At 40.5% G+C, this 72,089-nt stretch overlaps 1 protein-coding gene across 1 annotated transcript; it reads left to right on the forward strand.

The window, feature by feature from the left end:
* The first annotated feature begins 4,968 nt into the window (after nucleotides 1-4,968).
* On the forward strand, nucleotides 4,969-42,226 carry LOC137163418 (E3 ubiquitin-protein ligase SH3RF3-like). Its single transcript, XM_067563627.1, has 3 exons — nucleotides 4,969-5,254; nucleotides 11,829-13,173; nucleotides 42,157-42,226. The coding sequence occupies exons 2-3, from the start codon at nucleotides 12,655-12,657 to the stop codon at nucleotides 42,211-42,213; spliced, it is 576 nt and encodes a 191-aa protein (XP_067419728.1). The 5' UTR covers nucleotides 4,969-5,254; nucleotides 11,829-12,654; the 3' UTR covers nucleotides 42,214-42,226.
* Nucleotides 42,227-72,089: the final 29,863 nt, after the last annotated feature.

A 72,089-nucleotide genomic window follows, 5' to 3' on the forward strand; every position in this document is an offset into this window, starting at 1 on the left:
CTAAAATCCCCTAAAATGATCTTCAAACAATTTTTTAAAATTAGGGTTCTGTTTTACTCTCATTTTTCCTATGTATACTTTTCCTAAGAATTTTTTTTTTTAAAGTTGATGTAGATCAAATGTAGCCTCTTGAAATTAACTTTCCAGAAGTGCTTGTGTTCCTATTTTCATTATCACATAAAAAAGTTCTCCTAATTCATTCTTTAGCTACAGATGGCTTGTTAATGTGGTTTTGTGGTGAGTGATATAAGACAGTAATATTTTCCAACAGCAGACTTCAACAAGAAAGTGTGAAGAAAGCATTTGAATAGTTGGATCATATAGCGCTCCATGCTGCAAGGCACTGAGCACTCTCACTGAAATAATAAAAATGCAAGGCTGGAAGGGCCCTTGGTAGGTCATGTAATCCAGTCTTCTGCGCTGAGGCAGGACCAAATAAACCTAGATCATCCCTGACAGGTGTTTGTCCAACCTGTTCCTAAAAACCTCCAAAGATGGGAATTCCACAATCTCCCTTGAAAGCCTATTCCAGTGCTTAATTACCCTTATAATCAGAAAAATTTTCCTAATACTTAATCTAAATCTTCCTTGCTGCAGATTAAGCCTATTACTACTTGCCCTACCTTCAGTAGATATGGAGAACAATTGATCACCATCCTCTGTATAACAGCCCTTAATATATTTGAAGATTATTATCAGGTTACCCCCCCAGTCTTCCTTTTTCAAGACTAAACATGCCCAGTTTTTTCCTCAGAGGTCAGGATTTCTAAACCTTTTATCATTTTCATAGCTCTCCTCTCTCCAATTTGTCCATATCTTTTTTTTTTTTAACATGTGCTCCCCAGAACTGGATACAATACTAGCTGAAGCCTCACCAGCACCAATTATCTTTCATATCTTATATATGAAACTCTTGTTAATATTAGACTTTTTTGCAGTTGCATCACATCAATAACCCATATACTATTTGTGATCGACTACAACCCCCAGATAGTGGTGTACCAGTGGGGAGGAGGGGCAGGCCCCCGGGCACTGGGCTGGCCTTTCACGACGCGCAGGAGGCAAGGGATGCAGGGAGGCTCTGAGGGGTGCAGAGCCTCCTGCGCCCCTTGCGTGAAGGGCCAGGCCAGCAACCCCCAAGCTGGGATGGATGGGGGTGAGGCCGCCCAGTCCGAGCTGGCACTGGGTTGTGGGGCTGGAGCAGTGGGTAAGTGCGGAGGTGCACCGGCCCAGCCCTTCAGGACGGGTGTGGAGCACGGGAGGTTCTGAGGGGTGTCCCTCAGTGCCTCCCCCTGTGAATTGTGAAGAGCCAGGCCAGCCCCCCTCCCTAGGTCGAGGGAGTGAGGCCACCCAGTCCGAGCCGACGCCGGGCTGCGGTGATGGAGTTGGAGAGTTGGGTGCCGCATGCAGCGAATAAGCATGGGGGGATGGTGGAGCGGAGCCAAGCCTACATTTGCACCCTCCTAGGCCTCTCAACCCTCCCCCCAGGTACAGACACCCCCCCTCCCTGGGGAAGCTGGGGGGCAACACCGGGATCCCTACTGCCCTGTGGCGGGGGAGGGGGAAGCCTAGGGGTGCCGCACATGTAAGCTTGGCCCCTGGGTGCCAGAGACCTTCGGTATGCCACTGTCCCCAGAGCTTTTTCAGCAGTACTACTGCCTAGCCAGTTATCCCCCTTTTTGTAGTTTTGCATTTGATTTTTCCTTCCTAAGTGTACTACTTTGTACTTGTCTTTATTGAATTTCATCTTGTCGATTTCAGACCAACTCTCCAGTTTTTCAAGGTAATTTTGATCCTGTCTTTTTTTCATCTACCTCTTGCTCCTAATGTATTTATAGCATCCCTACTGATTTCGTCCCTACATTCTTGTGTTATTCTTTTGTACTAATCCTTAGCAATCTCTCCATGTTTCCACTTTCTGTAGGATTCCCTTTTGATTTACAGGTCATAAAAGATCTCCTGATGAAGCCATATTGGCCTCTTATTAGTCTTCCTATCTTTCCTTCATATCAACAAAGTTTGCTGTTGTACCTTTAATATCATCTCTTTGAAAAACTGCCAGCTCTCCTGAATTTTTTTCCCTTAGATTTTCTTCCCATGGGACCTTACCTACCTGTTCAGAGTTTGTTAAAATCTGCTTTTTTGAAATCAGTTGTCCTTGTTCTGCTGCGTTTGTGCTTTTCTTTCCTTAATCTATCATTTCATAATCACTTTTACCCAAATTGCCTTCAGATATGCAGCTAGTTCCTCCCTGTTATTCAGGTGATGGGGCCAGCTTCTCTGTGTCTGTTACTACAGCCTATGGATACTACTGCCCTTGCATCCTCTTGCAACCAGAGGGCCCCAAATGCTTCCCTCCATACCATCTTATTCAAAGCCCGCAGAGAGCCTATTTTCCCCACTGTCTGAATGGCTTTTCTGCCCTCGCCCCTCTCTTCCCCACCAATGCAGCGCTATTGCTGGGCTTCCATAATGTGGAAGGTCTTCTATGGCCCTCCAATAAAGTGGTGACTCTTACCCCTTGTGTCTAAATAATGTCAAGGTCTGAAATCAGTTTGGGATGAACCTTACTATATATACTGCAATATCTAGATACAATGAGAAGAGAAAAGGGAGGTAGAGGGGTGAAAGGTATAGCTTAGAGTTTTCCTAAAGATTAATGTAATTCAGATGCAAAATTGCTCTTTTTAACAGATTTATATCTAAATGTAAATCAAACAGATAATGTAAGTGTAGACCAGTGATTATTTAAAATTAGACACTGGAAGTGCAAGAATAAGAATAGGTTTTCAATGAGATGTTTACTATACTGCAAGTTTAATTACATTGGTTCTTTGAAAAATAGTAATAATGCTTAGCACTCTTATAGCACTTTACAGTTTTTGACGCGCTGCACAAACATTTGTCACTCATTAATCATTGCTGGGCAGCAAAACTGTTTTCTAGCTGTGTAAAATGAATAGTTATTGCATCACTGGCCCTTACAAATAGAGCAAGAACAAGGGCAAGATGTGAGAGCAATTTATGTTTAATCATACACAATCTATGTGGCATTTGGCAGAAGACTGGAAACAAGTTGGCCGAATCTAATAGCACCGTGTAAATGGATTAGGGTAAAGCTAAAAGCTCATTTCCCCTCCCCCACTATATAATCTATATAAAACCAAAAGTTTAATGTATAAAAAAGCAAAAGCCAGCAGTCTTTCCTGCTCTGAATTGAGTATCAAAAAAAGATCATAAAAGAACAAGATCCATGAAAACAGAACCAGCATTTTTTAAAATAGAGGCACTAAATACATGTACTGTACTATTGTTCTGATTGTTATAATTTGTGTACAGCTGCAAACGAAATCATTCTATACTAAAACTTCTGTTTATTTTCCCTATAATAGTATTTTGCCTTAATAAAGCATCTTTAATCGCAAAGTACTTTTCAAATTTAACATTCCAGGAGATGTCATGATATCCTCTCAAACTCAAAATATCCCTTTTGGGCAAAGGAGCCCTGTTATTAGGAAGAGACAAATAACAGTAATGGGGGATTTGATTATTAGAAATATAGATAGTTGGGTTTGTAATGATTGGAAGAACCACATGGTGTATTGCCTGTTGAAAGCAATGGTTGCAGACCTCTGGAGACATCTATACAGACTTTTTTATGCAATGCGTGGCAGAGCTGGTGGTTGTGGTACTTATAGGTACCAATGACATAGCGAAAGTTAGGAGGAAGGTCCTGGCTGGAGACCAAATTTAGGTAAGAGATTGAAGTCCAAGACCTCCATGGTAGCATTCTCTAAAATGCTTCCAGTTCCACATGCAAGGTCAGTTAGACAGGCAGAATTGCAGGGTCTCAGTGTGTGGATGAAATGACAGTGTTTAGAGGAAGGATTTAGGTTTATTAGGACCTGGGGAACCTTTTGGAAAAGGAGGAACCTGGAAAGATGGGATTCATCTAAACCAAAACGGAACCAGATTGCTAGCATGAAAAATTGAAAAGGTCATAAAGGAGGGAAACAGCAGCAAGGGGTAGGACTGTTCAGACCTTGGCTGCTTGTTACAGGGTCCTTGGGCTGGAACCCAAGGGTGGGCCTGGGTTCTCCTACCAGCCACTGGGAAGTGGCACAGGCATGGACAGTGGATGAAATTTACCCTCGGGGAGGCTAGCTCCCTGTCCCACCTCTTCTGCCCACGGCCCCACCCACACTCCATCCCAGCTCTGCCCTACGCCCCACCCTCTCTCCTCCCCAGACCCTGCCTCCTCCCCTCTCAGCTTGCTGGCTGTCACATCCGTCATCCCCACCCTCCCTGCCGCTCACTGCTCACCATGTCCCTTCTTCCCCCTGCATAGCCCCCCTACTCTCTTCCACAGCCTCCCGCCCTGCTTGGCCTCATCACTCACTGCTCACCACATCCCTCTTCCCCTCCCCCCAGTCTGGCCCCCACTCCTCTCTTCCACATGCTTGACCCCTCTTCTTCCCCCCCCCTCATTCCACTGAGGCAGTGAGCAACAGCGGGGGTGCTGAGCAGGGAGGGGGAGGAGGGACACAGCGAGCAGCGGTGGAGGAGGGGAAGGGGTGAAGAGAAAAGGGAAGCATGCAGCGAGCAACAGTGGGAAGGCTGAGAGGAGGAACTGGCAAGCAGCGGTGGGGACCTCCAGAGAGGGGAGTGGAGACTTCTGGGGAGAGAAGCAGCCAGGCAGCAGTGGGTGGCTGAGGAGGCGGTATCTGCTCCTCAGCTTCCCGGGTTCATAAGTATTTTCCCTGAAAGTCCAGTGTTACCAAATGAAAGGGGAATTAAGGAATGATAAAGGTCCCACACTCCCTCCCAGAGCCAATGGGCCTTAACTCCCATCCAACTCAAATTGATAACAAGTCCAATATTTATTTAAAAGGACCACTCCAGGTTCACCCCCTCTGGTTTCTCTGTCATTCAGGGACCCACCAAGGAAACCAGTGAAACAGATTTAAATAAATGAATAAACAGTTTATTAGCAAACAGCACAAGACCAGAGATGAGGGGCCTAAAACCCAGGAACGTAAGGTAAAAATGCAGTAACGGATAAATGGACAAATTAACAATAAAAGGTTTCCCTCTCTTACGCCCTTTAGGCATACACAAGTGAGGATGGACACACAAGGATGGAATAGGTAAACACAGGAACAGAACTCTGGACTGGAACAAATGAATGGGAACAGGTGAGCGGGAATACACAATCAGAAACCAAATCACGAACAGGAACAGACACAGTGGACAGGTAAGCTCTCCAAATGTCTTCTCTCTTGATCTGAGGCAACAGGAAAATACAGGCTGTCACCTGGATGGACAGCAACTCTCATCTGTTGCTGTGAATCTTAAATACTAATTGTCCCATCCAATCTGATAGTCCCATTTTCCTGCCTTTGCACTCCCTACACTGGTTATGCGCACAGTACCATAAGATTCTGCACAAGACACTACAATGTATGCACGACACTGCGGTTCTGCGTGCGTCCCTTAAGGATTGTGCACACAGCCCTTAAAGTTCACATGTCCCATGTCCAGGCCTATCTGAGAGGGTACCGATTTGAAATTTGAAGTCAACCAGGGTTCATGCATGAGGAAGAGGGTGTTCCCAGAATGCTAAAATTGAGTAATACTAAGGGACCCGGGAAGCTGAGTAGCAGATACTGTCTCCTCAGCCACCTGGGAACCTGCATGGTGCATAAATAAGCAAAAACGTCCACCGTCCCAGGAGGGCGAAGAAGAGGCGGGGCCACCATGGCCCAGGTGTCTAGTGGCTGGTTGGCAGTGGTTGCACCAGGGGAGGCTTAACCTCCCCTGGCCTATTATACCTGCCACCCATGGGTGCAGGGCATTGGAGATGCCAGCTGGACAGCTGGTTCAGAACGACTTTGATTTTCCTGGAGGGGAAAACCTTAGTGACCTGGCCGGAGGGCCAAGCCACAAACAGGAAGCTGCAGCTCTGAGGGTGAGAAGGGCCACAGGATGAAAGAGATGACACCACCAGAGGAAAGCAGCACCTGGCAAGAGCTAATTCCCCGAGCCACCAGGAGGAGGTGCCGTGTGCGGTGAGTGGACCCCATGACAACCCCAAATTAAAAAAAAAAAAAAAAAAAAAGCTGTAAGAAGACCAAACAAATGCCACCATGGATCAGCAGAGTAAAAGAGGCAGTTAGAGACAAAAAGACATCCTTTAAAAATTGGAAGTCAGATCCTACTGAGGAAAATAGAAAGGCACATAAACTCTGGCAAGTCAAATGTAAAAGTATAATTCGGCAGGCCAAAAAAGAATTTTGAAGAGCAACTACCAAAAGGCACAAAAACTAACAGCAAAAACATTAAGCACATCAGAAGCAGGAAGCCTGCCAAACAGTCAGTGGGGCCATTGGATGATCAAGGAGCTAAAGGAGCATTCAAGGATAACAAGGCCGTTGCAGGGAAGCTAAATGAATTCTTGGCATAAATCTTCACTTCAGAGGATGTGAGGGAGATTCTCACACCTGAGCCATTTGTTTTAGGTTACAAATCTGAGGAACTGTTCCAGATTGTGGTATCAATAAAGGAGGTTTTGGAAAAAATTGATAAACTAAACAGCAATATGATACCAGGATTGATGGTATTCTGAAGGAACTCTAATATTAAATTGCGGAACTACTAACTATGATATATAACCTGCTAGTTAAATCAGCCCTCTGTATCAGATGAGTGGGAGATAGCGAATGTAATGCTGATATTTTAAAAAAAGGCTTCAGAGGGAATCCTCGCAACTACAGACCTTTAAGCCTAATTTCAGTATCAGGGAAATTGGTGGAAACTATGGTAAAGAACAGAATTATTGAATACATAGATGAACTCAATATGTTGGGGAAGAGTCAATATGGCTTCTGTAAAAGGAAATCATGCCTCACCAGTCTATTAAAATTCTTTGAGGATGTCAACAAACATGCAGACAAGGGTGATCCAGTGAATATATTGTACTTGAACTTTCAGAAAGCCTTTGACAATGTCCCTTACCAAAGGCACTTAAACAAAGTAAGCAGTCATGGGATAAGAGCGAAGGTCCTCTCATGGATCAGTAACTGGCTAAAGTCAGGAAAGAGAGGGTAGGACAAAATTATCACTTTTCAAAATGGAGAGAGATAAACACAGGTGTCCCCCAAGGATCTGTACTGGAACTGGTGCATTACAACATATTCATAAATGATCTGGATAAAGAGGTAAACAGTGAGATGTCAAAGTTTGCAGACAATACAAAATTACTCAAGATAGTTAAGTCCAAAGCAGAGAGCGAAGAGTTACAAAGGGATCTCACAAAACTGGATGACTGGGCAACAAAATGGCAAATAAAATTCAGTGTTGATAAATGCAAAGCAATGCACACTGGAAAACATAATCCCCACTATACATACGAAATGATGGGTTCTAAATTAGCTGTTACCACTCAAGAAAGATCTTGGAGTCATTGTGGACAGTTCTCTGAAAACATCTGCTCAGTGTGCAGCAGCAGTCAAAAAAGCTAACAGAATATTAAGAACCTTAGGAAAGGGATAAATAACAAGACATAAAATGTCATCATGCCACTATATAAGTCTGTTATGCCCACACCTGGAATTCTGTGTGCAGTTCTGGTCACCCCATCTGGCAAAAGATATATTAGAATTGGAAAAAAGTACAGAGCAGAGCAACAAATTATTAGGGGTATGGAATTGCATCCATATGAGGAGAGATTAAAAAAACTGGAATTGTTCAGTTCTGAACAGAGATGACTAAGGGTGGGGAGGGGATATGATACAGGCCTATCAAATCATGAATGATGTGGTGAAAGTGAGTAAGGAAGTGTTATTTACCCCTTCACATAACACAAGAACCAGGGGCCAGTCAATGAAATTAATAGGCAGCAGGTTTAAAACAAACATAAGGAAGTACTTCTTCACACAGCATATAGTCAACCTGTGGAAGTAGTTGACAGGGATGTTGTGAAAACCAAAAGTATAATTGTGTTTAAAAAAAGAATTGGGTAATTCAAGGAGGATAGGTTCATCAGTGACTATTAGCTAAGATGGTCAAGGACGAAAACCTATTCTCTGAGTGTTCCTAAATCTCTGACTGCCAGAAGCTGGGATTGGAGGACGGGACCACTTGATGATTGTCCTGTTCTATTAATTTCCTCTGAAGCATTTAGCACTGGCCACTTTTAGAAGATAGGATACTGGGCTAGATGAACCATTGGTCTGACCCAGTATGGCCGTTCTTATGTTCTTCACCTATAAAAAGAAATCTCTTCATCCATCAAGCTACATCTAGGGTGCAACACAGCAACTATTTAACAGCTCACTCCTAAAATATCCTAACTAACTAGGGAATGTGTGGAAAATGTTCAAAATGTGTGACTCTATTTTTTCAACTTGTTTAAAATGCACCTCTTTTTAGGAACTATGTTAATCACATTACTTAATTAGTTTACAATTAATTACTTAACACTTGGAGTATGGAGGCAGAGGTTGTAGCAGCTGAAACATGGGAATTAATCATAAGCAAACCCACAAATTTTTAATAAAGTAAAACAAAAAATACTGTATTTCCTGTGTTGCTTTCTCTTTTCCCTGCTATTTCTTTCTTTCATAATATTTTTCATCAGGCTTTTGTGTTCAATTTTCTTCTGTTTTTAAAACTATTTTTAAAAGATCTGTACTTTTATTTTTCTCTAACTTCATTCTACTCATGTAGTCTCTCAGTTATTCATACACCTCACCTCATCCCCAAATTTTTCTTACCCTTCTCTCCTGTACATTCCACTGTGATCTTTCAGGCCTGATCCATGAAAGCACATAAACAAGGGCTTAATTTTCAGCATGTCAGTATTTCCTAAATCAGACTACTGACATACTTACATGTTGTTCTGGATTAGGGCCTTATCTTCCAAATTCTATCTCCTCTCCACTTTTCTCTATTCCTAGACCTCCACCTTCTCTAATTTCTCAATAAATCAGTGTTTTCCCTTTAATTCTCTCCTTCCTTCTTGTGTTTTCCCTGTCTTGGTTCCAGTTCCACTGTATCTGGCTCTCAGGTCACCCCAGTTCAGTTCTCTCCAATATTCTTCCTCTTCTGTGCCCCTTCAGTTCTGCCTCAGCAACTTCCTTTGCTCACTAATAGTTGTCTCTCCACTGTGGTTTAAACAATCTGTCCGCCTGCAAGACCGGTTGGAGCCTTACTACAGCTCTAATTCTTGTTTTCTATTATTGTAACAATCAGCAGATGTTAGAGAGGGAGACTAGCACAGGGGTGGTAAAGGCAGCAAAGCTGCAAACAGCTTTTCCAGAGACCAGAGCACTTAAGAGCACTGCAAGGCTGATGATTAGGTGTGTGGAAATTCAATCAGAGCTTCATTCTTTTGTTCCTGCTGGGGACTCCATATGTGACTAAGCACTCTGCATGAGGAGAAGCAGGACTGTTTCCATGCATGGCTTTATTTGTTCAGTGCTGTTTGGCACTCCAGGTAGAGGAGGGAGTAGAGAAGGGATATCTGATGCTCTTCCCAATGGCCTGGGAGGCTGGAACATAGAGCCTCAGAATTCATGAATGCCAGCTCAGATGTGGGAGACTGAAAGGAGAACAGATGTTCCTCACTATAGTTAGATTTTTCTGACTTTATTTCACCAGGTTGCTAGCAATAAAGTGCAGCATAAAAAACACATTCCTTTTTATTTGGAGTGTAAGAGAAAAAGCCATGACCAGTAGCAGTATCTGATTTATTGGGTTAGGAAAGAGCAGAGGTCCTTGACAGCCTGGTCCTTTTATCCTTTGAGAACAATGGATTCCTCCCAGAGAAGGGGTTTGTTTTGACAGCTGAGCAGGAAGTTGTAGCCCCAGAATTATTAGTAGATACTAATGCCAAAATCCTCAAAGATATATAGTCATTGGTATTTAGTCCTGGGTTTAGGCATGTAAGTCCCAGTTTTGGCTCCACTGTGATCTACAAAACTCCTGCCAAACTCTATAGGTGCCTGAACTCATTTGGTACCTATGTTTTTCAGGGTAAAATTTCCCTAGGGGCCTACGTTTCTGCCTCCTGGTATGTGCATTGCTGCCTCACTCCGTCATCAGGACATTTATCTCCTGCCTAAGCCCCTAAGCAATTCACAAACTAGATGAAGATAGGAGTTTGGCCACTATGTCACCTGCAGGGTGTGATCTGGTAGGTGAACTCAGAGGCTGCCTACTGGATTGGGTCCCATTCAAAATCCAGCCAGAGAAGGAGCCCACCTTATAACTTTTAGCCCAATTATGAGAGGACTCACCTGGGATGTGGGAGCCCCAGCTTCAATTCCGCTATCTGCCTTAAGGGAAAAAAAGGATTTCAACAGGGATCTCCCACCTTTTGACAGAGCTCTAACCACTGGGCTATGGGATATTCTGGTGTGAGGATCCCTCAGTCTCTCATGTTGAAGTTGTTGCACTCTGGCTAAATAATGAAAGAGAGATTGGAGTAGAGGGATTGAACCGGGGTCTCCCACCTCCCAGGTGGCTGTCCTAACCACTGAACTACAGAGTCATTCCTGTTCTCTCATTGGCCACTGTGGATAAACACTTCAACAGTCATTGCTGTTCAACTAAGTGGAAGTGCTCCCTATTTTTCAAATATTTTAGTACAGGGAAGGATAAGCATTGGGCTGCATCAAATTTTTCTTTCACTTGGTGTTTAATATATGAAATAGAACTGTCAACCAAGGAGAGATCAAACATTTCAGGACATGGCTCCTTTCAGGACTGGTTAAATAGAGTTCACAAAGGCCCAGGTGTATTTCACAGTTTGATTTGTCATGTGTGTAGGGATCAACTGGATTAAATGGGTTAAAAATACATGCTTTAGCCTAAAAAATATCTTGGACTGTGAAAAGAGACTATCCATTTTCACTTATATTTGTTTTATTTTAAAAATAAATGTGAGAATCATTTCTATTGGGCATAGGTTGTTAAATATGTGGGAACCAAATTTAACTTTGCAGTGTCCCTTAAGATGCATATTTGATACTACGTGCAAAGATCAGCAATTTATCTAGCTAAGGCAGATTTAATGAGCAGTAAATTTTAGTAAATATTAAACTTCAATCTCAAGCAATTTGTCCAAGAACATCCCCAACTATCTTTCGCACGCCGCCAGTAGCTGCTGTGGTCGAGACTGTCCACTAAGGGGCAACCCAAGGCAAGAAATATATTTTTCATTCACAGTTTGAACAAACTTCTGCAAACTTCGCCAGCATCTCGGGTTGCTCCGGGGTGCTTATTTCCGTTGCTCTGACGCCGTCCTGAGCCTAGGGTCGGACAGGAGAAAGCAATTTTTTCCCACTGAAATGGGAGGAGAAGAAAGAAGGGAGGTTTTGCAGCAAGCGCGTAGTTGAGAAGAAGCTCGAATTTAACTGGTCACTTTCACAGCACAAACACATTAGCTGCCTTTGGATGTGGGCTGAACTAAAAAGTTTCCTGAATGACTGGCCCGTGCTCAAGGAAAGGCAGGGAGACGGAAACCTCTCCAGCGTGTATGAAATGCTGGATGGTATGCTGTGGTGTTTGGATCGCATTCCGTGCAGATGAAGTTATAGGGCAAAGGCATTGCTAGCTGCGCGGACAGTCTGATTTCATCCTCCAGCCTGTTTCCTTCCTTGGCAGCAGCATCGCTGGGCTGTTGGCCAACTTTCCTAAGAGGCAGGAAGTCCGAGCCACTGGGCCTACCCTGAGGGTGACCGCAACTCGGCAACGGGAGCAGTGCTAACGGTGATGGGCAGAAAATTAAAGCCAGCAAGAGCGACAAAACTTTATGTATTTTTCAGGCCGACTGTCTGAGCCCATTTCTGGCGCACACGTCTGTGCTTGCGTAAAAGAGGGGAGAGGGCCCGGGTGTCACCCGTTTTCTGGCGAAGGGATTGTGCAAAATACTACACGGACTGTTCCCGTTGCCTCTCTCCTTCCCCGGACTGATCTCCACTGTGCAGCGTCTCTCTGCCTTGTTAGTTCTGCTCTCTCGAAGAGGAGGAGGGAGACACTGCTGAGTAAGGCAGGGGGGCGGTAGAGCAAGAGCGACCAGCGCTGCGATCGGGTTACACAGTGAGCCATGGGGGAGCAGAGGAGGAGCCGCTTGGCGAGGAGCAGCAGCAGCGGCGGGCCAGATGAAGTGCTGAAGCCATCCCGCGGGAGATCTGCTGTGCCTTTTTTCCCCGCGCTCCCGGCCAGCCCCAGGGCTTCCAGCAAGGCGTGGGTGCGCTAAGCCGGCTCCCTGGATGCGCCCTGGCCCAAGCCCAGCTGCTGATCGCACGCAGAGGGTGAGGGGGGGGGGAGACCCCCGGGAGACAGGTGCCCTCCTCCAGCTCCAGGCTGCCGGGATTGCTCGCTCGCCAGGATTCCCCCGCGGGACTACTGCGCTGCAGGGACCCGGGGAGAGCAGGGGCGGGCAGAGGGAGCCTGGCGGCCTGAACTCCGGCCGTGCCCGGCTCTCTGACGGCCCGGTGCCCGGCAGGCGCTGCACCCCCTGCCGCTAGGCGCTGATTCACTTGCTGCCTCCCGCGCGCGGCCGCCGCCCTGATGGCTCCCGCTGACAGGCCGCCGCTCGCCTCTCGCCCGGGCCGCCCGGTGCTGCGCTGGCCGCTGCTGCTGCTCTAGATGCTGCTACGGGCGGCCCGGCGGTGCGCGCCCGAGGCAGCCGCGGCGAAGCGGGGAGCGGAGGCGCGGCGGGGAGGCGGCGGCGAAGCGGCGGCGATGGACGAGTCGTCGCTGCTGGACTTGCTGGAGTGCTCCGTGTGCCTGGAGCGGCTGGACACCACGGCCAAGGCGCTGCCCTGCCAGCACACCTTCTGCCGCCGCTGCCTGGAGAGCATCGTCAGCTCCCGCCACGAGCTGCGCTGCCCCGAGTGCCGCATCCTGGTGGGCTGCGGGGTGGACGAGCTGCCCGCCAACATCCTGCTGGTCCGGCTGCTGGACGGCATCCGCCAGCGGCCCCGGGGCGGCGGCGGCGGCAGCCCCACGGCGCAGGGCAGCGCAGCGGCGGCGGCCGCCGCCCCCGGCAGCGGAGGAAGCGGCTCCGCGGCGTCGCCCGCCTATCACCCTGCGGCTGCAGCGGCGGTCGGCGGCTCCCCCAGCTCGGCCGCCGCCGCTGCCACCCGGAGCGCTCTGCTGGGGAAGGTGGGTACAAGCCGCGGCTTCCGCTCCGCAGCGCCTGGCGCACGGCCCCTGCCCCCTGCTTGGCCCCCCACCTCCGGCCACCCTCAGCCCCCTGCCCTGCCTCCTTCTCAGGGCACCCGGCACCCCCAGCCCTCCGCCCTGCCTCCAACTCAGGGCACCCCGCTCCTCATGGACTCACTCATCTCCCCTGAGCCCCTGCACCATTATCCCCTTCCACACACTTCTGCCCTTGCTCACGCAAGACTGCACCTGTTTCCCTTCACACTCACCCTCTCGTGGACACCCCTTCTTTTATCTCCCCTACACAGAGGAGTGATCGTGCGGATACAAACTTCATACCCGCCATACAGTCCCCCTGTTGCTCTCACACAGGTTTTCAATCCTCATATTTCCCTGTCCCCTGTATTTTCACACGTCCCTTTCCCTCAATCCCCATGCATGCAGCTTCTTGCCGTTCCTTTTTTTCTCCGTTTAGAGAAGGAAAGAGTCGGGTTAATTATTCCTCATTTCAAGACATTTAGGAGATCGTTGCTGTTTCATTTATGTTGTTTGTTGTTGCGTTTTTTAAACTACGAGAGGCTTTGAAGTTAGTATAGGAGTAGATTTGAGAATCTCAATCTAAAGTTTTCAGTGGGGGAAGGACAAACTGTCAGCTGAGAGATTGGAAAATATAACTTTAGCTGTGCTGTTGCCAAGGTCTTGGCAGTGTGTGTGTTAGGGAATGGTTGTTGCTTGCATAGACGTTTACATTCCAACATGGGAATGTTGTGTTTCCCTCTCTATTGATATTAGCTTGTATAGATTGCAGAGTTTGTTTTCTGTGGCTATTGGTCTTGTTCCACTGGCATAAGACTTCATTTTAAAACCTAGCCTTTTCTCTGTCACTTTGCCTCATCATCTTAATGACCGGTCTCTGAGGATAGTTTTTGAGGCAAGAAAACATAATGGTTACTAAATGTGAAAGAGGTAATCAAAGAGTAAAAGGGCCAAACACCTTCTTAAATGTTTAAAATACATACCGCTTTATGATTTCATTTTTTAAAATGTAATGTGTTTCAACAGGATATCCATGTTAAACTTGTCATTTTGGTTTGTCTATATAATTAGATTTCCAGGTACATGTGGCTTTCTAAATTTAGTCACACTCCACTCCAGCTATATACATTTTAAAATAATGACATGACTTGTAATCATTGCCGTAGCAACTTGCTGTTTAAATAAGCTGAAAATAGGTGTCTTTTTTAGAGAGAGTGTTACACAGCACACTATCACACCATTACACAAAGGCATATTTTGCCACGATATGTAGTAATTTTGGGGATGGATTGTAATTTCCTTTGTTTTGAGCAAAGTTTTTTGAAAGATGTTCTAAAACATTATTTCCTCACTCCCAAACTGCTAATAATATTTAGAGCAAATGTATGTGCCCAGTCTTGCTCTCACTGAAATGAAAACAGGATTTTTTCCATATACTATAATGTAATAGGAGTAAGATCAGGTTCCTTTGGGGGTTGATTCCAATCTGGTGTGAATGAAGAATTCTGATTTGGTAGTGTGTCACACCTACTTTGGATTGGTGTAGATCAGTGTTTCTCAACCTTTTAAGTAGCAAGTACCCCCTAACTTCTGAAAATTTTAATAAGTACCCCAACACTCAATTTTCCACTCTGAGAAATACAATCTTTTCTCCCCTTACCTCTGGACAACTGTATTTCTCGTAAAGCTGGAGAGTTCTGAGTTCTGCAATGCTGTGTGGCTCTGACAGATCACAAAACCCCCTGCTGTTTCTCCCCTCCTTCCTCCTCCCCTTTCTCCACATAGGAGCAAAGGTCAACTCCAGCCAATCACTATGGCCTGATGGCATGTGGTGTTCTCCTCACACAGGCAGGAACTTGTGAGGTATGAGCAGGCTTTAGCGGCCCAGAGTACATAGCAACGTTCCCCATGGTTGTCCCTATGGGGGTGCGGGCCTGGGGCAAATCACAGTGTGTGGACCCCTCTTAAGATTTTTATACTGGTAAAATCTGGGGCTGTCATAGTTGTCAATTTCATTGCTCAGCTAGAGCAGTGAAATTGACAAGTAAACCTGTGAGTAGAGCCTGGCTCCAGGAATGGGCAATCCACAGGGCTCTCCACCTGGCTTTCTGGGCACTGGGCTTTGAGCTGGGGAGGGGAGCTGCCACCTGGGAAAGTTGCAGGCAGCTGCCATCTGTCTGCAAGTCCGGGAGGTGGGTGACTGCTACCTGCTCCGAACTGGGGCGGTGGAGGCTTCCGCTCAGGCTGGGACCTGGGGATGTGGGCAGGCAGCAGGCAGCTGCTGCCCATCTTTGAGCCAGGGTGTGAGAGGCTGTCTCTCAGCTCAGAGCCAGGGCACGGGTGGCAGCCACCCAGCTGTGAGCCCAGCTCGCAGGATGTAGAAAGCTGCTGCCGGGCTCCCACCTGGGAGCTGGGCCTGGGTGGGACATGGGCAGTTGCTGCCCAAGCCAACAGCTGCCGCCTGGCGTCCTAAGAAGTCGGTGGCTGCCACCCGGCATCCCATCTAGGAGGTGAGACGGGGCGGGAAGCCGGCGGCTGCTGCCTGCCTCCCCTAGAAGCTGGCGGCTGCCGCCTGCCTCTGTTCACTGGGTTTTTGGCCATGTACCTGCTGCCTCTGTCTTGCATACCCCCAGGGGTATGCGTACCACAGGTTGAGAAACTATGGTGTAGATGACTATACAGAGTGCAGGGCTGAGGATAATTGGACTCTGACTGCTTTGAATCACTTACTGGTTCCTTGGCTCCCGGAGGATTCCCGGGGTGTAAAGAGAATCCCTAGGTCGTATTGAACTGGCATAGAAACTCTATGCCACCTCACCCCCAGCCTATGGCATGGGGGCAGGATGGGGTATCCCTGTACCCTGTTGATACGTGACTGCCAGAATTTCCCAGTGGGTCTGTAGGCTATAGGGAATAACTTTAGAACAGCCCTGAAGCTACTCTAAATTATGCCATAAACCAGGATGGCTCCCAGATTGAAGGGCCACAGAGGGGGTTTAGAGCCTCTTTTGTCCAGCCCCTCCATTTTCACCATACATATCTCAGCTGCAGCTGAGGATCTAGCTCTCTCTCTCTTCTCTTGTGTAGGAGTAATGAGTTAGGAAATGTTTACTTAGACCATTAGCATTGCATTTAGGGTTAATCCTATGCGTTTTTTTGTCAGTTTTTGAGATATTGTAAATCCAATTACGCATGAACTTCAAAATCATTCTTATGATTAAATCAATTTATTTCTGAGTTTTAAGCATTTTGCTGCAAGAGAATATAAATCAGTTTATATAAAATTTAAAAGTATGTATTATAACTGCAGTATTGCAGGGTACAATTTTCTTTTTTACTAGAAAGTACTTCATGACAACTGTCAATCTTGCTCCCTTTGAAGTTAATGGCAAAGGATTCATTGACTTAAGTGGGAACAGCGTCAGTCCCTACAAAACATTTTATATATTTGAGGTAATAAAATTCAGCATAGCTCTTTTTTTAAAGGACTTTAGAACAGAGACAATCTAGTTCTTCAGAGATGCAACTTATGTCTCATGTTATATGTAAAGGTGTATTTAATTACCTTTGAAGTGACATGTATTCATTTTAACAGTATTTTGGTATGAATATGAAAGGTCAGTACTGAGATTTCTTGTGAAGTTTTGTAACTCTAGTGGGTGTTTCAATTAATTTATTTACTTTTTTCTGAGAAAAGTGAATGGGATATTCTTTGGGACCTGTGCTAAGGTTTTGAAGTTGTGCCTTCAGGAAATGATGGGAAATTCCATGAATTGCTTTCTATAAATGCAGTTTTGAAACCTTACAGTGAAGTATGTTTGGGAATGCTTTGGGGATGATAGGTCCTTTGTTACTCAACTGTGTCCACGTGCCATATGATATTCAGGCATTTAATAATGATTTCACAATTTAAAGAACCTAATTTTCTTTAAAAGGCAACTCCTTTATTTTTGTAGATACGTCCAGTTAAATTTTTAATTTAGGCTTAATCGTTCATGACGTCAGAATAACTCTTTTGTGACCAGATGTTAAAGACCAGATGTTATAGTTTAAAATGATGTTTACAATCATTATTATATAATTTTAAAATATGAAAAGTCCATTGATCATCTTAATGTGTGTTTTGAATTGGAAATATTCTACACTTATGGACTTCCATTCTGCAAAGGAATCCACCTAGGATTGGGAATATCCTTATGGATCCTTTTGCAAAACCAGGCTCTGAATAAAGCTTTCTAAACATGCACTGAAAAAGACTGTTCCAGCTCCAAAGTACTCAACAGTCTAAATGAAGTTGAGGATGCAGATGGGGGTAACAGACAGTGAACTGTGTGGTAAGGAGGGGAAGATGAAGATCTAGGTAACTGTATCCGGAACACCTGAGTGTGTAGGCTGCCTGCATAATTGGAAGGGAGTAACTCTAAAAAGTCACCTCCCTAGCAATTAATGCAATACACTGTTCAGTAAGGAATTTTTTAATGTTCAGACACACTATTGCATTCTAATCCTGATTACCTTGTCTGACCAACACTCTTTTTTTTTTTTTTGGCATTTTACATAGTGTTATGATGCTTCTTTGAAACTTTTTATCCATATACATTTGGTAGAAAGCAATATCTCACCTGATACTTAGTGACATTCTAACTTTTATGAATAATGACTACAGTTTTCCCTTGCTTGGGCTAATGAGTGCCTCAGCAGATTGTTTCCATGAAACTGTTTGTTTAGCCTTTTGAATGACCTTACAATTTCATCTTTGAAATCAATGCAATGTTCCTGATCCTTACAAGGTTCATTACAGTGAAAGAAAATCTGAACTAATCTCCTTTTAAAAAAAGCAACAGGGGAGAATAATCCTCCTTAAAGCTGCTGATACAGCTGATTGCCAAGCTTTCCTGAAAAAAAAATTACAGCATCTCTATCTGTGTTAAACAATAGATGGTGCAAAACTGCTTAGAATTAGGCTTTTTGTAGTCTGACTGTGAAGAGCAGAATTACATACCATTTGGTCTTATGTTATAACCTTTGGAGAGACAAGGTGGGTGAGGTAGTATCTCTTATTGGACAAACTTCTATTGGTGAGAGAGACAAGATTTCGAGCTGACACAGAGCTTTTCTTCAGATCTGGGAAATGTAAGAGTGTCACAGATAAATACAAGGTGAAACAAATTGTTTAGCATAAGTAGTTAACACACATTTCAAGGGACTATTCAAAGTGAAGTGGCCAATTAAAACCAGTTAAAACCTCTCCAGTCATAGAGGGGAAGGGAGAAGGGGGGAAGGCTGAGGGTATTTAGTGGGTTGTAGATTGTTGTTATAACCCATAAATCCAGTGTCTCTATTCTGTCCATGATTTAAGTGTCTAGCAAAGTTATGAATTGAAGCTCCCAGCTTCATCTTTTGAAGGTATTGTGTAGATTTCCTTTGAGGATGAGGACTGAGAGGTCAGATATAGAGTGATCGCTTTGAGAAAAATGTTCAGCTACAGGTGATATAGTGTTTTTGTTTTTTTATCACTTTTCTTTATGAGTTCATTCAAGAGCATAGTGATTGTCTCGTTTCATTCACAGTAGTTGTTATTGGATTATCACAACATGGTCGTGTACTTCATCCAATGCACTAAATGCCCCAATAACAACTATGTGGGTGAAACCAGATAAATCGCTGTGCACTTGAATGAACTCTCACAGAACTCTTTGTAGGTTTGAATACGTGTCTCTCTCTCCAACAGAAGCTGGTCCAATAAAAGATATTACTTCAGCCACCTTGTCTCTCTAGTATCCTGGGTCCAATGCTGCTACAACAACACTGCATACAACAGTTACAGCCTTTGTCTTGAAGAATATTCTGAAATAGTTTCTTATTTCAGCATCTGCTTTAGATTTGTCGCTCTCTGATATCAAGTGCAAATTGTAGTATTTTTACAATTTAATACCTTCATATCTTAGGAGGTACAGTAATAGAAATGAGGAATTATCAATATAGGTTTTAGTTAGGAAAGAACATTACTTGTAGTAGGTGAAGAATATGACACAGAGCCCAAAGTCAGTTCTGTTGAGCTACACTCTTGTTTAGAAGATCTTCAGATTGATATGTTAGAAATGTATGCTTGATGTGTATTCTGTCAGAATTGTAATTAATCTTAAAAGAAAGCAAAAAACCAACTAAGGCTTTGGTAAAGATGTCCGTGCTTTATTAACTTCCCATAAATTTAACTTCAGAGTGGGTGTTGTAAAGTGTGTAACATTTTGGCAGAACGTTAGTGTTGCTTTATCCCTTCTTTGCAGAAGAATACTTGCTAACCTTATAAATATTTAGTAACATTCTATTAAGAGTGTTGAAACATAATCCAAAAGGGAATTGTTATGAAATGGAACTGCAGATTTTATTCTAGGGATAAGACAAACTCTGTGGAAATACTTGTTTCCCAAGAATATATGGTGTGGCTCTGCTTTTAAACATTAAGATTTCAAAGTGTTTTTACCTGAACTAAATATTCAGATTCTGTTCACATGTAACTGTGTGACCTTGGACTAGTCTATGCCTCAATTTCAGTTTGTAAAAAAGGGATAGTATATATCCCCAGTTTTGTAAAGTGTTTTGATATAATCAGATTAAGATGCTGTGTAAATGCAAAGTAGCATTATACAGAGGTTTGGAAGCTGAAAGAGCACATTGGAAGAGTAAGAGGAAGTTCAGAAACTGTTAGAATGTCCTAGGGGATAAAACAGGAGGCTAAGAGTGGTTTATAATGCTAGCAGCATTAGATACAAGGTTATAATATATTAGCTCTTCTGCTTCCATTATCATGTACAATTGTGCGGGGAATTCAGAATCTACCAAGAGTAAAATGGCTTCCTTACATTCCCTAATATATATATTTTTTTAAAATAATTCATGAAGTTTGTAGTTTAGGTTTTTTCTGGTCTTACTAAGATAACACAGCCATCGAACAGAAACATACGTGAGACTGTGGAGCAAACTCTCACAGGAACTAAGGAACATTACAAACCTCACCACCTTCTGTTCCAAGTCAAGGCATGCCTGTACGTTAACCTACTTCCCTCCCTTCCAAAATAAAACTCTGCACATACAATTCTCCCTCTGAGGAAAGGATGAGAGAGGACAAACCACAGGTGACAGATGTTAGTCACATTGCTTAATGCACTACTAGAAGGTGCTCAGATAATATGGGGATGAGGGCAGTATAAAAATGGCATCTCCGCTTGTATGAGTTAAGCAACTGATTTATGGTATTTTCCCTATTTTTCATTGAATGCTTCTTCCACATATCAGATTCAGGCGGCTTATTTCACCTTTTCAGGTGCAGAGGTCTGCAGTTTACTAGCCTTTGCATCTAAAAGGAAACTCACTACCCAGAGCTTTTCTGAAATACCTACTAGTGGAGGGAACAGCTTTAATTTTTGGCCAGGGCTTCATAGTAGCTTTAATGGCAGAAACAGCCTAGGAGTGAAATTGTGTTTTTCGTAGGAGCCCTGGCCCAGGCAAGATGTATGCACTTACTAGGCAGTAGCTGGCCAAACTTGAGTCCACTGTGGAGTGGAGGTTGCATGCATTTTCCATTGCCATGCTTCCCCTCTAGCTGGACTTTTCATTCCCAGGGAGCCACAGCCTGGGTTCTGCAGGAGGAAGTGAGTTAAGACCAGCATTTGGAAGATTATGTTTATGTAGCCTAAATCTTTTAGAAGCAATAGAGAGAAAAAAGCACATGGTTTGTCTTATGTTTAAGAAAACCTTGAGTCCAGCTTTTTTGGTATCTAGTTCATGAAGAGGGTAGCATCACACTTCCTAACAATATCTGGTTGGCTGATACACTTTATGTATTTTTCTGCCTCTGATTCAGATTTTTTTTCTTGTGGTGCTATAGTTTTGCTGAAAATTCCCTGAATTTAAACAAAACGGGACCTTCAAAAGCATGGCCAGGATTAGCAACCCCTTCTGACACCCTATAAATCTAAATCTCTCAACTTGAAACTTTTTGTCTTCCTTGATTGTACCTGAAGGACATGTTTCAGCACATGAAGGTTAATAAGCATCTTAAAGCATTTTTAAAAATAAAACAACAAGGAACCCTGGGGTTTTCATTTACATTTCTATGTTCCAACTGCATTAAAGAAAGCTGTGGTAGCAGAAGTATGCGTGTGTTGGAGGAGATGAGAAATGCTGAGCAGATGCATCAGATGAATTTATAATGTACTAAATTGTTATATATTTAAGAATGTCACCATTTTCAGTTGTCAACTTTAAGCCCATTGCATCTTGCAAAAATCAAATAGTTTGTTCTGTTTTACCAAACTTTCAGATATTGCTATTATCTTTTGGTAACTAGCTAGAGAAATATTTGATGAACTAATGAATACTTACTCTTTAGTTGGTGGAGTTAGTTCACTTCAGATTGACATCACTAACAATGGCCTGAGCCAAAGAGAACATAGAACAAAGAGATGATTCTGGAAGGGACTTCGTGCAATGACTGTAGTGGACTCAGAACTATTATATTCATCTGTGACAACAAATCTAACAGAAACCATAAGTGATGCCATTGGAAACGAGTCACTGACATGTCTGAGCATACAAGTAAAATATTTCAAATATGATGAACTAATACCAATATTAAAGAGGGCTATCCTTTGCTGTGGGTATAGTGTGACAGATGTGGTTGGTGACATGATATTGTCTGACTGATTTTTGAATGATGTATTGAAACTAGAGCGCCAATACCATAATGCACAGCATTCTTTCTTAATGATTCAAATTGGCTATATCACTAAATGTAACAAAGTTTAGTTACTGTTGCTCAGTAACTAGCCACTCAAAGATAAAATACATAGGCTTGCAAGAATGTTAAAACTGGTGTTCTGCCCAAATTCTAACTCGGATAATTCTTCCCTTTCTGTCCTACACTGTTATGTAGTTTTGTTATTTTCTCTTCTGGGAGGCAGCATCGTCTGATTCTTAAAGCTTGGAACTGGGAGTTAGGAGATATGGGCTTATTCATAGCTCTGCTACTGACCATTAGCAAGTTGCATGAAGTCCTTGAGCTTCAGGTTCCCCTTCTGTGAACTTGGGATAAGAATGCTTACCCACCTAGAGTGCCTTGAGATCTTCAGGTGAAAAGTGCTGTATAAGTGTAAAGTTACTATTAAAGAATTTTGGAATCCTATGAGATGAAAAACTACTTTCTATATTGAAGATATTACTATTACTTTCTACCTATTGATTAAATTGATTATAGAGTTGCCTTCTTTGCATAGGGGGCACTTGGTATAGCATATACACATTCCGATAACCTATATGTAAAGAGTGTGTCTACACTGTGGGCTTCTTTTGGTGGCATATAGTATACATGCCCACATAGCCTTCCCTAGCACAGGAATAAATAGCAGGGTAGCCGGTGAGGCACAGCTTAGGCAAATAAAGACATGCCTGAAGGGTGCGGGTACTCGTATGCATCCTACACACTCTCTATTTGCCCAAGCTGTACCTCCCCATCTGCCCTGCTATTTTTAGCAGTGTAGTGCCTACTGCTGAAGCCTTTTCGCTCTGCAGGAAAAGACTCCCCCAGTGAGGAAAGTCTCTGGCAGAGGGAGGCAATGGGGAAAGGCTCAGCAGCTCCCCGTTGCAGTGTATTTCCTCACTGCAGGCAAAAGCTCTGCCAGCTCTCCATGACTGGAGCCCTACCCCAATTCAGGGAAAGGCTCTGGCAGTGGTGGGTTAGGGGGGAAAGGCTCTGCCAGCTCCCTTCCCTGCTGCTTCAGGAATGGACTCTGGCATCAGGGAATGACTGCAGCACTGGGAAAGGGCTCTGGCAGCGGTCAGCTGCTGAAGCTTTTCCCTGCTCTCTCCCTTCTTCCAGAGCCTTTCACTGACATGCATTGCTACGCACCACAGCCTGCAATTGGTGTGTAATATAGACAGAGCCTGCATTCTATAGCAGAACACAATATTCCTTGTTCCTACTCTTGGGTTATCAGCTTGGACATGGACATAACTCCTGCTGTTGACCAGATGCCCAGCAGGCCAAGCTCAGTAGATATGTCGGCTTTTAATGCGTGTGTGTGTTTTTTTGCAGTCAGTGAGGCTATCTGTTTTTGATACAATCCTTCCCTGACAACAGAAACCATGAACCTTATTAACCAAAATGGCAACATAAAATATTAAAAGACTCATATATTTACATCTGTGCAAAAATTACATAGTCAATCAAGGCTTTTTCTTACAATCTAGAGCTCTTTTAATTTACTATCTCATCATTTTAACTTAAAAATCCAGTTACTGGCTGAATCCTCTGAATCTTCTCTCCACCCCCTCACTCCCCTCTCTTCCCCACACTTTCTAAAAGTGTATCTGGGTCCCTTTTGAATTGAGACATGCTGTTGGACTTAGCTCTGTCACTAATTAAAATTGTTTGGTATTTCAGATTTCCTCTGCGTAAAGACACACTGCTTAAATTGCAGAAATAATCTTTATTCCTTTCTCGGCTTCAGTGATCTCTCTTTAAAATTAGTAGCTATCTGAAACAGCTTCCTGGTGGCGTCTTAGATAGGATCCTCCCTTAGAATCTTTTTCCTAAACAAAAAATGTCAGTTATGACCAATCTTTCATTATAATTAATATCTCTAAATCCTGAATCATTTCAGTTGCTGACCTCCACTCAATTTGTATTTACTCAGTTTTCACTATGTCCTTTCTATACAAGGGTGACCACTCTGAGCCAAAGTTGGCTTTGATATAAGTGGGTTAAACTTAAATAAAGTCACTGAGCACACACCAGAACTAAATTTTGCCCAGTATTTTCAGTGTGTCTTGTTTATATCTTACAAAATTTTTCCCCAGTGTGGGAGCAGACTCTTATGGAAGGGCTCAAGATTAGTTCACCTAGTTCAAGTGTGTCTGGGCAAAGGAGAAGAACAGTGGGAATAGAGAAAGCTGCATGACTTTGGATCTGCTCCAACTCCCACTGCAATTGTGGTCCTGCTTCTGGGGAGAAAGCAACAGGAGGCTCCTGAGAGTCATCTGTCATTTATCCCTACTTTCATAATAACCCTAGTGCTTGCAGCTATGGAGCTGTTCACATATAGAGGTTTGCAGCCTTGGGCAGTGTCTTACTAACCTGAGCACCTCTTATCTGGTCCTGTGGCACTGAGACCAGGTAGAAGACAACATGGAGCCACCTATGAAAGCTCCCAAAGCAAGCCAGATGTAGCTTTCTGGTATGGGGGAGACAAGGATGGGAAGTCACAATACAGATCATCAAAAATAATAAAAATTAGAAATAAAACATTCAGAAGAAAAAGATGAGAAAGAAAAAAGATCAGAGGCAGGAGAGAGAGACTATAGAGGGGGGGAAAGATGGGAACTATTATCCTAATGCATGGTGTAGGGGGGGCAAGGGAAGCGAAAGCCCAGCTGCAATCCTTGATTCTCTTTCTTTAGTATTTTCCTCTTCTGGGCATTACAAATCATGTTTTTTCCTGGCAATTCTTGGGGTTATTGATCCTTTAGTTTTAGTCAATTGACTGTGTTGCACAGAGCTGCACTTACACTCCTGTTGGTTCCTGTTTGCAGAAAATATAATTTTTTATTGATTGGAGAAGATGATGAAAACACTTGAAAAATATGTTTAAATACAATTAAAAATAAATACAGTATGTGGCTGATTGTTTACCCTAGACATAGTTACTCACTGGTTAGGTGAAATCATTCTCTGTCACACTCTAGTTTATCACATCCAACTATACGTAATTTGATAGATTTCATTCTGTTTAAAGAATAAAATTTCAAACCGGAATTACATATAGATTGAACTCTTTAGGTAGGCATAATAGATTTGGGTCTTAACTTGGTTTTGTCCCTTTCAAAGGATTAGATTGAAAGTTGGATATGTCTGTTCCTGTTTCATTAGTACAGTGCTGATTTTTATGTGATTTCCATTGTTTTAGTTCAGTCATTTTGTTCAGCATTATATGAAGTAAGTTGTTGTCTCAACTCACTTCCAAGAAAATGGGTTTAGATTCCAAGAACTACCGTAACAGTTCTTACATTTGTTAGTAGTCACAGCAGAGGTCAGATTAAATGCACCGGATTCTCTACTGCCTCGAATGTCATGTAGTACTATATACCTGTGCAAAGTGGGTACATAGGCGTGCGCAGCACATTTCATTAGGGTGTGCACCCAGGTAATCAGGGGTGTCAAACTCAACTCCGCCGGTGGGCAACATTTGAATTATGTATACCAATGGCAGCAATTTACAACTGCTTTGCACAATGTTCTGGACAGTGGAGAATCAGTCTCAGAGATTGTGATGTACCTTCTCATTTCAAGGGGTCTGGGTAGAAGCCCTTTGGCATTATTGGATTATTGTGCAGCTGCACTATAGTTATGGCTGTGTTACAGAGTGTAGATTGAACTAGACACACCCACATCCACAACTACAGGGGCACTAGAACCCAGCTGGTGCCTCCCTTCTCCTCATGGCCTTGAGGGAAAACAGCAGAGAGGAGCCAGCCAGAGACTCTTGTTGGTATAGGCATAAGTAGACAAAGTAGGACATTCACAGAACCTTCTGTAGTTTTGACTGTATTGCCATATCTATCACAATTGCCTTTACATAAACAGCTAGGTCAAGAATGTCCATCTAAGTGTCTTACTAACTCTGTAGCTGAGAGAAAGGCACTGTGCAAGTTCATGAAGGAACCAGGCAGCACTTGCCGATGGGCGCAACCTGCAAGTAAGTGGCCTACATCTTTTAACTAATCACAGCGGCAAGGGGGAAATCAGGAAGGACCCACTTAAAATCATTAGCAGCACATCTGATCAATCTCCACATCTGAAGCAAATGAACTTTACCCAAAGATAGCACGGAAGGTCAAAACCCTGGGGCTGCACTGTTAAGATCCATCTCGAGATAGTAATTGGCTATATTTGTTATTCCACTGTCTTCTGAGAATTGGCTGTTTGCTCCACCATTGTCCTCTCTCTCGCTCACGGTCTCTTCATCTAAGTTTCACTCTAAACCTCCCCTCTTTCTCTCCTGGCCTGTTCCCCAACACCTTTCCTCTCCCTTTTCTTTCCATTTAGTTTATCCCCTCCTAAGTAAACCCACCCAATAATAAAATAATAATAATGAAACTAACATGATATTTGCTACCATCCCATTGTTCAGTCTACTTGTGTGTTAGATCCCTTCCCCCACTCAGTCTGTCTTGTCTATTTAGATCGTAAGATCTTTGGGGTAGGGGATCATCTACTGTTCTGTGTTTGTACAATGCCTAGCACAATGGCATCCTATTTTGGTTGCTCTTATGCACCATAATAAACATGATTGATAATAACAAAACTTTATTTTGTTGAAATAGGAAAATATCACTGAAATAGGAAAAAAACAAAATAAAGAATATAAACTTTGAGCACAATTTGACTTTCTTATGGTGATTTGATGAAAAATGAATTGATAAAGAAAATAATAAGAGTTCATAAATCATCCCTTTTGGTGTGTTTTTTTCCCCCCATTGCAGTCTCTCACTTTTATTTGTACTACTTTTGCAAGAAACCTAGCACACTCTGGGAACTGTCCTTGGTAACGTTGTCGCTGATTCTTAGAATATCAGTTCTACATCAGCAGTGCTTTTCTAGAGAGTATTTTATTACTCTTTAGTCATAATAACAGAAAATACGTGGGCCAAGGAAAGCCCTCCCAATTTTAATCTGATGACAAATGGGCCATGACATGAACAGTCACTCATTTTCAGGGGTAAAAATGAGAGAGAGTCCCCTACGTTGACCAAATATTCCTCTGTCCGAGGGGAGAGTTTACCTAGCTGGGAAAGAGTGGATCAGCAATTCAATTCTCACCTCCTTTAAGTGCTGTTTAGATTCCCATGCAATTCAGCACTCTTATTATTGACTATACACTACAGCCATGAAGCTGAGACTGGAAAGCAGACAGGGAAGAGCTGTTGAACACTCCTCCACCCATTTTTAAAATAAGTTAGCAGAGAGTTTATGCAGAGAGTTTATTTGGTTGTTCTGTTGACTCTACATTACTATCCCAGCAGGAGGGTAATGTAGAGGCAACAGAACAACCAAATAAGTTAGCAGAGAGTTTATGTAAGGTCACCACAGACACTGAAGACAGATCTCTAACATTAAACACTGCAATCTTATCCACTGCCAGACACTGCCTTTCAGATTGAGTTAATCCAGTTTGGGTTATCCTATGTCTAATCACTGTAAACCACTTGATTACCAACATTCTATTGCTGACTCATACATAAGCCCACTGGGCATGTGTGGGTCAAATTCTCCTCCAGAGGCTGGGCTGCAGACGAACTAGCTATAGCTCAAACAGTAAAGGCCTAAACTAGGGATTGAAAGGTTCAAACCCTGCTGCTTGTCTGTGGAGGGGGGTAGTATGGTTGAATATGATTCACATAGTGAGAAGGCCTCTTTAAAATAGGTTTTGTACTTAAAATCTAAGTTATTACATGAATCACCAAAATATCCATGCTTCACGTTTCAGTCATCTGTAGCACATTTTGCTTGTGTAACCTACTGGGTGGGAGGGTGTGCATGTGTGCACACTCTCCCACTCTGTGTCCAAGCTGTAAATACTCATGGTTTTGTTTTGTTTTAAATCTCTGAAGGTCATTGGTTCAATCCCTGGTGTTGGCTAAGATGGCACTTATCACACTTGCAGATGTCCCTTTTTGGTATGTTTGAATGTTGAGAGGTATGCCTCATACTGGCAGGTCTGCTCATAAAATGCAGTCACGTACACCTTGCTGCCACAGCTGTTCCTCACAGTATCCATTTTCCAGAAGGTCATAAGAGGCTGTGGAATATTTTGGGAAGTGATTTCATGGAAGTTGCTCCCAGCTGATTTATGTTATCACTGCTTAACATGGAGGCTTGCTCTTGTGATACAAAATAACAACACAAAATTTACCTCTTCTCCTTGGTGTCTGCAAACTATGTGCTGAGGTACAGCAAAACAAACAAACAAGCTAGAAAGTTAGTAAACAAAAACTACTCTTCGTGACAGTGAAGGTTGTGTGAAGAGACTCCCTACCCACCCAAAACCTTAGAAGCCAGGAGAAAAGAAAATTGGGGAAAAGCCTCGTGCCTTCCTGTCCACCTTCATATTACATCCTGGAGTGTATTATCAACAATGTTGTTGGCAACATGAAGGTGGCAAATAATGTATAAGTCTTTCCCTTATTTCCATGCTTTTAAGGTTTTGAATGTGTGGGGCATATCCTGCTGCAATCTTAAATGTCTTGAAGTTTTTGTTTGCTAATAAAGATTAATACAATTGTTTAATCAGATGACAGGTTATATAGAGCTCTTGAATCCTTTTGTAGCCCACACTCACTTAAATAATGCTGGTTTATTTTTAGTCACCGATGACTACACTGACATCCGCCATGGTATTATGCATTTATATAATGTGGGAATGACTGTATATAAAAGGTGGCATTTGACATTTCTGGAAATTGAAGAGCTTTGTTTACCAATAGAATGGGTAAAGTACAAGTCACAATAGTGTAAGTGTCCCTTTTGGCTTCTAGTAAGTACAGTCATTTAGAAATAATACATTGCGTTTTAAAGTTATGATTCATTTAGATTTTATATTCAGCGTGACTTCTGTGACCTTGGATTATACATAATCAGGTGTTTTATACTATGATCTAATAATGTATTAATTTTTTACTCACCAGAATGAAATCAGCCAGCAAGAATATCTCTCATGGTTGTTAATTATTGTTTCACTCTTATTGTATTTTTTATAAAGTGTATATATATTTTTAAAATAAACCAACCACGTGTAAGGAACAAGATTAGAAGGATTTGAAGTGACTAAGAAAGCTCTTGCACAATGCAGTTTTCCAAAACTTTTAACACTTTCAGAAAGCAAATGTGAAAACTGAGTGAAGCTCTTTTATTTGAAAATGTGTTGGCTGAAATATGATGTGATATGTCCCTTGGACGTCAGAGATTTAATACCAGCAGAAGTCTCCCAGTGTAGACTCTTATGTCTCTATTCTCCACTGTGCTGCACACTACAGATAAGCACCTGTATCTTAGGTCTGGTTTACACTACAAGGTGGTCAACGGAATGCAGCTTATGTCAACCACATAAAGTATGCATCTCCACTAGCACGTCAGTTGCACCAATCTAAATCGCGGTAAAATTTGACTTAATAAAACCATCTCTGCAAGTGGTATAGTGCTGAAGTTGAATTGCAGGGGTCGAATGTGCGTCAGTGTACACAGAGCGCAACGTAAATCAATGTCATTGGCCTCCAGGCCATAATGCTCTGTTGTGACCACTCTGGACATTCGCACTCTGCTGCACCGTAGCCAAGTAAACAGGAATTAGCTCCTCCCCTCAAGCGCTGGGAAATTTTGAATTCCCTTTTCCTCTTTGGTCAACGTGGAGAGAGCTTTGTAGCTGAACTGCTCATGGTGACTGTAAGGCAAGCAAAGCACAGTTTCCATTGTTAGTTAGCCCCATGGAAAGAAGAGAGATGTTGCAATGTAAAAACAACTTCCCTTTATATTCAAAGCCAGACTCGCATACTACTCTGTACATTGGCTCCTTACAGTGGACACCTCGGCCTTCACCCCAGCTTCAACTCCTGCAGAGCGCCTTCCTCTGATTAGACAAAAAAAAAAATAACCAACTTGGGATGACATGTTCAATGAACTAATGAATGCCTCCACATCTGCTGAGACACAGCTCAGAGCCTGGAGAATGTCTTTGTCAGAGAAAATGAACATGGACATGGAAAACAGAAAACCAGCACAGGAGCAGGAGCATGCAATGCAAAAGGAGATGCTGTGAGTTATGAGGGATCAGTCTGACATGCTGAGGTGTCTGATAGAGCTCCAGGAAGAGCAACGGCAGGACAGACTCCCTCTACAGCCCCTGCAAAACAGTCAGCCAACAAGCTGTTTCCCCAAGAGTTATAGGAGGAGGTTGAGCAAGGTGCAGTATGTGCTCCACCCCAGTTGGTGGAGGGGAGCAGAAAGAAGTGATGGCCCCCTTAAGAATTGGGAATGTGCGTGATTTGCTGTATGCACAGTGACACTTTGCTCTGGATGCTCAAGCTGCCTTGTGAGAATGTTAAATTACCTTCCTTCCCCCCCACTGTAACGGATTACCAATAAAACTTTACCGCTTTAAAAAACATTACTCTTTATTCATTGATAGCTCAGGGATTGTCAGCGGAGAAAGAAGGGGGGGGATGATGGTGTGAGGGTGGGGCATGGGAAGGGAAGGCACAGTACTGACAGAGATGTACATTACTGTGGTTCACTCAAAAATGGGTTTTCAGCGCTTCAGAGGTGCAGCATTCCTCTGTTGGCTCTCAGGGTAGCATTGGTATCTGGCTGCTCAAAATGTGCGGCCAGCCTATCAGCCTTCACAACCCAACCCTGCAGGAACTTTCCCCCCTTTGTTTCACACACATTATGGAGCACGCAGCAGGCAGAGATAACAGTTGGGATGTTACATTCACTGAGGTCTAACCTAGTGGGCAAACTGCGCCAGTGAGCCTTTAAATATTCAAATGCACATTCCACCACCATTCTGCACTTGCTGAGCCTATTATTCAACCGCTCCTTCTCGCTGTCCAGGTGCCCGATGTAGGGCTTCATCAGCCAGGGGAGCAATGGGTAGGCAGGATCCCCCAGGATCACTATTGGCAATTCAACATCGCCAATATTTATTTTTTGGTCAGGGAAGAAAGTGCGCACCTACATCTTTTTTAACAGACCTAAGTTCCATGCACCTTTCAAGACCACCCCACACTGATGTTGGTGAAACATCCCCTGTAATCCACAAGGGCTTGCAACACCATTGAGAAGTATCCCTTTCGGTTTCTGTATTCTGTGGCAAGGTGGTCCAGTGCTAAGATAGGGATATGCGTCCCATCAGTCGCCCCACCACAATTTGGGAACCCCATTGCGGCAAAGCAGACCACTGTGTCCTGCATGTTTCCCAAAGTCACTACCCTTCTTATCAGAAGTCCTGCACACTTGCATTACAGCTGCCCCCACGGTGGATTTACCAACTCTGAATTGATTCACAACTGACCAGTAGCAGTCTGAAGTTGCTAGCTTCCACAGAGCAATGGCCACTCACTTCTCTGCTGTCAGAGCGGTTCTCAAGCGAGTATTCATGCATTTCAGGGCTGGGGATAACTCTGTGCAAAGTTCATTTAAAATGGCCTTTCGAATACGAACGTTGTACAGCCACTGCTCATTGTCCCACACCTTCATAACAATACGATCCCACCAATCACTGCTTGTTTCCTGGGATCAGAAGCGACCCTCCACCGACTGAAGTTGCTGTGTGACAGCCTGCAGCAAACGGGAATTGTTTCACTCTATGGCTTGTAGCAGGGTGGCTTCAGTAACATCGCAATTTTCCGTGCTGCGGCTCCTGTTTTGGCCTTGAAAATACTGTAGGATAAGTCGTGAGGTATTTGTGATGCTCACAATGATAATGCACAGCTGAGCGGGCTCCATGCCTCTCCGGCAATGGTGTGCACGCGGCAGAGACGGGTTTGGAAAAATGGTGCGAAAAAACATTCGTCTGTTTGTTTTGGACAAGGGGGAGGGGGGGTGGGAAGGAACACGTTGCATCATGGGAGGACGACAAGCTTCCCAAAAGGCACTGTGGGTAGTTATGCTGTGGGATAGCTGCACTGCATGATGCACTGCTTCAATTATCGATACAAGCACGGCTGGTGCGAACGCAACTCCCGACGCAGTGAGCGTGGTGTGATCATGCTCCTCTGACTTCTGAGGCTTGGCGTGTGAAGGTCGATTTAAATTAAATCGACTTCACTTTGCAGTGCAGACATATTCTGTGTAAAGTTGGTGTAAAACAAGAATAAAACTTACCATTGCAGAATGTCGCTCGCTCTGCAATTCTGAATTCATTCTTCCCTTGTGCAAAGTAAACACAATTGCAGTTATATAGGCTGGCTGCATTTGCTGAAGTGCAGCCTCTAAAATGGAGCATGGTTAGCAAAAATATCCCCTACACTTATATTATGCCTGATTAAAGGTAGCCTAAGTATCTGGAGTAAGCTAGAGCAGCCATGAGGGAGAGAGAATTTTGGGATTCTAGAATGACTTGACTGTGGCCAAGGTGAGAGGTGGGAGAACTACTGAATGACTTTAGTTTTTAACTGAGGGAAAGTAGGGAGGAAGGAGAGTTCACAAACATGCAACAATGAATTTGTCAGCTTGTTCATACCAGTATCAAATTTAGATTACTATATTTAAATTACAGGGCCTTAACTCTGGGATATGCCTAATGCAAACACTGAAGCCCAAACTAACAACCACTTTGGCTAGATACAGATATATACAACTACAACAAAGACTCTTAAATGATGGTAGTTAAATAAACAGTTCTTCAACAAACTAAGACTAAATGACAATGTGTAAATCCTTTAATACATCTTGCATAATTCATCAGACATCTTGTCTGTATAGCACATATGGTACTCAGAGTCAGGGAGGTTGGGACCCCCCCTTTTAAAAAAAATTTTTTTACTCCTTGGTCAGTTGGATGGCTGGAGAGAGAGAGAGAGAGAGAGAACTATTCAAATACGTAGAAATATGTGCACCGAATACTAGTCTTCAATATTTGTTAACATTCGTTGGGAAAGCACAGATGCAGGCCCAGCACAAATGCGATCACCATTTATGAAAAACATTATTTAAAACCGTTAGAGATCACTGGGAGAAACAGTCTAGGTTTCTTAGCAAAATATAATCTTTGAAAATTTCTGCAATATTTTAAAATCATTATAGCCAAAATTACATGGAAATGCTTCACAATAGTTCTAAATTCTACATGGAAGCAATAAGGAAGACTGTTACAAATCTTTAATTTGTAAACTCCTCATTTATAGATACCAGAAGTTATGCAAATAAAACCAGCCAAACAAGCCGTTCTAAGTTAAAATAACTACCACTATAATGGCAAAAGAAAATATAATGGTATGGTGAAAGAGATGAAACTGTTGCAAATTTTGAAAAGAATATCACTGCAATTTTTCAAATAACAAATGCAGCTGGTTAGAAATTACTCCAAAATGAGGCTAGAAATAGAAGGGAAAAAATACATCTGTAAAATCATCTTTGGTACAGTAGCTCACAAAAAATAAAAGTTTTCACATTGACTTAGTTTGAAATCAGCATACTCTAAATAATATTACTCCACATAGTACTAGATAATGTAAGTATACTTATCCCTTTAGAAACATTGGCTGACCTTTTTTTTTTTTTTTTTTTTTTTTTAACACACAGAATCAAGATGGAGTGTGCCATGGTCAATGCAATCTCTTCTTTTTGTACAATTGCAATATCTTTTATCTGTGAAAAGGATGTAGCAACATGCTCCAAATTATAAATCTTGGCCCAGATTATTGAAGGTATTTAAGCATTGCTGTGCTCATCATTGCAATACCTAACTGATTTAGGAGCCTGAATCTCATTTTCAAAAGGGATTTAGGCACCTAGGAGCTAAAATCCCATTGATAGTTGGGATTTTCATTAGCATTTTGATAATAAAGCAAGTACTCAGTCATGAATTGTTTTAAACTGAAAGCTGAATTTGTTCTCTTATGCAAGCAAGTAATTTGAAAGCTCACAAAAGTGCAAATATATAATCCAAAGTTTTAAATCAAGTTTTAAAAACACCTGAAAAATAAATATTAATACTAAAATGTTTGTGTAATCAGTATCTTGGGCATGTTGTAATAACAGACACATTCTAAGCACACACTAACAAATAACCTCTTCCCATAATTACTGACTACACACATGGAAATGCACTCACTAAAACCACAAACAACATTTATTTCACTTATATGATAAATCAAACCCAGGATGACAGCAAACAGAGGGGCAAATGTTTCATTAACTTGAAGGTATTATCCCCCCATCTTACCCAAAATTAGATGCTATTCATGTGCAACAAAATAGGAAATAGTTTTACATCTAACAGAAGTTACCCTCCTGATGATTATATCATGTATCTGTGAAAGTCATTTAAACAAACTGCTCTCTGCTATTAACAGAATAAGAAATTTCCCCCATTTATCTATTTTTAAATTTAATATGTACTTAATTTTAATGTGTAATATGTCTTTTCTCTTTTTTGATCCAACTACATACAGGGTTGCTAAATTTTATAGTTTTCAAAACAGGACAAGATAGCGACCTCTTATGGAAATTCTTTTATTATTATTTAGACAGGAGAGACAACTCTTCAAAGAATATACTGAATAGCCATCAGATAGAAACTTTTGGTCATTACTGATTTAGGGTAAAAATGTTAAAAGTGCCTAAATCCCACTTTCAAAAGTGATAGGCCACAGGAAAGTCAATGGGATTTAGGCTCCTATGTCACTGAGGTGTTTCTGAAAATTGTACCTTGAAGCTGCGTTTGAACCAATGACTAACGGTAAAAGGCTCCATATGTCAGTACCGGCTACACAAATCAGTGTTTCCTTTCTAACAAAGGTGAACTAAATAGAGCCCTGGCACACAGTGGAGGCTGGTGACATCTGAAAGTGGGCAGATCATTATTGACATGTAAAAGTGTGGAACTAAGAGTAGTTGCTAGCAGTGGATATAGATCATTTTGAATTTGACTGAAGAAGGTAAATGCCTACCTTTCTTACTCTGAAGAGCACAGTTCAGTAGAAATGCCCATAAAATAATATGTTACATTATGAAGTTGCTGTAGCTATAGAACCTAGAAAGTGATCAACTGGGGGGGAGCCTGAACTTGGGACTGTCACTGTAGTTATTTAGTAGCTCTGTGAGAATGAACTCGAAATAAATTGTTTTTTCATGCTTTTTCTTTTCTTTAGCAAACTGTATTGGCGGTGGCTAGACAAGTGGGCAAAAGTTTAAAAAAAAAAAAAAAAAAAAGAAAGAAAGAAAGAAAAAAAACTCTCTGTAGTTGAAAGGATGGACTTGAATGGCTGTCATAAAAAAGATGGAGAAAAGTTGTTCTCTCTTGCCACAGAGGGCAGGACAAGAGGCAATGGGTTCTAACAACAGCACAGCAGATTTAGATTAAATCTCAGGAAAAACGTCCTAACTGTAAGAACTGTAGAACAATGGAACAGACTGCCCAGGGAGCATAGACAGTGGTTATAATAGGCTTGGGGAGGCTTAGTTGCCGGCAGAAGCTTCTGTTCCGCTCCACCCACACTCCATCCAGGTCCCTCTCCTCACCTGCCACTTGTGCCTCTTTTCCCTCTCCCCCAAGAGGTGCGAGTGGCAGGGGAGGGGGCCGAGTGGGAGCGTGACCTGGGGCAGAGTGGGGTGGACCAGGGGCAGGGACGGGGAGGGGCAGAACAGGGGTGGGGCCACAGTCTGAGCACCGGTGCCCCCCTCCTAGCTTCCCCAAAGACAAGAGTCATGTGTCACTCATGCTAGGGAGGTTGTGGAAGTTCCTTCACTGGAGGTTTTCAAAAGGAGGCTGGATAGCCATCTGTCTTGGATGGTTTAGACATAACTCCTGCATGTAGGCAGAGGGTTAGACTAGATCAGTGGCTCTCAACCTTTTCAGACTGCTGTACCCCTTTCAGGAGTCTGATTTGTCTTGAGTACCTCCAAGTTTCTCTTCACTTAAAACTACTTGCTTGCAAAATCAGACATAAAAATACAGAAGAGTCACAGCACGCTATTACTGAAAAATTGCTCACTTTCTCATTTTTACCATGCAATTATAAAATAAATCAATCGGAATATAAATGTTATACTTACATTTCAGCGTACAGTATATGGAGCAGTATAAACAAATTTGCATGAAATTTACTGACTTCGATAGTGCTTTTTATGTTGCCTGTTGTAAAACTAGGCAACAGTAGATGAGTTGATGTACGCCCTGGAACATCTCTGCGTAGCCCCAAGATATGCGTACCCCTGGTTGAAAACCACTGGACTAGATGACACTTGCAGTCCCTTCTAACTCTATGATTATATGAGTTCTGTTGCTATTCTTTTTTGTCTCCTTGTAGTTCTGGGACACTGGGTATTTTATAGATAAGACTGAAAGGGCTATATTGGCAAAACTGTCCATAGGGGACATGTTAGAGTCTATTACTTAGCCTAAGGATCCTATTACTTTTTAGGATTATGATTCCATTTCTGATGCTGTGGGAAGGGCAGGTAATCGCTGGAGTATTAAGCAGTAGTACCACAGGCCTCAGCAAAGCAGAGAAGAATTCCCTTCACAGGAAGGAAAACTCCAGGAAGGGAACTTGAATAGTTTTACTTCATTGACCTGGTCCAAATATTATCCAGGATAATGGCTTGGATTGCTATGTTATTTCCCGTTAGCTCTGGTGGGTGTTATTCTGTTTGCTCTGCTATGCAATGATGAGAATTATTTTTCTTTTAAATGTTTATCTTCATACACAATCACATGAAACTAAAAGAACAAATTTCACTGGTGACAACTCCTTTATGCTTGTCCTATACGCAGGTTGTCTGGGGGCTTGATAAGTCCTTGCTGTAAGCTAAAGCCCCTTTGCTGCAACAGCCCCTGTGGCTCATTAAACAACTCAGAATAGGCAGAGCGCAACAAGCTCTGTCTGCATCGCCCCCTGTCCCAGTAGTCTGCATCTCATTTTCAGATGAGGAATCCCCTTATGCTGGCATGGGCATTCCCCAAGATAATTTCTGCCTGTTTTGTGGCTCACTTACACCACTGGAGCAGCTGGAGGAGGCAAGGGTGGAAGAGAAAATCAGGTCAGAAATCTTTACCACTTGAAAGTCTCTATAACCAATTAAAGGTGAATATGTTAAAAATAAAATATTTTTTCTACATCATTGTTTTGGAGGTTAGAATAGTTCAATTCTATATTCCAGTTTCTTGACCACCTCTGTGCAGGGTTTCTGTATGGATAATGCGTTTCAGAAAGGTTTATAAAGATAAAATTGGTCTATGTTCTTTATTTCATTGAGTATTCACTGTGGGGATTCTTTTGTTTTGAAAGAAGACTTATGAAAGGCAGGTTGGAAAATTTGTTTGACACCTAAAACAGGTATATTCTCAGTCTTTACAAATTTATATTTCCCAACTGGAATGTTTTGTTCATGAATAATAACAGTAAAACTTTGTACTTTTCATTCATTAACTAAAGATTTATCTATTTAATTAATTTAATATTTAACTAATCCAAAAAGCACCTTACAAAGGAGTGTAAATATCATGATCCCCATTTTATATGAGGAAACTTAGGCACAGAGTGCTGTGAACAAAGGTCACATGCTTTGGTGGCAAAGCTGGGAATACAGCCCAGTCTCCTGATTCCCAGACAGCATCTCTGAACTGTCTCTAAACTGTTCAAGCCCTTTTGAAAGACCTTATTAGCCTTATATTTGAAGTGACTGTAATAGATGTGTGGAGCTAAATTCAGCGCTGATTAGAGTGATCCTAAGTTCCACATTTACATCAGTGGAGTTGTATCTGCTTTACTATACAGTAGAGCCATATTTGGCCTGTAGTCTTATGTTTTAAGTCACATTTTGATGAAATTATTTACTATTCTGTTTGCTCATATTAAATTGCTACAAAGCTAACGGGAAGGTTACTGTTAAAATACCCTATTTTGCTCTTGTCACCATGTTTTTCTTTTCTTTTTTGTTTGTTTTCTCTTTTGTAAATCTGCAAAGCTTTTTGTTCTCTATTTTCTAAGTTATTTGACATGTAAAAGGAGCCACAAAATGTATTCCATAATTCTGTCTCAGGTTAAGAACCAGCTTTAAAGCTGTGCAATAATTGTATTACAAGGAAGCCTGCCTGTTGTGCCCTCAGTGGCATTACCATATGGTGAATGAAAGCAAATTTAATGGAAACAGCAGAGTATTTGAAAGTTGACTGCATGAAAATTGGATTTTTGCCTTTTATTATTTACTTTGCACCTTATCATATTTAAGGCCATAGGGATTATTATCTGCTTTAAATGTCCTTATTTAATAAAGAGTTTGCATTTCACAGTATAGAATCTAGTGTGAATTTCAGTGCCCCATCAGGAATTCAATTAACTAGCTTAGGTTTCAGTTGTCCTGTAAATCCTATAATATATCTAAATAATTAACTTCCTTTCTCTGAATAGTAGTGACTACTTTTAATTACAACAGTTATACATTTAACTCTTGTATAACACATGCTATTTATGACAATCCTTGTTTTCTTTTTCAGTTTGAGTATTACAAGTGTGATTAGTTGCAATTTCGTTGTTAAGGTTATGTTCCATTTTTCAGTTCAAATGGTATTTAAATTGCCTTGTTAAGCATGGAAACAAATCATGACGATAGCCAAAATGTCACTGCTTACTTTTGGAGTACAGATAGAAATTTTGTGGTGGTTTGAAGTGAACCTGTTCAGTAGTCTAACTTTAAAAGAGCCAGTAAAAAAATTACAGTTCTTATCAAACATTTTCTGGGATTCCTCTTATAAATCATCCCTTCCCCCTCCTCCAAATGTTAAATTTAAGTAAATAATGAGACATGTATCAGTGGTTTGAGTGAATGTTGCCTTTCAGGAAAGTTAAGAATTTATTTCCTGGGGTCCTAACTTTTTTAATTAAAAATAGTTAAGGTTGCATTTCTTGACAAAGTATCCAAACTTCCCTTCTTTGCATGCAAATTATCACAAAACTGATTTACAGAATAGTGGTTTACAGCTTTTGTCATACATAACCATCTCTGATACGAAGTGTGTTGTTTTGTGGCCAAACTATTCTTTGCTCTTTTTCATGTAAATTCTCTAATTTCATGATCAGGGCACATAAAGTTTGTATATGGAGACACCTAACTATGTGTCTATTGACACCAGGTGTATTGGCTTTCACATAGTGTTATAGAGCTCAATGCTATAGGATGTTGAGTGTATCTTATGAGGCTCTGTATGATTTCAGCACATGGCACTATTGAATCCTTAATGTTGGCTGGGCAATGATTACATTCAGCTAGCTATTTAGCTAATCAGAAATGTGTAGGATTATTTTATTTATCACTGTAAAGAAGTATATAATGCAGCAGAACCACTATATGGTTAAGATTCTAATGTTTCTGGTCATTGATAAAATGGAGATCTCTGTTATGGATGGCTAACGTAGAATGAGTTTCCAGTTTTCTCCAGGTGTTGCAATGCAGGCAGAATTCAGGTTGTTAGGTGTCTTGTGTGAGAACTGCAAGCTTATATCTGCATTTCCTGAGGTTCTGAATATTTTTCTTAACTAACATTCTTATAAAGGGAATATACAATATATAAAGGGGATTTTGAAAAACAAAAGGCTCCCTGCTCTCAGTTCCAATGCCTGGCCTAGAGTAGCAATTACAAGGAAAGTCCTTCTGACTCCTTTAGCCCTGGGGTGGAGCATGCTCAGTTCATCTGTGGGGATGGCATCTGTACAGTGTGGTCATTACTAGGATCTGTGAGGGGATTGAGCATGCTCAGTGAGGACAGACTTTGCTGAGTCTACTGAGCATCTGCAAACTGTGATTGTTTCAAGGCTTGTAACTTGGCCAAATTTGGGCAGATTTTCACAGCAATTTCAGAAGGTACATCCCTAATACAAAGGTCATCCCTGTATAAATTTTCAAGTCCTTAGCCCAAAGCATAAAGACAGCTGAGATTTTCAAAGAAAAGGTCTCAAGTATGTTTTAACATGGGAAAAACAATGTATTTTTCCCTAGCCTCATTCTTGGAAATGGCTGGAAATTTTTGGCTGACATTTTCTAAACATCATTGGCCTGAGGAGATATCCGGTATGGAAAATTTCAGTCCAAATGGTTAGTTTGGCAAAGTTAAAAACAACTGAAACAGACTCTTATAATGGGACACATTGGGCAAACTTAATAACGGACTGTTACCAGCACTATCATGCAATTTACTTGTAAATATGCAAAATAGCTTATTAAATATTTGGCATAAAGTTTCATACATTGAGCGGAAAACTTGGCAAGTATGGAAATTTTCTCTTGGTCTGTCAGTCTTCTGTTACCCATGATCTTCATCCATCATCCTTAGGAAGGGATTGGAGATTCTTGATATTATAGCCCTCCTAAAATCCTCAAAAATTGGAGCATGAGTCAGAGTTAAGATTGTTGCAATATGTAAAATGAACTATCACTTATCAATATGTGGTTCACTGAATGTGTGTAAACTTTAAGGGTAATAAAGTGAGTTACGTAAACATTTTAGTTGGTCATTTTAGTCTTTTTAATGCTTAAGTTGTTTTAAAATGACAAATGTATTTTACACAGAAGTTATATTAATCCCTTCAGCAATATTTACTTTAAACTAACAAAGTTTCTTTTGTGAGTAGGAGTTTGAAGTTGCTGTTTTCAATGGCTGCAAAAGATTTGAATCTACACTTTCACCCTGAAGGCAAAAAGAATAATTACATTTATGGGGTTAAAAGGGTAAATACTATTAATGTGATGTGAACATGAGAGTTAAAGGTCATATTCCTGACAGATGCATTGTACTTGTTGAGCAAAATACCAGATTTTAGAAAGGAAAAGACGAGGCACAACCTTGATTTACTTCTCTAATTATTTGCATAATACATTGTTCTGTATAACTGGTCTACAGAAAGCATTTTTGTATGTATGGAAGCTGAAACAACAGAAAATTCATCATATTACTAAGACCAACTTTGAAATAATTGCTATAAATTTCAATATCCATAGGGAAGTTTTATTTATTTGTTTGTTTGTTCATTTATTGGAGTGATGGGGTCTCACTGTTGTGTGACTTTCTGACAGAGAACCACCTATGTGGCTATATGGCTATATATATGGCTATATAGCTATATGTACTTAGGCCTTGTCTGCACTGGCACTTATGCTAGCAAAACTTTTGTCGCTCACGGGTATGAAAAAACCACACCCCTGAGTGACATAAGTTGTGCCGGTATAAGCGCTTGCGTGTACAGCACTATGTCAGTGGGAGGCATCTCCCACCGACATAGCTAGTGCCACTCGTTTAGGTGATTTTATTATGTTGGCAGGAGAGCTGTCTCTCATCAACATAATGAGGCTACACAAGCACTCTTACAGCGGTACAGCTGTTCTGATACAGCTATGCCTCCATAACTTTTAAGTGTAGACTAGCCCTTAGAGTACAGGGAATGAGTAAGGCATGGTGGTTGGCATCTCTTAAAATGTCCAAGTTCTATAGATTTATACTGGATTTTACCTTTCTTCTCCACTCCCCGCCATGAAGGGATGGACGGGAAGGATGTTCCTTTTTCCTGATAAAGACCTCTGGATTGCAGTATTGTTCTTTATTCCGACATCTGTCCCTTCAGGCAAGGACTGTGGGAACTATGCTTTAGAGCTGGCCAAAACTCAGAACTTCTGGTTGCAGGAAATTTCGATATATCTAAATTTGGCTTTGGCCTCATTTGGAACAAAACCAATTTTTTTTTAAATTTCCCACTAACAGGAAATTAAAACAAAAAGTAAGTTTTGAAAATAGTGACATGTGGAGTTTTCAATATGAAATATGCTCCCTGGTAACCCCAGCAGCTGCTGACTAAAATTGATATTGTTCTTGTCAGTTTCATAGCAAAAATCTTGTCAATTTCAGTCAGCAATTGCCAGGGCTGTCAGGGTCTGCAGTTCTTGGACAGCCCTCCTGTGTGGCCTGCCCCTGGGCAGAGATACCAGGACTTTCAGATCAGAATATGTCTACACTGGGAAAATAAGGCGTGTTTAGTAAGTACATAAATTAACATGTTTGCTGCATGCATCTCATTTACAAAGTGTAGAAAAACCCACTGAGAACAGAGAAGGCTGGAATTCAGAGGCTGGAATGGTGGCCAGATACAAAGAGGTTATATCACAGCTTTATGCTCTTCCTGTAGGTTGAAGGTGGAGAAGTTTATTCCCCAGCCAGGCTCTTGTGGAATTTCCCTACATAAAGCCTGAGGGAAGGATGGGGAGTTTCACACATAAAAGAAAAAGTTGTTTCTTTTTGGGAGTTTAGTGACTACACAATAAATACAGTATAAATAAATTGAAAACATTGTCTGTTGCATTTTGTACCAGCCATGAGTGAATTTTGCACATGCAACATCTCAGTCTTCCAGGGGTCAAGGAATACGAACTTGATGTTTTTTCTTCTTTGAAGACTGATGAGATCAGGATGTTATAATTACTCATATGAAAATGTTAATTTAGGTCTGGATCTCCTGCCCTGTCACCATACTCATAGGCCGAGGTCTGAGGGAGGAAAACCTCACCCAATTTACCTTCACTGATTTCCTCCAGATTATTCCAGGGTGAGCTGCTTGTCCTACCATGGAACAACCATCAGTTCTGCCACCAATCCTCACGAATGCCCTAGGATTTGCCAGGCAAAGATTCTATGCCAGCATAGGAGCCCCTTGAATGCCACTTGTGCTTCAGCAATACAGTTCCAATGGAGCCATGCTGCTAACGACTGTTGAGTTGGTGGCTGCCACCAGAACTCTTATATGAGGTTTCTTAGGCATAGATAGCGCTCCACACAAAAGTTAATACAACCTGGACAGTGCTGTGCTTTGTGCAGGTTCTGAGAGGGATGATCCATATCCTTTTTCCTAGACCTCCACATCACCCTCCTGACTCAGATTCACCCTCTCCAGCCCCCTTCTCACACATCTATTCAGTACTCCACAAATGGCTTTCCATGGGGACCTAAAAAGGAGCTTGGGAAGGTTTCAAAAGGCAGCTAATCGCCCTCCTTTACTGCGTAGGAAGAACCAGATCAACATATGAGGACTCAGCTCACAGATATTAACATCAATAGATATTGGACCAGAGCCTCAGCTGGTGTAAATCAGTGGCAATGGAACTATCCTGGTTTACACAAACTGAAGATGTGGTGGCTTATTTTGCTTCAGAAGGAAATGACCCAAGACTTTACAGATCTTTAGCTCTTGTGTTGTCATTTTGAAATGTAGCTTTCTTTTGTTAAACTTTTTAAGATGTCCTGATTACATCTTAATTTCTAATTTCTAGTTTGTTTTTAAACTTCACACTGAAGTATCAGTGATTATGTACAGTAACTAGAAAGCAACCATCATTATTACATGTTAGTTATAAGACTTCCCTCTTTTCCTTTAGGTTTTTGAAATTGTCATCTGTCCTGAAAATGTATAACTTGTCTCAGCTTTGTGGGTACTGTGACTTATAACTGGATATTTATAGCTGTTGTTGTGGTTTGACAAACTGGTTCAACCAAATAAGAGACCATGTAGAGTAGATTAATAGGGAGTCCTTTATTTAACTTATCAGGGCTCATCATAGACCATTAAAGAAAGCAATCACTTTGCTAGTGGTGTTGTGTGAATGAATAATGTGAACAAAGAAATCACAAACTCTGAAAGCTGTGCTTACTCTGGAAACAGAAATAAGAACTTGCAGAATGGTTTAGGGACTCAAATACAATTTTTTCATATATTCAGTGTATACAGTTCTTATGGTAGGTATTTTCTTGACAGATAGATAAGCTGCTGCACTGTTTTTTAAAATTCTCAATTCATTTGTTTTCAAAGTAGAGTTCATACAATGCATTTAAATACAGAATATTTCAGATTTTTTAAACTTTATTTTTATTTTAAATATAAAATATAACCATATCATAAAAAATATTCATAAATACATCACAAAGTGGAAATTGAATATAATTAATAAATTCAATGTTAATTATTTACAAAACCTGAAAAAAAAAAACCCAAACCTGAACCCGTAAAGGTCATGCAGGGCATTAATTATGAAAGTGACTGAATAGCTAAATAAGAGAGAACATAGTGTTAAGAATACTGGGGACTAATATATACTAAACTGCAAAAGTATGCTATAGTTTTTGTGTGTGATTAGACATCCTTGTATTTTTTCCATGTATTCTATTAGACAGTCTTTTTTTTTTTCATGAATGCAGTACTAGAGAGCTCAGTCAGTCTGTGTATGAGGGAGGAATTGCAGATTTCCATTTTCTTAAAATAACTCTTTTGGCCACTAAAATAGTTACTGCAATTAATTTCTTAATGTTGATTGCTAATTCCAACTCATCTAGCACCCCTAAATATACACAAGCTTGACATGTAGTTTTTGAGAGAGCACTGAATATAGTATTCCAGAAATATAGTATTTTGACAGGTATGGAGGATGTGCAAAAAGTTGGCATGTGGCTTTTTGCATCTCCATCACTTGTTATGCATTGCCAATTTAGCCGCAAATAAATGCTCTGGCGTCCAATAGCATCTGTTTAATATCTTGTTCTGGAAGAATCACAAGGATAAAGAACTTGAAATATCTTTCACATTAAACTAGATATCTTGAGATAGTAAGGCTGAGTTCATTTTCCCATTTTTCTTTCAGACTGAGATTAAGAGGGTACTGCAAAATATTGCACCATCTATAAATAATTTCTACAAGGTGACTTTTGTTTCCATGTTTCTCAACATGTTCTCCTAGAGGAGGGAGAGTTAAAACAGGCCAGTTGTCCTCTACCCATGCATGAATTCTTGAGCATAGTTTCTGAAAGAAAGAACTGAGGCAGCGGTAGCTGGTATTTATTACACATTTAGTCGGAGGTCAGTCTGCCACCTTGTATTGCATCTTGAATTTTTGTTAATCCTTTTTCTATCCAAATTGTCCTAAGCATGGAGTTGATCTTGATCCTGAGGCACGGTGTGACTCAAAGCACCCTGTATTCACATCCTGCATACTATTGTAATAATGTTTGTACAAAATATACTTTGTGAGGTATCATTTGAAAACTAATAACTCACTGGCCAATAATATTATGGTGAAATGTATGTAACAACGTAATATGAAAAGTTATGGATTCCCCTTGTATGTTGTTACTTGTTCAAAACCAGACAGCCCTGCCTAGGCAAAAGTTGTTACAAAAGTTATGTATAGGTAGTAAACAGAACCCACGAGACACCAGGGGGGAAGGAGATGGCTGTCATCCAAACAATGTGCTGTGACAGGGGCTACCGGAGGGTGGTAGGAGGGTGCTATATTAGCCTAAGACTGACCAAGGCCCTGTTCCCCTAGCAGCTGCCTAAGGCTTCCTCCAGGCTGATTAGGGCCAGCTGAGGCCAGAGTCAGCTGAGACCAATTAGGGTCAGCTGAGGCCAGAGTCAGCTGAGACCCATTAAGCACTGCCTGGGGGCAGATATAAGCTCCTGCCAGGCAGGCAGTGTGCTCTTGGAGTTTGGAGAGCGGGAGCTTTGGGGAGAAGGAGAAGGAGAAGGAACTGGAACTGTGAGTGGAAGGAGCCTGAGGAAAGCAGGGGCTTGCCCGGTGGAGTGGCTACTTAGCCCCAACGAAGACCAGGGTAGGGAAGCAGCCCAGAGAAAAGACTTACACAGTGCCTTATAGCAGCAGCCAACCACTGTTGTCAACCAGGGTCTCTGGGCTGATGTTCGAAGAAGAGGGTGGGCTCGGACACCCCCTATCCCAACCTTAGAACCTAAGGTCCCGAGGGCACTGCTCGGCCTGAAGGAAGACTGGGCAGAAGCGAGGTGGCCGCCATCTTAAGACTGGTGGGAGTCCCGGGTGGCCATTTTGTGCCCACCACACTGGAAAAGCGCTTGGCCCACGGGAGCACAAAAGCCACAAAAATCACAATGCATTTTAGCAAACATGAGTGAGGGGGGGAAAAGCATGGAGCCTCCTTCACCACCAGACTCCTTGTCCCCTTCCTCTCTGCTTGAATAAACTTTACTTTTAGGGGTAACCTTCACAAGAATACATTTCATAGGTTCACTGGGTGATAGAAGAAAGGGGCAGAGAACCCTAAATTATCTCTTTCACCTAAGAATACAAAGGAACCAGCTTTGGGTCTCTGGAAGAGATCCTGACTGAGGAGGGGGGTCAGCAGCCATCTTGCTGGAAGACTGGGAGAAAGAAAATCCATCTTGGACAAAGCCTTGGACAAAACTTGGTAGATTAAGTTGTAGACTTTTAGATTCATGTTTTCACTTTTATTTGTTTGTAACCATTTCTAACTTTATCTGTTATACCTGAACTCACTTAAAATTCTATCTTTTTGTTAATAAACTTGTATTACTAGTAATCTAAAGCAACAGTGCTGTGTTTGTACTAAAGTGAATGTTAACTCCAGTTAATATGGCAAGCTGGTGGGTTGTGTCTCCTAAAAGAAGGAAGTGGATCTTATTATTCCTAAGAATGTTGCAGGAGAGGGCTGGACATATCAGAACACCTGGGTCTGGGGAAGGTTGGAACTGTGGCTGTGTTGAGGTCGCCTGCTACCATTAACCGAGTCTGGTAAAAGTCAAAAGTCTGTCTGTGATAACTGCTGGCAGACTATTGGATTCAAAGTAGTTCACTCAGACAGAGCTATACAGAACACAAAGTGCATGCTGGCTGTGTGTATGCCCCAGGCAGGAACCACAGGTAGCAGAAGTGTTTTGGGGCAGTCAGGGTGATGCAGCCTCTCTCTGGTCTGAATTGAACCCCATAATGTGACAGCGTTGGTCCTTGATCCTGAGTCATGGGTTTTCCGATAGTGATACAAGAGGAGAATTAATAAAATTGGATGCTGTAATCATCTTAACGCGTTGCAGGATGCCCTCAATGATTATTTTTAAAAAGGAAAGGCTCTAGCAGCCTATTGAAAACATGAGCTATTCTGCTCTTAGCTCTTCCCTCCACACAAAGTATTCAGTGAAATCCCAATTCAGCAAAACATTTGATTGCGTGCTTAAGTCAGTATCTATTTGGGAAAGCACTTTAAGTACATGTTTAACTGTGAGTACATGTCCAAGTTTAAGCATATGCTTAATTGTTTTGCTGAATAGAAACAAACTGCTGAATTGTGGCCATAGAAAGTATTCTTGAGTGGCTACTGAACTCCATTCTAACACTTCTCTGACTGCATTTAGCAAGAACAAAATAAAGTCTGATACAGTGGCTACCTATGTCAGGAATAGTTTAAGAATGTGGCTGAAATCTATATACATTCAAAATAGGTAAATAAAAGAAACTTCAAGGAAGTGGAGCTAAAGATGTAATTTCAGGGACAACACTATTTCAGCAACAACACTATTTGTTGTCCGCTAGAAAATAGTGATGAAGATGAACATTGCAACAAGTGTCATAAATGCTTTGTTTAATTAAGTACTGTGCACTTACTAAAAGATTCATGAGAAATCAATATATAATGTGAAAATTCTTGTTGCAAGGAATAAAGTTTGTTCTTTAATGCCAACAAAATTTTATGCTAACGAGTTTCATCATCACATAAAGCTATTGCACTTCACAGTTTATCCAAAAAACATTCATAGCTATGTCTCATTGATACTTCATTTTTTCCCCCAATATGATATACCATAACCCACCACTAGACTTAAAATCAGAAGTTCTGTAAATGTTATAGACTCTGGACTGGTGATTAGCTGTTGGGGTGGGAATGATTTAGAGTAAAATTAAACATTTTAGAATCAGAAGAAAGTATGCTTTTCAGTTTGACATTTGAGGAGCCCTGCAAGCGCTGTGGTTCTGATCTGTTCTTTAAAGCATGCAGTCAGCAAATCACATGAATTCCACAGTGAAGTAAATATGCAAACAGAAAAAATTGTGCTTTAGAATAGCATTTTATATGCGTATGTCTACAGAGCTTACAACACGGTTGTGCTAGAAGCAGGAACATTTACTTTTTCAGCTGATGGAAAATTGAGGAGTAGAAGCAAAGAAGTTGTTTTGCTTGCAAGAAAAGTGCACTGCTGAAGCAGATTGCCATTGGAAGTAGCTTTTACAATAATTACAAATGCACTGAATAATAAACCAATACATGTTTAGAGCCCAATTCTGTCAGCCTCACTTACATTTATTTCTGTGCAACTGCCCCTAGAATAAGGCTACTGCTCAATATTGGAATTTTCAAAATAGGGAATGGAAAATAATGAACAATACATTATAATATCAGCAAAGTATGGGCATGGTAAAAAGATAAATTATTTGGTTTACATACTGTCATTAATCCCTGGCAAGACTTTCATGGATGTCTGATGGGGATTGAGGTCTACATGGGGCTATTAGCCTTTTGAAGTGTGAGCAGGAAAGTGTGTATACTGCCGGCACTTAAATGTTTCTTTATTTGTAAACTGAATAATTTTGATATGAAATGTATTGCTGGGAATAAACAGGAAATGCCAGGGTGTCAGTTTTTAGACCACAACTGCACTTTATAAATCGATTGGGATGAGTAGTACAGAAAAGATTTTCAGCTCTTATACTCTTATCCATTGAGGTACTGGTTTTATGTTGTGCATGTAACACTGATGTTAGTCATAAATGACTCTTACCAAAAGGGAATTGCATAGTGAAAGATTTGCCTCTGTTCTCTAGCTCCATACTCTGCCACCTTTTATTATTTATTGAAGCATATTTCCAGGCAAGATTTTCAAAGCATTTCTGGTCTATTTTTTTCTTTTTACATGTGGCAATGCATTGTGCTGTCAGTCATTTTTTATAAGCTGTATGTGTTTACAAAATTATGTGATGTCTGTTGATCTGAAAAATAAGAACATAATCAGTCGAGTACTTGCAGTCGAGCACTCCTCCCTCTCCCTTCCTCATTGGTTTGTTAACTTTAGGCAAAGGCACTAAAAAGAGGAGAAGAAGCACGATCACTTTAGGGCTGTAGAATTTTTATTCTTGGTTGTTTTACAGTGAATAACAGTAAAATAAATGTAGAATTTACATCTTGTTGGCTCCCTTTGTAGAATGGTATCTGAATCATTTCCTGTTAGTGAATAAAATCAAGAGGTTTGCAGAGTTGTTTAGTCTGGGTAACTGGGAGATTGGTGTATCTAATGTATTCCAGAAGGTTAACCATTGTGAGCTCCCTAGTCTGAGTCACTTCCCATCTTTAGATGGGTTGCAACCCATAGAGTTCCCTTCCAGATAACAAATCATTGGTCCCCTTCCACTTAACATGAAAGGGATCAATCTGTGGCAATGTGAAATCTCAAAAACACGTATTTCCTGTCTGTACTGTAACCTGGAAGGGAATAAAAGAGAGTGACTCTTCCATAGTAATGATTCACAGAATAAATATATTCATATTTTGTGTTCTAGTTTCTTAAAACCTCATTTGGTGTTCCCATAAAAGCATATTAATGTGAAGAGAACAGATCTATTATTCACATCTTTATCTAGCTTAAAGGTGTTCATTTTCAGCAAGGCATTTTAATTGACATTTTTATGTACAAATAAAAGCCAAAAAGCACTAACAATTTTCTGGATTTCCAGCAACAGGGAGTAATTAACATAAACTCCTTTTCATGTAAGAAGGACTGACCTGTATAGTACAGTGCTCTGAAAAATTGGACAATGGTGTCATAGCTTTATGCTACAGAGCCATCTGGAACAGAGCAATTACTTGGGTTGCAATTAGTTCAAAGTGTCCTCAGAACATGGTTTCATCAGACATAGTGTGTTTTGTGGCATTGAGTCACTAATCATGTATGTGATGTCTGCAGGCAATTGCCTCTGGCAGTGCTTTCTTCAGCATTTGACCTGTGCATTTTTTGAACAGTAATCCTTCTTGTATTTTTCTTTGTTAACCTCATGTGTAAGCTTTCATCGATTTTTTTCCCCCCCCCTTTCTTTTTACAGCCGCTGATGTATTTGTAATTAATTATTTAGTGAGCATAGTGTGGCATGAAAGGGAATATTTTACAAAAGATTAATTTTTTTGCTTTGTGTGGCACTTCTCCCTGGATTCTTGTGATCTCATGGATGATACAAGTAACCACATGTGGGCTTCCACTTTTACTTAGGAGTCTTGCATTCCAGTCACTTGCATGTAAGATAAATTCTCAGATTCTTTAATGGAATTTTTCAAAGTATTTTTCATAATAGAAGCATATTTATGGAAGGCTGAAGCCATTTTCTTTCTTGGGTTTCAGATTTTTTTTTTTTTTTTTTTTTTTTTTTTTTTTTTTTTTTTTTTTTTTTTTGAAAAAATCCATAGGTTTAACTCAATCTTCAATACAGAAGGGAAAGAAATATTGCACTGAATATTGTAGATCTAATATATGCTGTCTTAACTTTTAGAAAACAAAACTCTATTTGTCTTACAAAAAGCAATAATAAACATTTTAATAAAAGTTTACTGTATATACTAATATTTCAGAATCTAACACATGGGTAAATGTTTTGGCTGAATTTTCTTTTTAAGGATGAAAGCTTCCTACAAAGTGTTAAGATCATAATAGAATTTAAAAAATCTAGATTGGAAAGGTAAGTGAAGATTATACTCCCTTGCTAGAAAAAGTATTCTCGCCATAGTATGCTTGTAATAGATGTTCCAAATTCAGGCAAAATACATAAAACATGATTATATTATACCATGACTAGTGCTTGGCTACGTGAACATTCTATTGATGGTGGACATGGCCTTCATGTGCCAGAGGTCAGAGTTTTTTGGCCAGTCATATCCATATGGCATGATGCGCACTTCTGTCCTTGTGCTCCGTGTGGAGATCATATAAGACTGCAGTGCACTATCTGCCATTCATAAGAATGGCCATACTGGATCAGATCAATGGTCCATCTAGCCCAGTATCCTGTCTTCTGACAGTGGCCAATGGCAGGTGCTTCAGAGGGAATGAACAGAACAGGTAATCATCAAGTGATCCATCTCCTGTCACCCATTCCCAGTTTCTGGCAGATAGAGGCTAGGGACACTTCAGAGTATCGTTTTGAATCCCTGCCCAACCTGGATAATAGCCATTGATGGACCTATCCTTCATGAACTTATCTAGTTCTTTTTTGAACCCTTTTATAGTCTTGGCCTTCACAACATCCTCTGGCAAAGGGTTCCACAGATTGACTGTGCGTTGTGTGAAGAAATACTTCTTTTTGTTCTTTTTAAACCTGCTGCCTACTAATTTCTTTTGGTGATCACTAGTTTTTGTGTTAGGAAGGAGTAAATAACACTTCCTTATTTACTTTCTCCACACCAGTCATGATTTTATAAACCTCTATCATATCCCCCCTCCCCTTAATCATCTCTTTTCCAAGCTGAAAAATCCCAGTCCTATAAATCTTGCCTCGTATGGAAGCTGTTCGATACCCCTAATAATTTTTGTTACCCTTTTTTGAAATGATCTACAAGCAGGATTCAAGATGTGGGCGTACCACAGATTTATACAGAGGCAATATGATATTTTCTGTCTTATCTATCCCTTTCCTAATGATTCTCAACGTTCTGTTATCTTTTTTGATTGCTGCTGCACATTGGGTGGATGTTTTCAGAGAACTAGCCACAATGACTCCAAAATCTTTCTTGAGTGGTAACAGCTAATTTAGACTCATCATTTTATCTGTACAGTTGGGATTATGTTTTCCAGTGTGCATTACTTTGCATTTATCAACATTGAATTTCATCTGCCATTTTAGTGCCCCATCACCCAGTTTTGTGAGATCTGTTTGTAACTCTTCGCAGTCTGCTTTGGACTTAACTATCTTGAGTAGTTTTGTATCAGCTACAAATTTTGCCACCTCATTGTTTAACCCTTTTCCCAGATCATTTATGAATAAATTGAACAGTACTGGTCCAGTACATACCCCTGGGGGACATCACTGTTTACCTCTCTCCTTTCTGAAAACTGACCATTTATTCCTATCATTTGTTTCCTATCTTTTAATCAGTTACAGATCCAGTAAAGGACCTACTCTCTTATCCCATGACAGCTTACTTTGTTTAAGAACCTTTGGTGAGGGACCTTGTCAAAGACTTTCTGAAAATCTACATACACTATATCCACTGGTTCATCCTTGTCCACATGCTTGTTGACCCCTTCAAAGAATTCTAGTAGATTGGTGAGGCATGATTTCTCTTTTCAAAAACCATGTTGACTCTTCCCAAACAAACCATGTTAATCTATGGGTCTGATAATTTTGTTCTTTACTATAGTTTCAGTCAATTTGCCTGGTACTGAAGTTAGGTTTACCGTCCTTTAATTGCCGAGATTGCCTCAGGAGCCTTTTTTAAAAATTGGCATCACATTAGTTATCCTCCAGTTATCCAGTACAGAAGCTGATTTAAATGATAGGTTATGTCGTGGAAAAGAATCACACTGCTACATTTTAAAGTTGGATCGGGTGCAGCTTTAATTGTGACACACACAATCACATAACCATGGCTATGGGGAATACTATAGCCATAAGGAAAACCCAGGTGGCTATAGGGAAGTCAAGCAGCATGTCTGGATGCTGGGCAAATGTACTTCACCTGGCTACCAGAACAAAAGACTTATATAGGGGTTGCTTAGGTTCATTTACATGTTGATCGTATAGTGGAATTTGATTAACAGTTTATACTTAACAGGAAAGACAATTATATATACAATGGGGTACGCCAGATGTTTCACAGGAAAGACCAAAGAGTCACTTGATTATACAATGTGGTTATCAGGTACCCTGGCTATCACCCGAAGATGGGTGGTTACACAATACATGTTAAAATGCTAATTTGTATGGAGTAACTTCCTATGGGGCCAGGAAGACGGGGGCATGTACCGATACTTATTAGAACAGGAGATGTAGACATCAAAAGAGCTAGAGTTCACAAAAGGAGTTTGCATTTAGATTGTGGTCCTGAGACATCCTGTGGGATTTTAGCATCTTTATCTCACTCAGTTTGGGGCATCCTGTCAATGATTTAATCTGAGGGCTTCCATCACAGTTCAGGCTACCCAGTTTCAGGCCAGGCCTTCTATAATCAATTCTATGATTAATTCTTTGATTCCACAGTTACATACCACAGTTAGTAATTCTGCAAATTTCACATTTTATTTCTTTCACAGCTCTTGGGTGAATACATCTGGTCCTGGTGACTTATTACTGTTTAATCAGTTTATCTCACTGCCTCATGGCTTAGAGGCGAAGCCCTGACTGTCTGAGGGGTTGCCAGTCTTTCCTGACCAGATAACTTTTCTACTTTATCAGTAGTTCTTAGTTAATAATTTGTAGTTGACTGGTTGCATGTGGCAACTCTTATTTCTAGATTCTGTTACTTTTCTCTCGGATGCTGTCATCTGGCTCTCCCAGATTCAGATGTTGCCCTTCATGCAAGGGAGCTCTCCAAACCTCAGATGGAAACTCAAAATGTCTATATTGTCTGGGAGAATTGCACATTCCCAGTAGATATGCAGTTTGTATGTCCTTCAGCTTTGGAACTAGGAAGGATAGGGAAGCCCATGTCCAGGTCTTTCTGATTACCAAATCCACAATACCCACTTCTGAACCCGGCTCACTACATAGATCCTCCATGGGGACTTCAGTGTCCAAATGTATAAGTGAGGGCTCTTTGATCTTGAGACATCTGGCACAGATTGCACAAACCACCCTGAGAGGATTCAGTACCACTCCATCTGTCTATACCATCCTGTCTCACGGCATTGTTCAAGGCTTCACTGAAATAGTGAACAAGAGGGGTTCCAGTAACAAGAGGGGTCCCTTTCCTGGCACTCCTGCTGTCCCAGATGATTGTCACATATGCATCCTTACTGGCATGGGTCTCCCACTTGGACAAATAGAGAATACAAGGCCTATGGTCCTAAAGGAGAAAAGAATGCACATAGGTCACCTAGAACTGTACGGAAGGCCTGCAAATCCTTTCTCCACCTAGTAGAAGGAGATGCAGATTATGATGCACAACATGACCACAATATTTTAAATCAGCAAATCAGGTGTTTCCCAGTCTGCCAAGAAGCTATCAGGCTCTGGAATCGATGCATCAAATATCAGGTATGCCTAGCATACACTTACTCATGTTGCTGAACTCACTGGCAGACAACCTCAGTAGACACTTTATCCTGTGCCATGGTTCAAGCAATTTTTTACATTTATAACTGAGGCAGCAAGCCCAGAGGTGCCGGGGCTATGAACTGTCAAGCCTAGAGGTGTCGGGGCTCAGCCCTGGCAAGCCATGGCACAAATTAAGCACAGACCCAGGGACAGATTCTACATCCTGCAGGTCACTACATGGCATCTGGGTGGATGTTGTTGTTAGAATAGATCTGCTCCCTATCTTTGCCTCCTCCTCTCCCCCTAGAGAAGTCCTAATAAGTAACAGGAAAGAATCAACAAGATAAACCTACCGGGGAGAATGGATGAGATTTTGTGATCCCACATTACTCCTTGATTCCTATCCAAGTAGATACTAGATTACTTACTTGAACGGAATAGCCTATCCCTCAATTTGGTCAAAGTGCACCTAGGGGCAATCTCAGCTCATCAGAGGTAGAGGACCACACAGTCTTCCTTATCTGATGGTAATTCTTGAAAGATCTAATTGAAGTGTTCCCACCAATCAAGACATCTGTTCCCTTATGGGATTTAAACTTTACTGTCTGTCCTTATGCATGCTGTATGGATACTTCTGACCAAAAGATTCCAGTCTCTAGCACGTGAGGTGTATGTACACCATTAGTGGAAAGTTTATAGACAATACATCTCAAAGAACTCCAGTTACTGTACATGGTAAGTAACTTCTTATTCCCTGAACTTCAAAAAAAATATTCCTGGTAGTATGCACTACACCTGTTGTTAAATGTTCATAGAACTGGGTTCTTAGTTTTGTCTGGCTAGTTTCAGACCTATCATCTTATTCATTTTTATTAATTTATGTGGTATTGGTAGCAGCTGGGCACATTAGTTCAAAATATGAAAGCCCCATAAATTCCATAAGCAACCAAGCAGTGGTAATTAAATGGTTACTACCTTGACTATCACCAAGATGCCATAGTAAACCAAATGTTTAAGAATGCAAAACAACTTAAATTAACCATCCAAACCAAAATAAAGCAACAAGAGCTAAAATAAACACAAAACAGCACCCTAAACCTAAATAAGAATTAAATACCCCACTAAACAACATAAATGATCCTTATGTTGTACCCACCTCACTTGCCTCACTGATTCTATGGATATGAGTTACAAAAGTTGAGGCCTACAGTTAGGCAGCTCTGTTTCTGGTTCTGGAGAATTTACCTCAGGAACTGAAAGAATTGTCAAAACTGCTCTCCCCTGCCATCACAGAGAATGGAGTTAGACACCTTTTCAGATAACCAGGTCCCAAACCATATTGTGCTTTAAAGATCATTATTAACATCTTGAATGGCATGGAGGAGTGAATAGAAAGCCAGTACAGAGATTTGTGAGTCAGCATTACGTGCTCTAGTTGACTACTCTGTCCTGCCTTCTGTACCAGTTGAGTGGTCCCTTACTGGGATTATTGCATTAATCAAGTGTGGAAATGACAAAGGCTTGGGAAAGTGTTGTGAGATCTGCCTGAGAGTGGATTGCAGCCTCTGGTCATCTACAAATTAAAAAAAATCACTGGCCACTGCTGCTACCTTGAGAGTACAGAAAAGATTATGGATCCAGCAGGATGCATGCTGTTTGGCAAGAGGCAGGCATAGCTCTCAATAGCTGCTGTGAAGGTCACTCAGCCCACTTCTAATTATTATAATTATTGATTATTTTTTGTATTACTGTAGTGCCTCTTTTTCCTTTATCCATAAATATAATTTATAATTTTTCAGAGTTAATTATTTACTTTTCTTTTTCCAGATACTTGTCTTGGGAAAGGAGTAAAATTATAGAATCTTGCATCAATTTAAAGAATATCTTCAGCATACTGGTGGTGACACTGTAATACAGAATATCTCACATTCTTCTGTTAGTAGCTGTGTAGCCTAGTAGTTTTCAACAATAGGGAAGGCAACTGTCCTCTCATTGCTTCTTCCTTGCTGTCCCTTCAGCCTGGAGCAATCTTTCTTTTTGAGTATGTCTACACTTGGAGCTGGAGGTATAAATTGCAGCTCGGGGAGAGATTAAGATAGCACGTTAAAAATAGAGTGTAGTTGCAGCAGTGCGAATGGCAGGAGGGGCTAGCCACTCTGAATATGTACCCATCCAAGAAGCTAGGCATGTACTCAGGATGGCTAGCCCCTCCCACCACTCATGGTGCCATAGCTACATTCTGTTTTTAGAGTGCAAGCTTGATGAGAGCTAGCACCGGTATATCTCCTCAAGATGGGAATTACACTCCCGCTTGAAGTGTAGACACAATTTTTTGTGTCTGCTGGGCAACCACCATCTCCACATTCATATGGGAAAACGCTTCTTCTGTGAAGTCTTTCAAACAAGACTTATTAAAGAAATATTTCAATTACACAATTCCTTTTTTTTTTTTTTTTAAGTTAAAACTATTCCAATTTAACTAAGAAGAAATATTCTAAACAATAAGCATACACTGGTTGGCTCTCTGTGGCCAAAATACAGCATGCTTCCCGGGAACTATATTCCTATCCATTGTTCTCTTCTGCCCCCCCGCTTCTCAAGTGGTATGTTGTCACTGTTGGCACTTTTTATTTAACTTAGAATGGACATTCCTCAAAGCTGGGACCAAGTTTTTACCTGTGAAGTGACAGGCAAGTATGGTTTTAAATAAATAAATATTAACAATGATAACAATTCGATGTAACACTGCTGTAAAGCAGAGCAGCTACCCAGCTGGCTTCTCCCTGTCTGAGTTTCCTCATTTGGGATTTTAATCTTCCAGAGGTTTGTGAATATTGATTGAAGTTTGTACAGAACTTTGAAAATATAAAGTTGTTATAATCTTGGCAGTTGTGTTTTTTTTCTAGATTGGATTGGGGGAGGTGAGATTCAGAGAAGCCAGAAAACAAGTGATTACAGTAGTCAAAATGAGTTATATTAGTTCTTTTGCTACAGTAGATTTTGTTCCTAGAGTGGTTTTGTTTTCAGAATGCGGCTTGAGGAAGAGAAAAGCAGCAAATGCAGAAGATACATTTTCTCTTTGGTTTTACTGCCAATATTTTCTACACATTTTTGAGGAAGTGGAGTAGCTCTTCATTATTTCACCTCTGTTGCCCTCCGGGTGTACAGTCTCAGGGATTCACTTGGTACCTGGGGAATGTGTACACATTTCAATTGTGAACTTAGAAACTTAGCTGAAAATATAAATGTGTGTCTGTACAGGCCCAAGGGAAAAAGCAAACTGGGCTGTTTTCTGTTCTCTGCTCTTTGCCAGCCTAGATTTTGTAACAAGGTGGTGACATAGTGAGTAAGGTTAATAGGACTATGATGTTATGAGCACAACGCATGTACTAGTTTATAGAGGGAGCTAAGAAATAAGTATTTTACAAGAACACACTGACAAGGTTATGGGGTTGTATAAAAAGTATAAAACATGATTTTCAATCTTTAATTACCCTCATCCTCAGAGTTCTGAGATGAGATTTTACTCTTCCATTCATAACATATTGCTAAGGATCTCTTAATATTAGATATTGGAGGCAATGGAGTTTTATTGAGTTTTGTCTCTATTTTAGTAAATTGTTTTCCAGCTCTTCTTCTGTTTGTCTGATGTCTAATCTCTGGAACTGAGGCTTTTGGCTCTGTGGATTGCTATGTAATGGGGGAATGAAAAGGGAGCAGCTGATCTTTCCCATCCACTGCAAACTCTCCTCTGCAACATGGTGTTCATCTTTAGTGGCCATGACACAATTAGTTATGAGTTTGCTTTCACCAATGAAAGAGTAAAATGGAAATTTGAGGAAGCAGCAAGAAAGCAGAGGAATGGTTTAAGCCCTCCCCCCTCTTAATTCCTTGAAAAGATTTTATTTATTGCTATTTGGGGTCATTTACAAAAAGACATTACCTTTACATTGTCTTGACATGTACAGGTACATATTTTAATACAGAATTAACAGTATTAATCAACGTATTATATATTGACCATATATTGTCATATCATTAATGTTTTTCTTTCTTTCAAAATTATTTAAACACAATATATATTTAACCATTCATATTAATTTTTTTTTTTGGGGGGGAGGGAGAGTTGAAGAATCTCAGGAGAACAAAAATAAAGGAAAACTAATAGAGCAGGTGAATGTAATTCAATTATTATCACCTGTGTATATGCTTCTTGACTATCCTATAAGTATAGGAGTAGTCTGTGGATGTGATATATATTTACTTTAGCAAAGCTTTTGATATGATCTCCCACAATATTCTTGCCAGCAAGTTAAAGAAGTATTGGGTTGCATGAATGGACTAGAAGGTGGATAGAAAGCTCGCTAGATCATGGGGCTCAATGGTTAGGGATCAACGGCTTAGTGTCTAGTTGGCAGCCAGTAACAAGCAGAGTGCCCCAGGGGTCGGTCCGGGGGCTGGTTTTATTCAATATCTTCATTAATGATGTGGATGTTGGGATGGATTGCACCCTCAGCAAGTTTGCAGATGACACTAAGCTGGAAGGAGTGGTAGAATACAGAGTGAGCTAGACAAATTGTAGGATTGGGCCAAAAGAAATCGGATGAGGTTCAGTAAGGACAAGTGCAGAGTCCTGCTCTTAGGACGGAAGAATCCCATGCACATCTACAGACTGGGGACCAACTGGCTAGGCAGCAGTTCTGCAGAAAAGGACCTGGAGGTTACAGTGGACAAGAAGGTGGATATGAGTCAACAGTGTGCCCTTTTTGACAAGAAGGCTAACCGTATATTGGGCTGCATTAGTAGGAGCATTGCCAGCAGATTGAGGGAAGTGATTATTCCCCTTTATTCGGCACTGGTGAGGCCACATTTGAAGTATTGTGTCCCGTTTTGGGCCCTCCACTACAGAAAGGATATGGACAAATTGGAGAGTCCAGCGGAGGGCAACAAAAATGATTAGGGGGCTGGGGCACATGACTTATGAGGAGAGATTGAGGGAACTGGGCTGCAGAAGAGAAGAGTGAGGGATGATTTGATAGCAGCCTTCAACTACCTGAAAGTTCCAGAGAGGATGAAACTAGGCTGTTCTCGGTGGCAGATGACAGAACAAAGAGCAATGGTCTCAAGTTGCAGTGGAGGAGGTCTAGGTTGGATATTAGGAAAAAGTTTTTCACTAGGAGGGTGGTGAAGCACTGGAATGGGTTACCTAGGGAGGTGGTGGAATCTCCATCCTTAGAGGTTTTTAAGGCCTGGCTTGACAAATCCCTGGCTGAGATGATTTAATTGGGTTTGGTATTGCTTTGAGCAGGGAGTTGGACTAGATGATCTCCTGAGGTCCCTTCCAATCCTAATCTTCTATGATTCTATGATACTGTGTCTATATCAAAGCAATGATTTCAGAATTTCTATAGTATTGCTTTGCTATGCAACATATACTATTATATTTATCCATATTTTTGTGAATTTTCACAAATTCTTCAATTCTTCAATATAAGATATTCTATAAATAATTTTTCTCCCAGTGATCTATTGTGGAAATCATTGCCTGGGTCCACACATTAAGATATTTTTTTTATACACAGCAAGAATAGGAGTAACTTTCTGGCTTGAATCTTTTTAACAGGCCAGCTCCCAATATGCATGTCTTTGAGTTCTATATGCTTTCTATCTCTAACACTTTTTTTTATTTCTTTCAGGACGGTTTCAGACCCCCTTTCCCCCCCTCGCCACTTTTTTTTTTTTTTTTAAACCATCTACCATATCTTGTGTATGAAAGAGAGCCTGGCTATTTTGCATTTCATACAAATATCTGGGACAATATTATGTATTATATTATATAGAGATGGAGAAACATACATTCTGTAAACAAAATAGAACTGAACTTGCACTATTTGGTTAAATATGAAAATTATCTCATTCCATTCTTTTGCTGTTATTTCATGCTTATACTCTGCACTCCATAACTTTATAGTTTTATGAGGTTTGTGTTTTTCACAATGAAGTAATGAGATTATACATTCTAGATTTAATTTTGATTGCTGAAACTTTAATCTGTGTATAAAACTTTCAGTAAAGATAGCTTTATTGGTTCCTTTCTTCTCTGAAAATGTTTTTAATAAAGTAAGCAATCCGTGTAAACTCATATTGCACATTCTTTTCTTTTTTAATATATCAGCTGCATCTGTTTGTTTTGAGGATTGTCCATTTCTAAAAAAATCCTGCTACTTATTTCAGTGTTGTTTGTCCCAACACCTAAAATATTTCTTTTTCAACCTGGGTTAGAAAGCACTAATATATTTTATTTTGGGTAAGTGCCTAACATATGCCCAGTGAGTAAGTGTACGTTTTAAGTAGTAGGCGATATTTCATGGGTGCTAACATTTTGGGTTACGAGTCCAGCATACAATTATATAATGAGATCAGCTTTGCCAGTTTCTGCTGTATTGGTGTCTGTGATGGATTCTCTCATTTAGAGATCCATTCCACTACTGGTCTAATTTCTGCTGCCCTATAGCATTCTTTGAAGCTGGTAGCACCTGGCCTTCCATCTCAGATGGATATCCCTGCCATTGTTATCCCTGTTATTGATTTCCAATTTGATCATAGGAATCTGTGAATATCTTTTTTTAATTTCTTGAATACATTTTTGGGAGGTCTAAAAGGAATAATGGGAAAAAAAGAATAAACAAACCGGGGCCAGACATTCATTTTAAATACATGGATTCTACCTATCAAAGTCAATGGTAATAATGTCCATCTTTGTAAATAATTTTCATTAATGGTTCAGTATTCATTTTAAATAGCTCCCCTGCTTTAAGGTGATACATTAATGCCAACATATGTAATTTTATGATCCACTACTTTCAACGGGCATTTAAACATTTATTGGGTATCTTTTAGAGCCAAGGTGCAGAAACTCTGATTTAGAGTTATTTTAGTCTGTATCCAGATTCCTGACCAAAAGTTTAAATTATTTCTTGTAATACTGGCCAACTTTTATTTATAACTTCTGTAAAAAGCATAAGGTCATCAGCATATAATGAAACTTTGTTTTCTATTCTCAACACACTTATTCCCTGAATTCCTTCAGTGTCCCTTATCTTTTGTGCTAATGGTTTGATAATTAAATCAAATACTCCTGCTGATTAGGGATCCCCTTGTTGTACTCCTCTGTATAACTGTATCAACTTAGCCTTTGTGACAGTTCCCCAAATGCATGCCATTGCGTTTTTGTCGATAGTTTTAATCCACTTTGGAAAGTGTTCCCAAACCATAGTTCTCCAATATTCTAAACAGAAATGGCATTCAATTGAGTTGAAAGCCATTTCTTTATCCATAGTTAGAATGTAGGCATCTTTTATCAGCACTCTTGGAATGCTATAACACATGTAGGAGATTTCTTATGTTATTTAAGGGGTTTCTTTTATAAAGCCAGTTTGGCTTTGGTACACTAATTTAGGCATCACTGTCTCTAATCTGGATGGTAGTATTTAGTTAAAATCTTACTATCTATATTTATTAATAAAATGGGCCTATAAAATGGTGGGCCTGATAAGTCCTCATTTGGTTTAGTATTAAAACTACATCTGCTTGATAGAAGGTTTGTGGAAAGCACTCTGTTGCCCAAGAAGACTGAATACTTACTTAACCAAGGAATTATCTGTGTTTTAAATGTTTTATAGAATTCAGAGGTATATACATCTCTGGTCCAGGACTTTTCCCTCATTTTAATAATGAGATTACTCTCTCTATTTCTTCCTGTGTTACTAGACCATGTAGTGCTACTCTGTTGTTATATCAAGGTGAGTATTTTAAGATCTTGCAATATACTAGCTTTCAGTTCTTCCATGTTTCCTAGTATATAATTCTTGGAAATAGTCTACTAGAACTTTGTTAATCCTTTTGTGGTGTTTTTTCTGTTTTTTTTTAAGTATTCCATTTTTGTCATTATGGTATGGTTTGGCTGTTCTGGATCTTCTGTTGGAAATCAGTCTGGCTAGTAATCCACCAGATTTGTTTCTCCATTCAATTTTTGGCAAATAAGAAAGCTGTCTGGGTGGGGGTTTTTTTCTGTTGTCAATGCTTCTAATGCTTTTTATGCATTCTTAATCTCTTGGAGCAAGTCTGCGTTATTAGTCAAATAATATTGCTTCGGCAAGCCATAAATTTGTTCCTCTAATCTATCTGGTTTTGCTTGTCTTTTTTCCCTGTAACTTTTATATGATAACTCCTTTAAAGGCTTTCCATCTAGTTTCTGGGGATATATTCTGTAGGATGTTATCCTTAATATAATTATCAATATAGTTTTCCATTTTATTCATGAAGTTGGTGTCTTTCAATATGTCACTAATATTCTTCAACTTTTGTCTTATTCCTAAATTAGACTTTATTTTCATGAAGACATTCATGTGGCTTGAGATATGTATTAATCTAATTCTTATGTTAAGCTTTTAATGTAAAATAAATTTTTATATAAAAATTAGATCTGACCTAGTATATGTTTTGGAGAAAAAATGAAGTCCCAAAATGTGAGTTTGATGGCCTTATATGTTTTCAGGATTGCTGGAAAAATCAATACTAATCAAAGCTTTGTGCTGAGGAGCTGTTTGTGGACTATTGTAAATTCAGCCCTTTTCCTCCTCTGACCTATAGAATAACCTAGACAGAAGGAGACTTAGTTGGCCTCCACTCTTACTTCTTTCAACTTCCTGGCTATGTCGAGAATCAAAACCTGGTCTCTGAATCTGTGTAGCCATACTATGACAGGACACGGTCTAAGCAAATTTCTTTTGTATACTTGTACCCCAGTCTGGTGAGCCCTTTCAATCTTAATTCTATCTGATTTGATTGATATGGGTACTGGATACTCTGGACTCTGTTTTAAGGTATTTCGTGGGGTATTTGCCTTTGATCCCTTCTGGCAGCCTTAGAATCCTATAGTCCCTATTTTCCAAATCTTCCAGTTTTTCACTCACTCTTTTGACTTGAGACTGAAGGGTTGCAAGTCTCTTTTCCGAACCCTACGTGCCCTCAATACTGGTAATTCTAGAGTCCATGTCTGTAGTGGTTACTACCAGTTAATTTATTTGATTATTCTTGTCTGCTGTTGGTCATTCAATTTTTCTTCCTTCTTACTGAAACAGATTTCCAGCCCCACAGTTAAATCAGTAGTAATCTGTGCCACTATTTTGTTATCCATCCCCATGGCTGCTGAGTCTTCTTCAGACTCCCAACTCCTCAGTCTGCATATGATCCTCTTTTCTTTTACTCTCCTTTCCCTTTCTTTGTGTTTTTTGTCCAGAATTGCCAATTGTCACCCACGTATCCGGGAGAACCATATTAACTGTGAGGCCACCTCTGTACCTTTCGGCCCAGCACTCTGTATTCTGGCACAGCCACTGTTGTCTGTGAGCCTCCTGGAGGGGGAAAAGACATCCCAGGCACTCAAATCCTCAGGCTTCTGACAGGAGAACAATGTGTGTCTCCTCCTGCTCCAGAACCAGTGAGGTCAGGAGAAAGCCGGGGAGGGATAATCCTGAGCCATCAACTCCTCTGCACTGCTTGCAGTCCTGGACAGAGGGCACTCCCGTTCACTTCTTTTTTCAACTTCCTAGTAAATAGGGAGAACTTTGTCTCCTGCTACTATGCTTTCAGGGAAGGAAGAAGGTAAGTGGCGGGTGAAGCCACAGCCTTTCCCTGTGTAGATCCAGCAGTGAGCAGAGTGGCCTCTCACTCACCTCCAGCAATGCTGACAGTATACCTCCAGTGGATGGAGGTGGGAGAACACAGGCCTTCAGCCTGCTCTGCTCTTCTGTGCTCCTGCCCCGCCCCCCCGCATTCTCACCTATTCTCTGCTCTTTTGGACTCCCTCAGGTCTAATCAGAGGTATAAGCTCTTATGGGAGGGCTCTGCTGCTAATGTTGATGAAAACTAGGGAATACTTGAATGGGGGCTCCCTGGGTCTGTCCTCACTCTGCCTAGGCAGTCACGTGACCTGGTGCAAGCTCTCAACACAAACTGTTGTTTGCTTCTGCTGAAAAGCAAGTACAGGGAATTTCTAAGACACACGGATTTAAATTTTCTAAAATAATCATCACTGTGTTGTTGTGGTGGCTGTGAGTGATATGGTGTTGCCATCAGACTTGTATAAGGTAGGCAAAGACATTCGCTCTACAGTACAGCATCTATGGAATCTGGTAACTGAGTTTATTTTCCTGTTTTGTGTCAGAAATTGTTCTCACTGAAGGCTTGTCTTCACTGTTTTGTTAGCATGAATTATCTGCACTCAAGTCAGCATCTCTGATAGATGAGGGTGGTCATGCCACAGAACAACACTCGAGCAGCATAGGGTGTTTGTATGAGCAGAGCAGAGTAGCCGAGCTCTCACTGCATTATTAGCTTGAGTGTCAGCAGCACTCAAACTTCAACCTACACCTTCCAATGGGCCAGCTAACTGAAATTTAGAGAACCACTTAACTTGACATTTGTGTGTGAAAGGGAGTGGGGCAGGGGAATTATATAACTCGAGTTATACCTTGCGCTAATACTGCAGGGAAGACATGCCTTTATTTTGTTTTAGGAAGAATTACACAAGAACAAGAGTTAAGTATTGCAAGAATATATGGTTTTGGTTTGCTTTTCCTTGGGGTCTTAACAAATCTGATGGAGCTGGGACATCTTTTTTACATCCTCATCCTCTCAGCTTGGCAGTCTTGCATTGCAATCACCATGCTGCTGGACAAGTGGGAATAGGAAGGACTAATTTTAAAGCCCATCAGTATCTCTCCTTAATTGACCATCGAGTTCATGGCTGAGGGGAGAATTCCTCCTTTTGGTGGGATTACCAGATATTAAGGTCCAAATTCTATGGTAATGTACTCTCTACAGCTCTGTTGGCTTCTTTGTTGCATGGGAACCAAATCAGCACAGACGCTGATATACAGTTCTCTTGCTGTTTTCAGTGCAAAGTAGAAGAGCAGGCTGAAGTGGCATGGTGTGGTTGGTCTCAGGATTATTAAAAGTATTTATAGATCTACCAGCAAAAAATGACATGCAATGTCCCTGATTTCAGTAGACTTTTAAAAATAAACTTTATTAGCAAAAATGTATTTCCGTTTGTTATGCTAATCAGGTAAATGAAACCATGAGTTTAATTCCAGGTCCGAGATACAAGGGAAATTTTTTTTTCTGGTGTCAACAGAGATTTTAGTTATTGTGCTGCCATCTGTGAAAGATAACTTGCTACTGCCTGCAGGTTGTATTTTTATTATATCGGCCATCTGGCCTGTTGTTGATGTAGACCTTTAATCTTTGCAAAGATTTAGTTTAATGTACATTGAGCATCCTCCATTTCCTGCTGTACCACAGAAACATGAAAGAATAATGTTTTGAGTCCTTCATGAAAGGTAAATTTGAACCACTTGGCAATCATGTATTGAAAACTGGGTAGCTCCAGGAACTGCCATGTTAGCAAAAGCAAACGAGGACAAGATTTTATCTCACTCCAGCAAGGTTATACTGGTTATTATTATGGAGTCTTGAATGAATACAAAATCTGATTGAATTTGTTGTTGTATTGATGTAGAAGTGAGCTACTGTAGCAGTGTGAGGTGTTTAAGGACTAAGTAAAGAATTGCTGTAGTTTGGGGTTTTTTTTGTTTAAGTGTTAATGTCCAGGTTAGTATCATAGAGATATGCCTGCACTGATACTGAGTATTGTGCCAATGATCTGGTGTGCTCACTCCTCCTAACAAGTTACCTGATATTTTTCCTGTAACTCCCATATTGGGTTTACTGTCGAGACAGGGTTATTAATATTGCTGTGGTGCTCACACTAGGACTTAGCCTTGTGATGTATTTTAAAATAGGTAGGTAGTAATTTTGATTCCAGCTGGAGGCAAGCTGTTGCTCTGTGTTTTGCTTTTGGTAAAGATATTAAGGCTTTTGTCTATTTTTGTGTTTGTATTAATTTTCTTTCAGTTTATTTAAAACTAAAAGTAGGCATCAGAATACCCATTTGCATTCTTGTTCGGCACTGGTTTCATAGTGACTACTGTGATTGTAGAAGAGAGCCAAAAAATCTTATCTTCTGTTCCATCCAATTATAAATATCTTTGCTAGATAGAGCGGGTAACATTTTAGAGCATCTATATTTGTCATGTAAATTATGATGTATTCTTGTTTTCTCCTGGGGTGCTTTTTTCTTCAGGCAGTCGGAAAATTTAAGGGAAAAAAATTGCAGGAGAAAATATATAAAAGCACATCTGTTGTACAGCAACTTCTTTTTTAAGCAGACAGTTGTAAACAGAAAGTTTCTTTCAGTGCTGCACTTCACTTAGGCTCATCTCCTCAGCTTTAGTGTTTCCTAACTCCCCAGACATTTTTATTGAATCACCAAAGAAAAACTTCAGGTTTTTTTACACTGTTTTTGTTTTCTTTTTTGCTTACTTTGTAAACGTGTTTCCACTTTTGTCAAGTTGCTTACTTTCTGATTTGTTTTCTTTGACTTGATCTGGTTATCATAGTTTCTCTCCCTAATCTCTAAGCAGCCACACTACCAATGTGCACTCTGTTCTGGGAGAGATTTGCATTCATTAACTCCAGTCCCACTTAATGTTGCAGTTGCTCTGTGAAGACAATATATTTGCAGAACAGACTCGGAGCAACTGAGATAAGTGAGGCTAATGGAGCAATCCGGATGAGTCCTGTGAAGTAGCAGAACTGTCTTGAGATGTTCACCAGCACTATTGACACACAGATTGTGGATATAGGCACACATCCTCCCATGGCTTGTGTGGCACAAGGAGAAAGACTTGTACAGTAGCAACTTGCTACAAATGCTGCCTCAAAATCCCTAGGTGTTGCCTGAAGATTCTTATTTTGTATGATGCTCTACCATAATACCATCTAGAAGATTTGCAAGCAGCATAAATTGAGTTGTCGCCTATGGAAGAGTGGAGAAATATGGGTGAAATCCTACTTATTGTGTAGGATACGCCTGGGGAAAAATACCATATGCTACAGAAAGACATTGTAAATTACTTATGTCATAAGCAGAAATATCTAGATACTGGCTGCCATATTCTGTCTTGGTGCATTATATTAATATGTCAGTGGATACAAGAGTCATTTGTAAATAGTGTGGATATGGTGGCTTCACCTTAGATTGTGAGGGGCTTGAAAATGCTCATTGCACATTTATGCATGTTCTGTCCCATATTGCAGTTGCACCCATGTATGTGTGGAAGAGCATAAAGTTATATAGTTCCCAAGGCAGCAGTCTGGGAGTTTCATTTCTGTACAATTGTACTTTGAGGCCTGCTACATGGTTTTTTATCTGCTCTCCTGCTATATTGCAAAGCAACATACTAAGACTTTTTTGTGAACTTCTGCAACTTGAGAGCTTTTTTCCACAGAAAGGGAATGTATTACCTTTTAGGGCCAATTTTACAGAGAGTTCATAGGTGGTAACTTAAAATTCCTTTATGCTCAACTAAACTCCTAGACTTTCCAATGTTTACACTATTGATACAGAAAAATACAAACGTATCACAGCACACTATTACTGAAAAATTGCTTACATTCTCATTTTTACTATATAATTATAAAATAAATCAATTGGAATATAAATATTGTACTTACATTTCAGTGTATAGAGCAGTATAAACACCTCATTGTCTGTGTGAAATTTTAGTTTGTACTGACTTCACTGATGCTTTTTATGTAGCCTGGTGTAAAAGTAGGCAAGTAGATGAGTTGATGTACCTCATGGAAGACCTCTACGTATCCCCAGGAGTATGCATAGCCCTGGTTCAGAACTTTAGTAGAGTCTGAGTGTTGGTCACTGAAAAGGGTGTATAAAATACATTGCTGAATTTGGCTCATTGCTTGGAAATCCATACTTTAGGAGTGAAAAACAAAATTTAATTTTTTATCAATCCCTAATTATAACTTGTGCCTGTTAATATAATTTATTCAAGTGGCTTTAGAAGGCTGGTTATAAGAATATGGGGGGTATAGTATATATCTCTGGGCATTGTCAGAGGAAGGGATTGAAATAAATAGTGTTCTTTTAAAATAGAAAGTCTCAACTCTGATAAACTTAAATTTTACATAAAGTTCATCTTTCTGGCACTGGAACAGTTTCTTTTTTAGTGTTTATACAGACAGATGGCATGGGTCTGAAATTTTACGATTTTACTCGGGAAGAAAGAGGAAGAAAGAGTGAGAACTATGATGTGTATAACTGATGAGCTGTTGTGGAGACACTGTCATTTACAACAGCCTTACATTATTTATTCAAATGTGTTTACATGCTCATCTGTTTTCCTTATACTAGTATTCCTCCTTCCCACCCATTCCCATTTAGGCTGAGTAATGCTGTATGAGATTGTGGCAAGTGATCGGCTCTATTCCTGTCAGCATGTAGACAGGTTAGATCTCATCTTGGTTCCTTAACTGTTTTATACATTTCATTTCCATGGGGAATAGATGTTTTTGTTTTATAATGCCATTGTAAAGCCATTTGACAGGAATATTTGTGAGATAGATGTTCTTGGTGCAGAAAGGGATTAATGTAGGTGTGTTATCGAAAGAGCTAATAATGAACATTGTTAAACAGCAGGGCAGAAGTAAGGACAGATGGGCTTGTTTTTCCTTAGGGAGTCTAAAATAAACTTGATTTGTCTTCTTTAAATCCTTAACCTCAAGAGACAAATAAAAATGTTTCCACAGGATGTAATGTTTACAGACATCACAGAAATATTTTAAGACTACATTACAGGTCAGCCAAAGGTATCAGGAATGTTTTTATTTCACTGGGTTAGGATTGCTGCTTTGCTACTCTCTCTAATACCGATAGGTTCAGTTTTATTTCCATATAATCTGAGTAAAAAATCTGTATTCTGTATACCTTGCATTCTGCAAAGGACATTTTTCTTACAATTTATGCAGGGAATTTTGAAAGACACAAAGGGCAGTTACTCACCTACTTTTCATCAACACTGATGGAAATTGGGCCGATACCTCCTCTTTGTGCTTTTGAAAACCATCCTCTTACCTGTTTGAGTTTGTTACATCTGACTAGTAAAGAAGTGTATGATGCATGGAGGCTATTATAAACTTAAGGTAGAATATTGTATTAAGGATATATATATGTATATGTGTGAATGTTGCATCTGTGAAATAATCATAAATTGTTTATGAATATATTAACTATCTCTAAAATATTCTATTCTTGTATGCAGCGTAGTTATAGCTGTGGCGGTCCCAGGATATTAGAGACACGAGGTGGGTGAAGATGATCTCTGTGTGGCTTGAAAGCTTGTCTCCCACCAACAAAAGTTGGTGCAGTAAAAATAGTACCTCACCCACCTTGTTTTTCTAAAATATCATGTAATCTACAGCTTGTCTACATAGTGCAGCAGTTCACACTATGGAGATGTGAATAGCAGTGTGCGCCAAAGTGTTGCATTATAACTCCACTGTATGATGTGGGTGTGAACTAAAAGCTTCTTAGTTTTGGGGAGTGACAGAACAGCACTTTGATGTGCACTGCTATTCACACCCCTAAAGACCCAAACTGCAGGGCAGTGTAGATATACCCTTAAAGGGTACGGTTTTCAGAGCTGTTAAATCACTCCGTGATGTGGCCCTCAGTATTATTTTTGAGTATAGACAGGAATTTCTACCTCCATACTGTTAATTGGTCGGTTATCCATTATGGCTCCAACGAGCCATTTTCCACTTGTATACTGAGATCATTCACTATTTGAGGAGTCACTACTTCTAAAGCAGCCGCTCCTAAAGAATGGAGCACACCACGCTCAGGGAGAGTGCGGTGGTGGAGTAGCCTGAGGGCCACACACAAACCTCTCAGATTGTTCTCCCATTCTACAAGGCTGACATTGGATCATAACCCGTGGTTCTTTGCTCTTTATTTCAGAGAGCAAATTTAAAAAAAAAAATCAGGGTAAGATTAAATTTTTAGAAATTTCACTATAATAAATGTAAGCCAGAAAAACCCCTCATCTGCCCTCTCTGTAATTTGTAATCATGTAATTTGAATGTAGTATTTATATTTAAAATAATTTTTCAAATATTGAGTATTTCAGTAGCGGGCATCAATGTTATTTGCCTAACATTTAGCGTTTACTGAACCAAAGGTTCATCACAGCTACAAAGTAACATACAATACTGGGAACCATTCTGTCTGTATCCACAAACTTTTGGTCAAACTGAGAACTGCTGTTTCCATAATGGAATTTTGCAATTAAAAAGGAGAGGAAGTGGAGATATACCAGCCACAGATGAAGTCTTTTTCAAATTCCTTGAAAGGGAAAGTGCACCAAGTCACGACAGTGCTGTACAAGTGCATGGCCAACCAAGGACTTGAAAATGGGTTTTCACAGCTCAGTTGAGTGCTCTAACCACTGGGCTATTGCCTATTCTCTGTCTGTTGATATGTCTCTTCTCTTCCCTCTCCCCCAATTTTCATGAAAAATGTTGAATGGTCTGGGTTTTTTTCTGATGTAGAATAGGATTTTTTTTTTTTTTTTTTTTTTTATAAATCTCAAAGTTTTTAAAGACAGGAAAACTGTCTCTAAAATCCAATTCTAAGTGTTGCCTTAGAAGTTTGGTCTGGATGCTTGTCTTCACTTATCTAACATTTTGCTCTGGAAATCATCCTCACTTTCACTTGAGATTTCCAGAATTCTGTTTCAGTAGAGATCAAAATGATACAAAACAGCTTTTCTAATGATATTTTGGTACTTCTGCTCTCAATTCCAAGCAAAACTAAGAGATGCACAATCTGCAGCAACATGTGATTGTTTCCCCCCACCCACTAAACAAAAATGAAAAACCCACTAAGCTGAAAAAGAAAAAAAGTGAACTAAATTTGTCATCAATTTTCATTAAAAAGGTTCAGTTTCCATTTATTTAAGTATGTTACCAAAGGAAAAGTCAAATCTTACTTTAGCCAAACTGGTTTCTCCTTAATTCATTTAGCAATTGTGTAATGATAAATTGATGTTTATACAATGGTTTTAAAAAAATTAAGGCATTATATAAATATTAATTTTAATACAAACAAGTGCAGCATCGATGACAGCTTTGAATAACAGAACACTGAAACATAATTGTGATTTATTAATATTCCAAAATAGAAGATGATCGTGTACACACTCTCCACTCATGTACACCCTCAAATCCGTTTTCCAACCTTTTTTGTTTAATAAAAACAAATATCTTTTTCTTTGTTGTTCTGGAAATATAAAATATTATAAAGCAACTTTTCTCCATAACAACCCTAAAGTCCCTTGAGATATTTATCTAATCTATACACATCTGTGTATACATATACACAGGAATCATTGCAACCATTTCTGAGGTGAAACACAGCAGCTATTTAGCACCATCATATAGAGCAGAAAAAGAAAAGGAAGAATAATGTATTCAGCTAAAGCTGTGGCATTAAGTAGGCAGAAGGTAATTACCCATGTTAGAATTTGGCCAAGACACCAGGTATAACACTTTTCCTCTTACAAAACCATAGGTGTTCAGAACTATAGTTTTGTGTCTTATTTGAAAGCTTGATCATTCAATATCTTCTAAAAGTACTGAGGAATTATTTTATTATTGATTCATGGTCCACTCTACAATGTCTAGTATTGCATTGGGTAGTAACATTTAAAGGAAGCTTGGACATTTAAATCGAGAACATGAATATCCAGGATTGCTATGGTTAATACTAAAGGAATTTTGAAGGAATATGGTTTAAACCATTTGGCAGCCATTAGGGATTAGGATGAAACCTTCATGGAGAGTGGATTATTCCGCATCTGCCTACCTCAGGGTTTCTTGCACCTTCCTCTGAAGAATTTGTTGGATACAGGCTACTGGATTAGATGGGCCACTAGTCTGAGACAGTGTGTCTGAGACTGTTTCTTTGCTTTGTTTTTCTGCATGAGCAATGTACATCAAACTGCTGATCTCTCCTCTAGTGTTGGCCATGATGTTC

Source organism: Emydura macquarii, unplaced genomic scaffold (genome assembly GCF_026122565.2).
Source record: "Emydura macquarii macquarii isolate MOO-44397 ecotype Brisbane River unplaced genomic scaffold, CSIRO-AGI_Emac_v2 contig_2531, whole genome shotgun sequence".
Taxonomy (NCBI): Eukaryota; Metazoa; Chordata; order Testudines; family Chelidae; genus Emydura; species Emydura macquarii.

Excerpts from the sequence above, each read along its gene's own strand:
- LOC137163418 (XM_067563627.1), top strand. The coding sequence starts at position 12,655 with ATGCTGCTACGGGCGGCCCGGCGGTGCGCGCCCGAGGCAGCCGCGGCG. Across the intron at positions 13,174-42,156 it reads GGAGCGCTCTGCTGGGGAAG|GTTGAAGGTGGAGAAGTTTA; the intron begins GTGGGTACAAGC and ends CTCTTCCTGTAG.